The 70,991-nt window shown below is 48.7% G+C and overlaps 2 protein-coding genes, 1 long non-coding RNA gene and 1 pseudogene across 3 annotated transcripts in view; 3 read left to right on the top strand and 1 right to left on the bottom strand.

Moving 5' to 3' along the window:
* The window catches only part of Hspb1 (heat shock protein family B (small) member 1), a 1,606-nt gene extending 1,159 nt beyond the window's left edge, over positions 1-447 (top strand). Inside the window, exons 2-3 of the mRNA XM_052168636.1 lie at positions 1-4; positions 126-447. The exon at positions 1-4 is cut by the window's left edge and continues 60 nt beyond it. Of these exons, the coding sequence (XP_052024596.1) occupies positions 1-4; positions 126-315 (194 nt within the window). The 3' untranslated portion in view covers positions 316-447. The remainder of the gene's footprint in view (positions 5-125) is intronic.
* A 2,044-nt stretch (positions 448-2,491) lies between these two features.
* LOC127672496 (40S ribosomal protein S11-like) lies at positions 2,492-5,213 on the top strand (annotated as a pseudogene).
* A 14,312-nt stretch (positions 5,214-19,525) lies between these two features.
* Ywhag (tyrosine 3-monooxygenase/tryptophan 5-monooxygenase activation protein gamma) lies at positions 19,526-46,815 on the bottom strand. Its single transcript, XM_052167977.1, has 2 exons — positions 46,504-46,815; positions 19,526-22,786 (listed from the first exon to the last, which is right to left on the bottom strand). Exons 1-2 carry the CDS (start codon positions 46,588-46,590, stop codon positions 22,130-22,132), a joined length of 744 nt encoding a protein of 247 aa, XP_052023937.1. The 5' UTR covers positions 46,591-46,815; the 3' UTR covers positions 19,526-22,129.
* Positions 46,816-47,296: 481 nt separating this feature from the next.
* Positions 47,297-54,639, top strand: LOC127673062 (uncharacterized). The gene is made up of 4 exons (XR_007975070.1): positions 47,297-47,390; positions 47,970-48,053; positions 48,394-48,558; positions 54,395-54,639. It is a non-coding gene; the product is annotated as an uncharacterized LOC127673062 (long non-coding RNA).
* The last annotated feature ends 16,352 nt before the right edge of the window (positions 54,640-70,991 follow it).

The following is a 70,991-nucleotide window of genomic DNA, read 5'->3' as shown; positions in this document are numbered from 1 at the left end:
ACACGTGAGTTCTGGTTCCTTGCATGGAAAGCAGGGGTGGGGGGGAGCGGATCCAGGGCAGAGGGCGGAGGGCCCCGGGGTCAGGATGACTGTGTAACCCTTGTCCCGTTTTTCTGCACGTCCAGGCTCCCTCCAGGTGTGGACCCCACCCTCGTGTCCTCTTCCCTGTCCCCTGAGGGCACGCTTACCGTGGAGGCTCCGCTGCCCAAAGCAGTCACGCAATCCGCGGAGATCACCATTCCGGTCACTTTCGAGGCCCGCGCCCAAATCGGGGGCCCAGAAGCTGGGAAGTCGGAACAGTCGGGAGCCAATTAGAAGCCATCAGCCTGCTGCCCATCCCCCAGTAGCCATCACTGGCCATTCCCCTCTGTCAACCTGTACGCTCTTTTGATACATGTACTTTCTGTTTTTTCTCAAATAAAAGTTGGAAGCTACTGCTCACCACCATCTCAGACTCCAGAGTTGTTATGGTGGGCTAGGGAGGAGTGTTCTCAAATCGGGGCACCCTTTGGGGTCTTTGCTAAGTGGCTATGGGCTCAGGCCTTTCCTGGGTGGGAAGAGGTGGGGAAAGGGGGAACCTGGAGATTAAAGTTTACCAGTCTGGGCATGACGGATGGATGACTGTAATGCTAGTACCCAGAAGCTGATGCAGAAGCATTGTGAATCTGAAGCTAGCCTGGGCTACATAGTGAGTTCCAGGACTGCCTGGGCCACACACACACTTGCTGTCTCAAAAACAAACAGAAAAACAAAACAAAACAGGAGTTTGGGATGTAGCTCCGTAGAGTGTGTGGTGTCCATGAGGCACTGTTTGATCCCCTACATCGGGCGGACTGGGTGTGGTGGCTCACTCCAGAAGCTGACGAAGGATCTGAAAGGAGTTCAAGGTTATCCTGGGCTACATGGCCAGTCTGAGGCCAGCCTGGGACGCATGAAAACATCTTCAAAGTAAAAAATGATCGAGTGCAAGCCAGACCTACTGGTTGTCGGATCCAAAGCAATCCCTTCTCCCCCAGTTTCCGGCTCTGTCCTCTATGAACGGAGGGATTTCCCTGTCCATGGTCCCTACCAGCATATCAAAGCGCGGGCTAGGCTCCGGGCTCTGCACTCTGCCAGATGCCTCCAGCTGTTCTCTCCCCCTACAATCAAAGCCTTCCCCTCAGCTGCGCCTTGCACGGGTCACGCCTCACTTTATCCATCTCCTGCCGAGACCCTCGGTTTATACCCTCAGTTTATACACTAGCTCACACCCATACTCTGGGCACTTAGGAGGCATTAGGCTGGAAGATCAGGGGTTCAAGGTCCGCCTTGGCTGTGTAGCACGTTCCCAACCCAACTGTTTTAAAACTCTATCAATACCACAAAAATAAACAAATACAAATTTAAAATGCTATTAAAAGCAACATTCTCCAGAGGCCAGGTAAGGAGGAGGAGGAAGAAAAGGAGGAGGAGGAGGAGGAGGAGGAGAATTGTAGAGAAGGTACAGGAAGTGTGTCAATTCCTGGCAGCTTCCCAGTCAGCCCCACCAGCAGACACCTGCAGAATGGGACCCCGGCTCTCAGCAATGGGCAGAGCACAAGGATTGGGGTTGACATCTCAGTCAAGAGCGACAGAGATGGCGGCATCTGCCTGCTCTGGAGAGCTTGCCTGGACTAGCCTCTCTGGTCAAAGCAACCACACAAGCTTTAGCTCCACCCTTGGGTGCTTTACTTTGCCCGCAAAGAAGGGCGCTCCGGGAGGCCCAGGGAGGGAGCTGAGGGACCCCAGGGGGTCTTAGAGCCCAGTGTCCCAGAGACTAAGGGATTGACTCTGGAGGGGCGGTTCAGTGGTTAGGAATATGGACAGCTCTTCCAGCAGATCTGAGTTCGGATCTCAGCTCCCACATCAGGTGGCTCCGCAAGCTCCTGTAACCCCAGCTCCAGGGCATTTATGCCTCCGGCCTCCGAAGGCAAACACGCAGGTGCACACAAACACATAAAAATTTTTTTTAAGTCTTTCTTAAAAATTGAAGGAATGCAACCAGGTATGGTAGGTAGTACAGCTCTGAAATCCTAGTACTCAGAAGTCAGAGGCAAGATGATGCAGTACTCCAAGCTAGCCTGAGCTACATCGTAAGACCCATCTCTGTCAAGATGGTTTAGCTCGGAAAGGCTCTCGCTGCCAAGCCTGATGACCTGAGTCCAATCTCCTCAATCCGCCATACCCGGAAAAGCTGTTCTCTGACCTTCACATGTCCGCCCGCCATGGCGTCTGCATAGATTCATACCAGTGTCCACACACACACACACACACACACACACACATGCACACACACACACAGCAGCAGCAGCAGCACATGAATTAGATGAGTGAAAAATAATAAGAAAAAAAAACAAAGTAGGTTTAATATGTAGGTCAGTTTAACTTGTAGGCGGTTGAGCGGAGGTCAGGCATTAGTGGGTGCTTGGGTCCCACCCGGGTTCCGCCCTCAGCACCACATCAACTGGGTGTCATGGCGGATGCCATCCCAGGTAGGAGGCTCCCAGGTTAGGGAGCTCACAGCCAGCCTCAGCTACATAGTGTGTTCCAGGCCATCTTGAGCTATGTAAGACCCTGCCTCAAAAGGAAAAGACCAGAGCTGTTTACGTCACGGTGCGCGCCTGTATTCCCAGTGCCTGGAAGGCAGAGACAGGAAGAAGACCTGGAGTTCAAGAATAGCCGGGGGAACATAGTGAGGCTCTTAGGAAAATATGAAGACCAGGGGGGGATGGCTCAGTGGTTAAACGCTTGCCTTGCAAGCATGAGGACCAAAGTTCAGACGTCTAGAATCCACACAAATGCCTGAGCTCACCTGTCATCCCAGCCTTGGACGGTGGAGACTGGGAGACGGGCCACATCCAGAGCTCTGGGTTGATTAAGCAATGTCTCAATGAATAAGATAGAAGAGCAATTGAGAATAATTCCCAGCCTGTGTCTCAGGCCTCTACATATGCACACAACCCTCTCTCTCTCTCTCTCTCTCTCTCTCTCTCTCTCTCTCTCTCTCTCTCTCTCTCTCTCTCTCTCCACACACACACACACACACACAGTCAAGAAAATGGAAGGCAAAAAAGACAAAATGCAAATCTAAGGGACCCAACAGTTTTACCTACAAGGTCCCATAACCCCAAAGTTGTAGCAAGACATACCCACCCACATTCTTTCCTAACCCCACAGCCCTGCTTTCCCAAGGTTCACGGGAGGAGCAGCTTCCCACGGGGAGCTGTGTGACACACCCTGTCCCCTGCTACCACCTATTCCCCAACTCTCTCAGCTTCTTGAGAATGTTAGTGCCGCTCCAGCCCCTGGATCGGAACACCCGGTGGTGCAGGCATGAAGCCAGGGCAGGTTCTGGCAGAAAGAATCGTTCTGGTCCAGCTGGCACTACTAGTCTGAACCTGTCAGTCAGGGCTCTGCCCCACCTCTCCACTGGCCAGGGCTGTTCAGTTCAGGTCCATCTTGAGATCCTAAACAGCCCCACTTTGTCTCCACCAGCTGCTGACTCTGCTTGCCCAAGGCAGAGCCCGGGGAATCGAGCTGGCTGCCTCCCAGCCTGGATCTGTGGACCAGTTGTCTTGTGGTTGGAGCTAAGGATGTCCTGGCTGGCAGAGGGGTGACTGCTTCAGAGGAGGCTACAGCAAGGCTGCCCTGAGGTGCCCTTGGACTATCTCCTCAGATTAACTCTGCAGAGAGGAACAGTCACTGCTACCTAACAACTGCATACACAGAAAGCAACAACAGGGCACAGCAAATCTCCAAGAGGTGACAGGCTTGCTGGAGGGGTGTGGCCAGAGACAGGAAGACAGATTGGCTTAGCTTTAAAGGCAGGGGAACTCGAGAGGAACAGACTCCATAGTTTGAAATGCAGATATATACAGATATAGGTATATAATTTTATGTAGGTGTGCTTATTTAATATGTACAGGTTCCAGATATTTAACGAAGTCTGCATATATGTCTGTGCACCACGTGCATACCCGGTGCCTTGGAGGCCAGCTCCCCAGAACTGGAGCTAGAGATGGTTATAAGGCGCCATGTTGGTGCTGGGAACCCAGATCCTCTGGAAGACTAACAAGCACTTTTTTTTTTTCTTTTTTCTTTCCCAGGGTTTCACTGGTGGCCTTGGCTGTCTGGAACTCACTCTGTAGACCAGGCTGGCCTCAAACTCACAGAGATACCACTTGCCTCTGCCTCCTGAGTACTGGGATTAAGAGCATCCGTCACCACTACCAGCTTAGATATAATTTTTAAAATATTTTAAAATTATGTATTTATTTTATGTATATACACACCAGAAGAGGGCATCCGATCCCATTACAGAAGATTGTGAGCCACCATGTGGGTGGCTGGAATTGAACTCAGGACCTCTGGAAGAGCAGTCGGTGTTCCTAACCACTGAACCATCTCTCCAGTCCCTTTTTAAGATATTTTTTACTTGGAACAACTCATTCTTCAAATGGACAAGGAGAATCAGTCTCACATGCAGTATCGCACAATATGCTGTCTTTAGGGGGCCAACTTCTATTCTGCCTTTTGGCTCCTACAAGACTTTATCCAAAAAATGGGCTACCGCAGAGACGAAGACTTAGGACTGGGAGTAGTGCTTACGTGGTGTATCCGTGTGGTGACTCTGCTGAGTTGGAATTCTGCCACTCAGCCAGCTCTGTCACAGCGCTGTGTTAGGGACACTAGCTCCCTTTTTTTCCTCAGGCTTCCAGAAAGTTGGTGAGCAGTCAGACCTAGCATGCTCCCTAAAGCAGCCCACGCTCTTCCAAAAACCGGAAGTGGTTCTGCCGGGAGAGATCTGCGAGGAGAAACTCCCTCGGAACTAGAAGAACATCAGCCTAGGCCTCAAGAGGCCCCAGGAGACCATCGAGGGGCATCTATGTCGACAAGCGATGGCCCTGCAATGGTAACGCCTCCATCCGAGGCCGGATCCTGTCTGATGCAGTGACCGGACAGATGAAGATACAGAGGCCGACGGTATCCACTCAGGCGATCTCCACTACGACTAAAGGACAGGGGTCGGGGAGGGGACGCGAGCGCATGTCTGCGCACCTGTCCCCTGTTTCGGGGATGTACAGATTGGTGACATTGTCACCGTGGGAGAGTGCAGGTCGCTGAGCAAGACAGTGAGCTTCAGTGTGTTCAAGGTCACCAAGGCTGCTGGCACCAAGAAGCTGTTCCAGTTTTGAGAGGACTCTGGTGACTTCCTAGAACAAATAAAGTTATTTTCCAACTTAAAAAAAAAGAAAGAAAGAAAGAAAGAAAGAAAGAAAGAAAGAAAGAAAGAAAGAAAGAAAAGAAACACTATTTCCATTCACATTATGTTCTGTTACAAATCTCACTGGGGGGGGGGGGCCCTTCTGAGTATTTAGGCCCACTTTTTTTTTAAGGTTTATTTATTTAATTTTTTTTTTTTGTTTTTGGTTTTTTGGATTTGGTTTTTTCGAGACAGGGTTTCTCTGTATAGCCCTAGCTGTCCTGGAACTCACTCTGTAGACCAGGCTGGCCTCGAACTCAGAAATCCACCTGCCTCTGCCTCCTGAGTGCTGGGATTACAGGCGTGCACCACCACCGCCCAGCTTATTTACTTTATATATGTGAGCACACTGTCACTGCCTTCAGACACACCAAAAGAGGGCATCAGATCCCATGGTTGTGAGCCACCATGTGGTTGCTGGGATTTGAACTCAGGACCTTTGGAAGAGCAGTGGGTGCTCTTAACCCCTGAGCCTTCTCTCCAGTCCTTACTTTGGGGGGGGGGGGGGTTGTTTGTTTGTTTGTTTGTTTGTTTTGAGACAGGGTTTCTCTGTGTAGCCTTGGCTGTCCTGGAACTCACTCTGTAGACCAGGCTGGCCTCGAACTCAGAAATCTGCCTGCCTTGACGGAGCAAATGATACTAAAGGTGAAATGGTGGGGGAGGGGAGATCCCTTCTGTGTCCCAGGAGCGGCCAGTCACAGAGCCAAAGGTCATACAGCTACCAAGTAGCCAACTGCTTGTGACAAGGTCAACAAGGGACAGGGTCAAGGTCACACCCTGGTTACCCCTCACTTCGTAGCTCCTTAGCAAGTGTCCAATTCCCCCCCCCCCAAACCAGAAATAAATAACCCCTGACCCGGTCAGCTTCTGTTACCCTCTGCAGAGACAGAAGAGGAGATACTGTCTCTAAATCCTGGCTGGACATGCAAACAGGAAGAGGGGGCTTCAGCCCCAGACCTCAGTGAGACCCCTGCATTCCATGCCCAGAGGCTCTGTCCCATCAGAGGCGAGCTTGTGTCGGGGAGGGTCCTATGGCCTCCCCAGAGTGTGGCGTGAGGCCTTCTGCTGTTTCTCCTGTACCCAGAGTCAGGACTGCTAGGAAGTCTCAGTGGCCTTGGAAGACCTTATTTAGCACACCACACAGTGATGTCAGGTTTAGAGACCTAGGGGTGGCAAAAGGGGACAATTCAGCCTCTCCCAAAAAGCCAAAGAATCCTGCTTGGGGGCGCCCTAAGATCAGCTACATTCTGAAGGGGCGCCCATATTCCCAGAGGCAATCTGACCCGGTCAAGAGGAGAGAGCCGAGAGCTCTGTGGAGAGGCAGGCTCCTCCCCTAGGCCCGGGAGGCTGGACTCTAGGGCTGCTCCCCACTCCCGCAGGGTCAGAGATAACGGAGGCACTTGCTGTCTCATTTCTCATAATCCTTTGGTCACTGCCACTGAGCCAAATCCACAAGCTGATCCCAAACCTCACTCCCCAGCTGCTTCCGGGTCTCCACCCACCCGCCCCGCCCCCACCCCAGGACCATATTCTATTTGAAGGCTGTGTACTACGTTTCCATAAGTTATTCTAGGAGACCCCCAGTGATCATCCCAATGTCACTAGCTGAGGATAATCTTGAACTTCTGATCCTCCTGCCTCCACTTCTTGATTGTTGGGACTATAGGATTGTGCTACTATGCTTCTTTTGTTGTTGTTGTTGTTTGTTTTGTTTTTTGGATTTTTTTTTCCGTGTGCACTACATGTATGTGTGTATGCACACGGGCATATTGCCACATCCATACAGAGGTTTCTCTGTATAGTCCTAGCTGTCCTGGAACTCACTCTGTAGACCAGGCTGGCCTCGAACTCAGAAATCTGCCTGACTCTGCCTCCCAGAATACTGGGATTACAGGTGTGTGCCACCACTGCCCGACATTTTGTTTTTGTTTGTTTGTTTGTTTGTTTGTTTGTTTGTTTGTTTTCAAGACAGGGCTTCTCTGTGTAGCCCTAGCTGCCCTGGAACTCATTTTGTAGACTAGGCTGGCCTCGAACTCAGAAATCCGCCTGCCTCTGCCTCCCAAGTGCTGGGATTAAAGGCATGCGTCACCACCACCCGGTGCTACCATGCTTCTTGATTTATGATGTTCTTGGGAGTGGGACTCCAGGCACACACCCTACCAGCTGAATTCTGGTGGTGATGGTGGTGATGATGATGACAGTGGTGGTGTGTGTGTGTGTGTGTGTGTGTGTGAGAGAGAGAGAGAGAGAGAGAGAGAGAGAGAGAGAGAGAGTGCATGGTTGTGCATGTGACTGCATGTGTGTGTGCACTTACATGTATGTGTGTGTGCACACAGGCATATTGCCACACCCACACAGAGGTCCTAGCACAGCTTGTGGGGTTGGCTCTCTCCTGCCATCATGTGGATCCCAGGTATCAAGCTCGGGTGCCCAGGTTGAGAGAAAAGCTCCCTTCTTCACCACCTCAAGTGCCATCTTCACTTCAAGCAACACATCGGGCCCCAGCCTGTGTCTTGTGTTCCTTTGTGGGGTTTTGAGTTTTGTGTGTGTGTGTGTGACTGTTGTTATTTTTTTGGTTTTGTTTTGTTTTGTTTCTCAAGACCGGGGTCTCTCTGTGTAGCCCTGGCTGTCCTGGAACTCTTTCTGTAGACCAGGCTGGCCTCGAACTCACAGAGATCTGCCTGCCTCTGCCTCCAGAGTGCTGGGGTTAAAGGCGTGTGCCACCACCATGCCTGGCAGTCCTGTATTTTCCTATTCATCTCTCCCTCCAAGTGGGGTATCTCCTGTTGGGCCCAGCACCCTCCTGTTGTCCAAATCTGTGCTCTCGATGGTGCAGATGAAGGGAACAACTGAAAAGAGGCATCGTGGAAGGCTGGGACTCATCTGGTGGAGCACCGGTCTAGCAGTGCAAAGTCCTAGGATCCAGGCGTTATGATCCCCAGTGACATGGAGTTGTAATCCCGGTACTCATGACGTGGAGGCAGGAGGATCAAAAATTAAAGGTCACTGGGCAGAGGTGGCACAAGTCTTTAATTCTAGCACTCAGGAGGCAGAGGCAGGCGGATTTCTGAGTTTGAGGCCAGCCTGGTCTACAGAGTGAGTTCCAGGACAGCCAGGGCTACACAGAGAAACCCTGTTTTGAAACACACACACACACACACACAAAAGTTAAACATCATCCTTTGGCTAGAGTTTGGGACCAGCCTGGGCTACATGGGACGCCATTTCAACAATCCTTTGGCTATTTTTCCACACACACACATATATACACACACACACATACATATACATATACATACACATACATATACATATATACACACACACACACATATATATATATATATGGCTATTTTTCCACACACACACAAACATATATATATATATGTACATACATATACATATATACATACACATATATGTGTGTGTGTGTGTGTGTATATATGTGTGTGTGTGTATATATATATACACACACACATACATGGACTCCTCAACAGACTGGGTTAACTTGAAGTCCAGATCAGTCGCTAGACCTTCCCAGGGTTACCCAGCAAGCCATTCACGACAGAGTAGGACATGGTGGGTTCCTGAAGCCACTCTGTACCTATCCTGACCTGGTTTAAATAGAAAAAGTCTCTGATGGGCAAATGTGTTTTAACACTTGGTCTCCAGCAGGTGGCGCTATGTTGGCAACTTTCAGGGGTGAGGGGAGCTTGCCAGAGGAGACCCTTCTCCCCAACCAGGCCTACCCTGAGTTCAATTTTCTGACCTCTGGTTGTTCTTGCAAAAGACAGAGATCAAGCCGGTTGGAGCCTATGTGGACTCTCTAAGTCCCTTCCTTTTCTAGGTTCCCCTGGCCCCACCACTTCTCTCTATCAAGCCCGGACCTCTTCTCGGTCCATCTCTGAATTCTACCCACCTTGTTAACTCTAGCCCACACTGTCCATGCTCAGATAGATAGATAGATAGATAGATAGATGATACATACATACATACATACATACATACATACATATATACATGGACGGACGGATGGATGGATGGATGGATAGATATGTAAATAAATGATAGAATTTCATATGGCCCAGGCTGCCCTCCACGTTGCTATATAGCAGGAGTACGACCCTGAACTACTGATCCTCCTGCTTCTAACGGCTGAGTTCAGGAATTACAAACTTGGACGTCATCCCTGGTTTACGCAGTGCTGAAGTTGGAAGCTTTGGCTGTGCATGTTAGAGCCTGTGTCTGCTCCTCTGTAGGGATTACACGTCGGTGCCACTGAAAAGCCCAACCAGCTCCATGTTTGAAGCTCTGGGGGTTAAACTCCAATCCCAGGAGGAAAACCACAAAGTCCACTCGAGCAAACATCCTATGGCACCACCCCGTGTCCCTCCCCCTGCATTCCTTCCCCCACACCCCTCCCCATGTCCCTCCCCCCATCCCTCCCCCAGCAACAGCCAGTCAGGCTACAACAGCAGGGTCAAGGTGCATCTAGAAAGCCCAGGACATCCTGCAGACAACAGAAAAACTAGCCATCCATCCTGTTTGTCAGGTGGTCCCCCCCGTGTTTGTTTCCTACTAGAGAGATAGTTTTTAAAATATATTTTTTTTAAGATTTTTTATTGTTATATCTAAGTACACTGTAGCTGTCTTCAGATACTCCAGAAGAGGGCGTCCGATCTCATTATGGATGGTTGTGAGCCACCATGTGGTTGCTGGGATTTGAACTCAGGACCTTCGGAAGAGCAGTCAGTGCTCTTAGCGGCTGAGCCATCTCTCTAGCCCCAGGTTTTAAAATATTAACTAGCTAACCCGTATAGAGAATCTCCAAGTTTGCTGTAACTACAGTAAATACCCCACAGCCCTAGGCTCTTACTCCTGACCAGTATCAATGGTGAGAATCTTTGCTCTCAAGCCTGTAATAAAGACCTGTATATGTTTACACTGGCACTGGCTCCTCGGTGGTCTTTGGGGTCTTTGTGACTTGGGCATAGCACCACCTTTTCAGAAGTAAGCACCCTTTTCATCCCCCAAAGACACCATGCTGTCCCAGCCTCGAGTCCTTGAACCCTGTCAGTGTCTGGATTTAAGGGGCACAGTAAAGAAACCAGAATAGCCACTCCATGGGTAAAAGGGGGGGCAAGATTTTTCCAACTCCCAAGGAGAAGGGCAAAATTCTTCATTGTTACAAGGGAATGGGAGGAAGGGAGCCTGTGAGCTGGTGGGGCTGGGAGGTTTGGAGTATATAATTCTTGTGAGTAGGGACTGTGGCCAGGGGATCCTGTAGGCTAGCGTGGATCTTGGTATGCTGATAGGTACCACAGGAGTGTATTAATGGAAGAACCATACTCCCAGAGCTGGTGAGATGGCTCAGCTGGTGAGAGCACCGACTGCTCTCCCGTAGATCCTGAGTTCAAATCCCAGCAATCACATGGTGGCTCACAATCATCCGTAATGAGATCTGATGCCCTCTTCTGGTGTGTCTAGTGACAGCTACAGTGATGCCAGGCAGTGGTGGCGCACGCCTTTACTCCCAGCACTTGGGAGGCAGAGGCAGGCAGATTTCTGAGTTTGAGGCCAGCCTAGTCTACAGAGTGAGTTCTAGGACAGCCAGGGCTACACAGAGAAACCCTGTCTCAAATAAAACAAAAACAAAAACAACAAACAAACAAACCCATACCCCCTAGTTTGTGGAACTCACAATATCCACTCAGGTTGATCGTTCAGTGGAGTCTAAAGCTCCAGGGCAATGACATCAGGGGACAAGGAAGTGGGCTCTGACGTCAAGTCTTTGATCCTCCGAAAGCTTCAGGGCAGAACAAGCCACACCCAGGCAGGAAGCCCACGTTTCCCAAGCTTTGAGACTGTCCCTGAAGCCCGTATCCCCAGCACCCTGCTAGGAGAAATCCCGGGTGCACACTCCCAGACACCCTACCATACCCAGGGGTTCTCAGAGCAACGTCTAACTCTACCAGACTAGAGAAGACATCGGGAAAGAGGCCCAGCCAGGTCTAGGGTCTGGGAAGACAGCCCAGTTGATATAGCACTTGTGTAGGAACCATGGGGATCTGAGTTCAATCCCTTCCGGGGACTTTTACCCAAGTGAAACTCCTGGATACGGTAGAGCATGCTTGTAACCCCATACCAGTGAGGCAGGGGTAACAGATTCCAGAAGGCCGCTGGTAGCCGGCCTAGCTTATAAGAGACCAATGAGAGAACCTGTTTCAAAGGAGGTGGACAGCGCCATTTCTGGATGCTGCCATTGTCCTCTGGCCGCCACACAGAGACCCGTGTGGCATGCATCCACATAGCAGCAAAAAAGAGATGGGGTCAGGGGTGAGGGAAGAGAAAGAGGGAGGGAGAAAAGGAGAGGAGCAGGAGAGAGAGATCTCTGAGTGTGCTCTGGGGTCATCTTCTCTGCTCCTCGCCTGTCTCCAAGGGCCCCCAAAGCTACTGAAACGTCCCTACTGTGGGACTGAGCAGTGCTGGGGCCTCTTGACTGCTAGCCCATCCTGTCACTGCGGGTCTAGTAGCCAGATCTGGATCGTAGGTCTTAGAGCCCACACCTGCTATAGCTGTCAATCATCCATTAGCAACCCGAGGCCACTAAGAGGCAGTAGAGGCCCATTCATGTGTCCGTGGGCAGTCCATGCAAACTGCCACTTTTTGGTGTATATTTATTTATTTATTTATTTATTTTTGGTTTTTTTTTTTTTTTTGAGACAGGGTTTCTCTGTGTAGCCCTGGCTGGTCTTGAATTTAGAGATCTCCGTAAGATCTGGCTGTAACGTATTTGTTTTAATTATTTTTTTAGATTTATTTATTTATTATTTTATATACACTGTAGCTGTCTTCAGACACACCGGAAGACGGTGTCAGACCTTGTTACAGATGGATGGTTGTAAGCCACCATGTGGTTCCTGGAATTTGAATTCAAGGCCTTCTGAAGAGCAGTCGGTTGCTCTTAACCGCTGAGCCGTCTCTCCAGCCCTGCAACGTATTTTCGTAATTAATGATAGATGGGGAAGGGCCAAGCTCATTGTGGGTGGAGCCATCCCATGTGGGTGGAGCCATCCCATTGTGGGTGGAGCCATCCCATTGTAGGTGGAGCCATCCCGCTGGGCTCATGGTCCTGGGTTCTATAAGAAAGCAGGCTGAGCAAGCCAGTAAGCCGCACCCGTCCGTGGCCTCTGCATCAGCTCCTGCCTCCAGCTTCCTGCGCAGACTTCCTTCGGCGATGACTAGCAATATTGACGGATACCCTTTCCTTGCTTTTTGTTGTTGTGCAGGTTCTTTTTGGGGTGTGGTGTTGAGATGGGGTTTCTCTGTATAGCCTCTGATTCCCACGGTCTAGAGTTAAAAGCTTGAACCATCACCACCCAGCTCCCTTTAAACACACACACACACACACACACACACACACTTTAAACTGTGTGTAGGTATTATGTACATGAGTGCAGGTGCCCCAAGGGGGCAGAAGAGGGCGCTGAAGTTACAAGTGGTTGTGAGCCACAAGAGGGAGGTACTGAGAACTAAACCTTTCTATAGCACACAAGCTCTTAACTACTGAGCCATCCAGCTTCCGCCAGCCTCTCCCTGCTGGTTTTTTCGAGACAGGGACTCTCTGTGTAGCCCTGGCTGTCCTGGAACTCACTCTGTAGACCAGGCTGGCCTCGAACTCAGAAATCCGCCTGCCTCTGCCTCCCAAGTGCTGGGATTACAGGCGGGCGCCACCACTGCCCGGCGTGTCCCTCTTTTTAAAAGCAGGGTCTCATGCAGCCCAGTCTTGAACCGTGTAGCTGAGAATGATCTTGTATCCCCGATCTTCCTGCCTCCCATAGTACAGACATGTGCCACACTAGATTTCTATGGTGATAGGGATGGAACCAAAGGCTTTCTGATTACTAGGCAAGCCGTTTACCAACGGAGGTGCCTTTGCCTCTTTCTGTCTTAGGCTGGCCTTGAACTCCTGATCCTCCTGCCTGAGCCTCCCAAATGCTAGGATTAGAAATTACATGACCATATGCTGCCACACTCAGCTTCACTTCCTTGTAGTGCTGGAGATTGAACCCAGGGCTTTGAGGCCTGTGTGTGTGTGTGTGTGCGTGCGCGGCAACTGAGCCAATTCCCTGGAGTAACAGCAGGAAGCCAGTGAGTATCAAGCAATTGTTTGGTTCTATGGTTTGGAGATAGAACCCAAGGCCTTAGTCATTCTAAGTAAGCTTGCTACCACTGAGCCACGCCCCAGCCCCTCCCTGGGGGATTCTAGTCAGGGGCTCTACCACTGAGCCACACCCCGCCCCTAGTCCCTCCCTGGAGGATTCTAAGTGTGTCTACTTTCTACTGAGGTAATCTAATCCCCCCTTTCCCTACCCAATTTGAGAGAGAATTTCATTGACTTAAACTTGCCATCCTCCTGTCTCAGCACCTCCATTTTACCAATCTCATCCCTGTTTCTGGGATTACAAACCTGAGCCATGAGGTATAGCTTGCTAGCTGTGTATGTGTTTGTTTGGTTGGTTGATTGGTTTGATTTTTCTGAGACAAGATTTCTCTGTGGAGCACTGGCTGTCCTGGAATTCACTCTGTAAATCAGGCTGGCCTCAAACTCAGAGGCCTGCCTCTCTGAGTGCTTCAATTTAAGGCCTGCACCACCAACACCCAGCTGTCTTTAGGAGGTAGATAGGCTAAATGGTATGCCCTGCATACTTAGGACACCTATTTGAATTTGAAATGCGAATTCAAACCCCAATGTCTCTTCCCTCATAGAAGATGGGGCGTGGCTGAATGACAGAACAAAACTGATCTTTGAGCCAACGAGATGGCTTCGAGAGCAAAGGAGCCGGTGTCAAGTCTGAGGAGAGGCCGGAGTTTGATCTCTGAGGCCCACATGGTGGAAGGAGAGAACTCCCTCACACATATGTAAACACACACACACACACACAAATAATTTCTTCTCCTCCTCCTCCTCCTCCTTTTAAAAAGACAGGGTCTCTCTATGTAGCTGTCTATCTAGCTGTCCTGGAATTTGGTATGCAGAGCAGGCTGTCCTCGAACTCACTGACATAGGCCTGCCACTGCCTTCTGAGTGCCTGGATAAACGGCGTGCACCTCCACACCTAGCCTCATCTCCCTAATTCTAGGTTAGAAAATGAAAAGGGAGGAGCCGATATTCTTTGCTTCTTCTGATCTTGTTGGAAGCCGATTCCTCCCCCCCCCCCCGACCCCCACAGGGTTTCTCCGTGTAGCCCTGGCTGTCCTGGAACTCACTCTGTAGACCTGGCTGGCCTCGAACTCAGAAATCCTCCTGCCTCTGCCTCCCAAGAGCTGGGATTAAAGGCGTGCACCACCACCACCCGGCCGCAAGCTGATTCCTAATTGGCCACCATTCATTAAATACCTGGCCAGAGCCGGCCAGAGGGCTAGGGTCCTTGAAGACTACAGAGAGAAGGGATTGGGTTCTCGGTCCTCAGGACTCTGTGTAGCCCATGCCCACCATTGCGCACTAACAAAGGGCCGGCGTGCGAGGGGATGAAACTGCATATTGGTCACCCACCTTTGGGCAATCCTGGAGTATGTGGACTGGAGCACAAAAATGCTGAGCCCCGGTCCCCCAGTTAAGAACACGGGAACAATATAGATATCTTGGGATCAGCTCCAGAAGGTAATCTGGAGATGAGGGACTGCAGCAAGTTTAGAGGACAGAGCCGGTCACTGTTTCTATGGCAACCCTGAGGTTGAGGTAGTGAGGACCACCTGGAGCCTGATGCACCACCTTCTAGGGTCACCTCCTTCCAAGGACAACCCCCTTGGAGGTTTTTACGCCCTGAAAGAAGGCCAAAGCAGATTATTCGGTAAGGACTACAAAGGCGGAGACAAAGCAGAGAGAAGAGAGAAGCTGGGATAAACTCCGCATTAGCGCTGCGGAGGGCTCAGCAGGCGAATTCCGAAGCAGGGTATGTGAGGCCCAGCAACAGGACGGCCATTGGCGCGGAGGCAGGACGCTGGCTTGTGATTGGCTCTTGCCACGCGCGGGCTAGAAGGCAAGCTCCTCGCTGGGCGGGGCGGGGCGGGGCGGAGCCGCGGCCCCGCCTAGCTCACAGCCGGGTACCTGACCAGTCTGCAATGGGCCAGAGGTAAGGGAGTGAGTGGTCACTCTCGGGTGCCTGGCACACGCAGGCAGCACAGTTCTTTGTCTCAAGTCCAGGTGTTTGGGGAGGGGAACACGCAGAAACCCGGGAATGGAGTCGTCAAATGGGCTGGCCTTGAGGTGGCTACGGTCCTCGGGGGGTCTATGCTCAAGGCTGGGAGCGGATACGCGCACTAACCGGGGCATCTGCAGAACCGGCAGTGCCCACCAGGGGGAGGCAGAGGACGTCGGTGCTGGAGTCCCGGAGGGTTTGGGGGAACAGATCCCAGATTTGGGCCAAGAAGACTCCTGAATCCAGCAACCCCAACTCCAGGATCTTGTACTCAGCCTCATTCCGTTTTGCAATCAGGTAACAGTTCAGGGTCAGAACAGTTAACGCTGTACCTTCCTTGACCTTTATTTTTTTCCCCTCTATGACTCTGGCTTTGAACTCACAGCATTGCTCCTACCTCTGCCATTGGAGTTCTATACTCCCAGAGACTAGCAAAACTTTGAGACCCAGTCTTATGCAGCCCAGGCTAGTCTCAAACTGACAGAAGCTGGCCTTGAACGCCAGAAATGTGTTCTTTTTGTACCTCTTCTCTCAGCACCCCCACCCCACACACACACACACACACACACACACCGCGCGCCACGTTTTTCTCTCCTCTTTCTGAGACTGGCTTCATGCAATCCAAGCTAGTGTTGAATGTTACCTTGCAACGTTAAAAAAGATTTTGTGTGTGTGTGTGTACACAGGCATATGCAGAGGCCTGAAGAGGGGGTTGGGTACCCTCTATCGCTTTCTATCTATTCCTGAGCCAGGGTCTCTTCCTGGACCTGGGGTTTGAGTTTCCTCAGTTAAGCTGGAGGCCAGCAAGCACCAGTTGATGGTCCTTTGGGAGCACAGGTCGCCTGGTTCGCCAAGTGGGTGCTGGGTCCTGGTGAAATCACACACTCTTCACAGCCCAGCCACTGCTCCAGCCCCCAACCTTGAAGTGATCCTCCGGCTTCTGGGAGGTGTGTCCCACGTCACCAGGTATGCCCCACTTCACGTGCACATCTGGTAGTCTTGATGGAATTCACGTGCATGTTTTTTGTTGTTGTTTTGACAGGGTTTCTCTGTGTAGCTCTGTCCTGGAACTGGCTCAGTAGACCAGGCTGGCCTTGAACTCCCAGATCCACCTGCTTCTGCCTCCCAAAATGCTGGAACTAAACGGTGCGCACCACCATAGCTGGCCCGATGTCGTGTACAATGAGCAAACCCTTTACCAACTAAGCCACCTCCCACGGCCTGCTATTCTTACCGGCTTCTTTTGTCCCCGCCCACCAGGCTTAGTCTCTGTCCAACGCCTTTATTCCTAGCACTTGGGAGGCAGACATTGAGTCCCAGACTAGCATGTCTACAAAGACCTTCTCTCTCTTTGGTTTTGAGACAGGGTTTCTCTCTACTGCCCTGGCTGTCCTAGAACTCACTCTGTAGACCAGGCTGGCCTCGAACTCAGAAATCCATCTGCCTCTGCCTGCCAGACTGCCGGGATCACAGGCGCACGCTGCCACCACCCAGCTTGTTTTTTTTTTTAAGTTAGTACACCACATACACCAATGATACGGCTACTCCAGCTTCTGCCCCCACAATAGGGTATGTCATGGTGGGGATCTGGACATGTAGTTAGAAGGATTAATATTCAAAGACCGACTTAAAATGCTCATAGACCAGGCAGGGTCCTCCAGATGGGCTTACCCAGCTGTTAACCGCTCAATGTCTTGACTACTTTCCCGGATCAAGGGGCCAGGTGTTCGCTCCTCCCTACCCTCACCCCTTACTCTTAGCAGACTGAGAAGTTAGTACTGTGGAGGGACAGCAGTATTCACAGCAGTCAAGTTTTGCAAGAAGTCTTCAACGCCAGGGGAACGCCTGTTCTACACACCCTTTTGGGGGAAGAGTTTCTCTCTGCGTGTAGCCCTGGGTGTTCTGGAACTCACCCTGTAGACCAGGCTGGCCTCGAATTTAGGAGTGCTGGGATTAAAGGCAATCTTTGCCACCACCGCCTGGCTGGCTGGCAAAACCCCCTCTAACCAATGTGGGGCAAGTACCCTCCAGAAGCACTACTGCTCCTGTGGAGTCCCAAGATCTAACTAAACTAACCACTAACCACCAAAGCTAGGGCACAGCTTGGTGGGAAGGGGGTGATCCCCCAGCAAGAGGTCTAAGAGGGGACCCAGTCACATTCATCAGATTCCCTGGCTGCAGGCTTACAATGTCTCAGGTTTGCCCGTTCAGAGGTCCCGTGTGAATACGGAGAGCTACACTGTTTCCGATCCAGAGGTCCCTTGTGAATACGGAGAGCTACACTGTTTCCGATCTTGTCTTTGGGGGATAGGACAACTACAGACCAGTCCCCCGACCTCACCAGGCAAAGCAAGCACAGGAGGAAGTCAACCCACCCTATCTAAAGGTCTGAGGGAAGACACGTGGTGCTTTTGCTGGGTGCTGGCAATATCCAGAGCTGTAGTTTGGGCCTTGACAACGTAGGTAAAGGGCTCTGCTGCTTAAGACCAGAACAACGGCTGGAGGGCAAGCAAAATCTTCAGCTATTGCGCTGGATGCAGTGACCACCTGTAATCTCAGCAACGGGAGGTGGAGGCAGAATTTAAGAGTTTGAGGCTAGCCTAGACTACATAGCCCCCCCCCCATCCATCTCACATACAAACTCAGAAATCTGCCTGTCTTTGCTTGTTAAAGTGCGTGCACCCCCACAGCCAGTTTGTTGGAGAGTCAGGGCCTCTCTAGCCGAGTGGTTCTCAATCTGTGGTCTGAACTGCTTCGGGTCACATAACCACAGCAAAATCAGTTATGAAGTACCAATGAAAATAGTGTTTGTCACAATATGAGGAGACAAAGGGTCACAGCACAAGAAACGCTTAGAGCCATTGTCCTAGCCCTGAGCTCTCTTTGCCTTTTGCTTGTGTGATGGGAACCAGCTCCCCTTGACCTGCCCACAGATACCCAGTTTATCACAAGAGGCCAAATTTGTGGCTCTTCAGATTTAACTGTGGGCTGCCACAGCAGAGCTGAAAAAATGTCAGAGCAGGCCCACCAGGCAAGCTGTCTGTCACACCTCAGCATTCCAATTAATCTGGTTACTGAATGTCAACTCCCAGAAATAGAGACCGGTGTTACCCGGTTAGTTTTCGGAGGCCGTCTCCCCAAGCTTGCGTTGAGAGGCCCAGACTGCCATTCTTGGCCACCCGATCACCCTGTGAGTCAACATGCACGCTCAGCTGACCAGCATCAGGGCCAATGCATGTGGTAATCACACATAAATAGAGTGAGGGAAAGAGCAGTAACAGGGTTATGTCCTGGGCACAAAGAGCCTAGCGTGCTCCCACCTCCAGAGTTCTTAGATGGAGCTACGGGAGGGTCCCAAGGACATGGGTAGAACACTCCGCAGGTGCCACTCCCAGCTCCCGCCCAGCACCCTGTCTGTATTGCTTTTACTTTTCGGTTTTAAAGACATGCTCTCCCTATGTTGGTTGTCCAGCCTGGCTTCGAACTCAAGACCTTATTTTAGCATCCAGAGTGCTGCTAGGTGTCTCTTAGTTATTAGAACTTGCTCTTGTAGACCAGGCTGGCCTTGAACTCGGAGGTGCAGGCCTGGGTGACAGTGAGCGCATCTAGCTCCTGCTGCCGCTCCTCAGGCCCATCCAGCCATCCCTCCTAAACGAAACATCAGCGGAACCAGCCCAAGCAGGCCGTGATGTGTGGAGCACCCTAGTCCAGGGGACCCTCAAGTCTTGAGTCAATTGTCTCACTATATAAAAAATGTAAGCTGGCCTTGAATTTGTGATCCTCCTGCCTCAGAGTCTCAAGTTCTGGAATCACAAGTGTAAAACCACCAAACTCACTGTGCTGGGAAGCCAAACCTAAGCCTCCCACCTACTAGACAAGAGCTGAACCTGAGCTCCACCCCCGCCTTTCATTTTCCGCACTGCCGAGCCCCACACACCGCCCAGCCTCATTCCCGAGTGGAGGTGCAGGACACCCACCTCCAATCAAAATTTCAAAAACAAAGCAGTTAAACTCTATTAAATGAAGCTAGGCACCGCCGACATCAGATCTGTAAGTTTATTTTGCTCAATGTACGACGGCTACATAATGACTCACATTCATGAATATTCCATCACTGAGGAAACTGCTAAGAATGGTCCGTGTGCGAAATAATTCCTTAGCGAAACACGGAGTTGGGGGGAAAAAAATCACTTGATTAGACCTTAAAAATAGTTTCACTGCATAACATGACGAGAAAGCACAGAGGCGCGTTCAGAGAACGTCCGTGGCGTTCTCCTACACTGTAATAGTTATAATTTCACCATGACAAACACCAGACATTAAGAGTAAGCTAATACTGGTGTTTCTTTTGTCCCCTCCCCCCTGAAAAACAAAATATAGAACTGCATGTCACTATAGCAACATCCAAAACAGATCAATTTGTTACAATCACTATTTGGTAAAGCAAACTTTACCCCTGAAAGGAAAAACTTAAATTAAAAAAAAAAAGTTTAAAAAAAAATTGAAGTCTTAAGTTTTTTGTCATAGGAATACATAACACCTACAGTGTAAGTTAATAAATGTCAAGCTACCGCATAGAAATACAACACCAGCATGCACAATACTGTATCAATAGGATGGAGCAGCAACCGCGCGGCACTGCAGACAGCATCAGAGGCAGGTGCGCTTCTCAACAGTAAGTGAAGGAGGAGTGGTCCGAGCTCACGCCGGGCCTGCCGCTCTCCCTCTTCAGATCTACCCTCACATGATTTTTCTAGAATACAGCAAAGGTCAAGGCTGAAATGTAAAGAGAAACTAGGTTTTGCGATTCCAGTAGGGTCTTTCCAAACAGTACAAGCGGGACAGGGTCATGCTCACTGTGGACATGGAGACAAACCGGGCGAAGCCCCACTGACCCTTCTGTCCATGGCTCTGGTGGCCAAGCCCCCTCCACTACGGTCTCCGTGGGTCCCTGTTAGTGGGCACTTGCGCACTAGCTGAGGAGGGGCCTCTGCAGAAGGGCATGCTAGCAGGGATGTGCAGAGGGGCCACGCACCAGCATCCTGTGAAGTTACTCAGCTTACGTGGGAGCTGGGTTTCAGTAAAAGACAAAGTGGCTGCTAGGCCTTTGAAGACAAGCAAAGCAAGTTTGGGGTGCTTCTCGTCTTGGGAACCCGAGACTAGGGTTCTCCAGAAGACATAAACTGCACACTCTGCATGCAACAGGGCATGTTTATGGAAAGGTTTATCCACAGAGAGAATGAGGGACCTAGGACTGGGACGGACCATGTAGGACATAGCAGCATAGCTTCCTTCAATGTCACATGTGCAGTGACCTCACGAGAGAGAAGCCAATCTCAACAACGACGATTTCACTCAAAAAGGAAAACTAGGAAAGCGTAGGTCAGGGTGAGCAGGGCCTCCGGCCGAACCTTGGCCCCTCCACTGAGCCCTTGGGAAAGGAGGAGTGCTGGGGGACCGGAGGGCAGGGACAACTGGCTCAGGGACTAGGCTCCCTCGAGTGACCTGCCTCTTCCTATGGTTTCCTGTTGGCTCAGCTGCTGGCACCGGATCTCCACGTCTCGGTGATAACCTCCCACCCCTTACGGTCCAGCCCACCGCCCCGGGACCTGCATGCTGCTGGCACAAGGTGCAGGCTAGACCCAGGTGCTGACGTTCAACAGGCAGCGACACTGGGGCGGAGCCCTGGCTGCTGAGCGCAGGAGTCTCTGATAAATGACATACAGACCTGAATTTTCTCCGTGTTGTGTGTGTGTGTGTGTGTGTGTGTCTTAACGGTTTCTAGTTCTGTGATGGGCTTACCTTAAAGTGTAAAGAAGAACCAAAAAGAAAGTATTCCCCACAGCCCCTGCCAAGCACCCATCAACCGAAACCTAACGGGAAGCTCTGACTCTCCCTCCCCACGTTAAGAGCTGACGAGCAGCCAGACCAACCTGGACACAGATGTAAAACCGACCTGACAAAGGAACTCAGACCCCAGGGTTTGGTGTCATGTATGGCTGTCACGTAGAAATACTGTAAACTGGAATTTAGTGTCAACACTGCCAACCCGCCAGACTTCCAAAATACAGGGCCATGCCTTCCGCTCTAAGCCTGTCCAGTTGGGTAATTTATAACTTCTCTGGTATACACCCTAGGGAAAGAAAGAGGGAGAGAAAGAGAGAAAAAAAAAAGCACAGCCACAGAGAGAAAAGAGCCACGGAGCTGAAGGAGAGAGAGAGAAAGAGAGAGAGAGAGAGAGAGAGAGAGAGAGAGAGAGAGAGAGAGAGCGCAGACACAAGAATCCTTACTGGAACCACAGAGCGCACTGAATGAGGGCCATCCACCTCCGGTTTTTCTTCTTAGAACCCTACCATCTAGCAATAAGTTAAACTAAAGGCAGACAGCTCCACTTGCACAAGCCTGCACAACAGTCCGGATGCCTGTGTGAGGCTGCTACTCCGATACCAGCATAGCTAGCCTGACTTTCCACTAGTGGTATTTTGGCAAAAATGTCAAAGAGGCAATCAAAGACAGGACAGTCGTGGGTTTCTCCCTGGGAAGGTCAGCCCTCCCTTTCCCCTCCCCCACCCGACCCCCAACTCATGGGAAAAAAATAAAGACTGCAGTAGTAGCATCAGCGTGCGCTGCCAGTCCACCTGGGGCCTTAGTTGTTGCCTTCGCCGCCGTCGTCATCTTGCTGGTCGCTCGTCCAGAGCGTTAGGTTGTCTCGGAGCAGCTGCATGATCAGCGTGGAGTCCTTGTAGGAGTCCTCGTTCAGAGTGTCGAGCTCGGCGATGGCATCATCGAAGGCGGTCTTGGCCAGGTGGCACGCTTGCTCCGGGGCGTTCTGGATCTCATAGTAGAAAACGGAGTAGTTAAGCGCCAGGCCCAGCCGGATGGGGTGGGTGGGCTGCATGTGCTCCTTGCTGATCTCGTGGGCTTCGCTGTAAGCCTTCTCAGATGACTCCACCACGGTCGCCCTTTTCTCCCCGGTGGCCACCTCTGCCAGGTAGCGGTAATAGTCCCCTTTCATCTTCAGGTAGAAGACCTTGCTCTCGTACTGGGTCTCGCTGCAGTTCTTGATCAGGTAGTTGTCCAGCAGGCTCAGCACGTCCTGGCACACGGCCTCCAGCTCCTTCTCGATCTTCTCGCGGTAGGCTCGGACCATCTCTATCTTCTTCTCGTTGCCATCCGCGGACGTCTTCTGCTCGATGCTGCTGATGACCCTCCAGGAGGAGCGGCGAGCCCCAACCACGTTCTTGTAGGCCACCGACAGGAGGTTCCGTTCCTCGTTGGACAGTGGTTCGTTCAGCTCAGTCACCTGGAGGGGGAAGGACCGAGAGCCGTTACGACGGACGATAATGGGAGAAAAGTCTTCACACCAACACACAGCAGGCCGGTCAGCAGGCAGAGACAGACTGCGCTCTGCCTCGGGGGAAGGGAGCAGCGCAGGTGGCCTCTGCTGTAACAAGCACCATTGCCCTCCACGGAGGGACAAGTCAATTCCTCTCATGTAACATGGACACCTAGCAATTTTAGCACAAGCTGGCTATGTTCTCAGGAAGGGAGCAAGCCTCAACCTGACCAGTGAGTGCCCTGGTTTGAGTCATGGCCCCTCTGGGAAAGAATGAGTCACCCATAAGTTGACTTTTGAACAAAAAGGAAGTTTTCTTCTCCTATGCTAACAACAAACAGATGACACACCACAGAAAGGAAGCTGACACTGGGCGATTGAGCCAGGCAGGCTGGCTCAGAGGGTGAAGCCGCCTACTGTAAAAGCCTTAACGCAGGTTTGACCCTGCGATCTACAGTGGCCAGAGCTGATTCAAGTTGCCCCTGACCTCCATGTACCATATAAATAAATCCAATACACATAAATATAAGTAAGTGGAATAAAGAATCTTAAAATGGGACTGGAAAAGCCAGGTTGGTGGAGCACACCCTTAACCCTCATACCTGAGAAGCCGAGGCAGGCAATCTGTGAGTTTGAGAGCACTGGCTGCTCTTACAGAGGACCTGGGGGTCACTTCCTAGCACCCACATGGTGGCTCACAGCCATCTATAACTACGAGTCCAGGAATCTAAAGCCCTCTTCTGGCCTCTGCAGGTACCAGGCACATGTGGTGCACAGACATGTAGGTAATCTTAGCGGACTAGGGAAACACCACTCAGGTGCTACAACACTTCCCAGGGCTGGGGCTGCAGCTCAACAGTAGAGGACTATCTTTACATGCTAGCTTCCAACCTGCAGCACTGGGATAAACAAGGGACAAGTATGGCAGCCACTTAGTGCTGGAGATGGAGCCCAGGGCCTCCCAGGCTTCCCAGGACTTACTCAGCCTACACTTTTACACCACCCAAGACCACGAGCCCAGAGTTGGTACCATCCACAGTGGGCTGGGCCTCACCTCCTCTCCCACATCACTAATCAAGAAAAAACACCTCCACACAACACAGCCTTGCCCACAGCTTGGGTCAAGTTGATGAGGAAAAAAAAAACAAAAAAACAACCCCCCAAAACAAACAACCACGCCCTGGCCTTAAACTCTCAGCTTCCTTTCTCCAGGCTCTGCGCTGGCGGACTGTTAAGTGTGGCCCCACTCTTGCGGAGTCCTGAGGCCTTTTCAGTCTGTACAAAAACCCCAGAAGACAAGAGCCTGTTGGGTGACCTCTGGGCTATGGCTGCTGTGTCTGTGTGGCCCCACCATTACTTTTTAGGTGATCTTAGGGAACAAACCCAGGGCCTCTGGCATGACAGCCTACCCTCTACCCACTGCCATATTCCAACTGACTAAAAAAAAAAAACAGTTTTCTGCATATTCCTGGGTATCTTTAGGTGTTTGACAAGATCTCACTACAATACAATCCTGGCTGGCCTAGACCCCGCCCTCCTGCCCACCTGCCCTCCTCTGGCATGGTGGGCCTTAAGGCTTGAGCCACTGTGGAGTGCTTCCTTCATGACGGAGTTGGACAGATGTCCAGTCCTCAGCACCAGCACTCCCCAGGAAGCCTTGCCCTCCTCTTCAACAACCACCTCCAAGGCTATCTTTCTAACAGTGTCTGACCCACCCTCCCTCCTTAACTCTTTCCATTCCTTCCAGAACCTCAACAGCAGCCTGCAGAGAGCTAACTCCGGATGGCCACGCAGGCCAGTTCACTGGTCTCGGGAGAAACTAAAGCCCTGCTGTGGTGCAACCCAATCCCCTTCTCAGATGCCAGAGAGCTCGAGTGCCTGCGGCCATGGAGATCTAGTTCTGGCCTTTGCCCTAAATCATGCTGTCCTTATTTCAAGAGCTGGGCGCTATTTAAAGCTGCGGTGACCTCATCAGCACACTACACCCGACGGCTCTGCTCTGGCTGCAGAACGCAGGAACAGCAGTGGGTGCTCGTGGAGAGAAAGTTTGTCTCCTTGTGGCCAACTGCACCATGGAGGTTGTGTAAGGCAACAGCAACCTTTAGCTAGAGTAACTCAGCCACATCTGGAACATTCCATGTTCTCTGCCAGTGAAAACTAAGTTAGAGGGGAAACCCTTAAGCTTTAAGTCTGCCCAAAGAAAGGAGCCAGGTGGGCAGAGCCACCGTCTGAACCACTAGGGGCAAAGAACGGAGGACAGAATGTCCAAGGTTAGCATGAGCAACAGCAGGTTAAGGACCAGCCTGGAAACTTGGAGGAACCCTGTACCAACATAAAAAATCTTAAGTGAAGCCGGGCAGTGGTGGCGCCCGCCTTTAATCCCAGCACTTGGGAGGCAGAGGTAGGCGGATTTCTGAGTTCGAGGCCAGTCTGGTCTACAGAGTGAGTTCCAGGGCTACACAGAGAAACCCTGTCTTGAAACAAACGAACAAACAAACAAAAAAGAAAGAAAGAAAGAAAGAAAAGAAAAAATCTTAAGTCAAGAGGCTGGAGAGATGGCTCAGTGGTTAAGAGCACTGACTGCTCTTCTGGAGGTCCTGAATTCAAATCCCAGCGACCACATGGTGGCTCACAACCATCTGTAATGAGATCTGATGGCTTCTTCTGGGGTGTCTGAAGACAGCTATAGTGCACTTACATATAATAAATAAATCTTCTAAAAAAAAAGACAAGTCAACTGGGCATGGTAGGCACACACAACTGGGCACACTCCTTTAATCCCAGCACTGGGAAGGCAGAAGCAGGGGGAGCTCTGAGTTCCAGACCATCTCCGTCTACTGTGTGAGTTCCTGGACGGAGCTACAGAGAAACCCTGGCTCAAATAGACAAAACAAAACAATACCCAAGAGGATCTCTTTGAGTTCAAGGACAGCTAGGTTTATAAATTACACTTCGGACAAACAGCTCCAGAGATCCTGCTGCAGTCCTGGAACAACTGACTCAGGCTGGTTCCCAGATCCCATACAACAGTTCGACCTTCTACAGCTTCAGTTTCAATTATGCCACAGCCCCAAGCCCGTGTACAGACACACACTTAAACCCTGGATCCGATTTCTAATTGCATACATCCGAGTGCTGATGTGCTCAGAGGCCAGAAGGCTTCAGGTCCTCTGGGGCTGGAGTTACAGGCAGCTGTGAGCCACCCCATGGGAGGGCAGGGACCAAACCAAGGGCTTCTGCCAGCGCAGCAAAGTCCAACCACCCAGCCACCTCCAAGCCCTTAAATATTTTCACTTACGTTATGTGTACAGTAGTGTTACATGGATGTACATAAACTATGTGTGTGCAGTGCCTGAAGGTGCCAGAGCAAACTTCTGGACCTGGAGTTACAGACGACTGGTAGCTGCTGTGTGGATGCTGAGAACTGAACCTGGGTCCCCTGCAAGAGAATGTCCAGTACCAATTCCCCCTTTAAAATATTTTTCTATTTTAAAAATTGTTTATTCATTTGGGATGTATGGTGCTTTCATAATTTTAAAGTCCCAGGGTCTTAAGTCCAGATCCTTAGGCTTGGAGGAGGATAGCCTTCCTAGCTGAGCCATCCATCTGACCCAAAAGGATTTTGGTACTTATTTTAAAGTTGGGAAAAATCTAGTAGTGTTCAAAATGCCGATTCATCATGGGACATACAAAGCCTGCCACTCGAGGAGGAAGCAACATCAACACTGAATTGTTATCAATCTCTCCATCTTTTTGGGGTGAGGGAGAGCACAGCACCTCAATCTGCGGCCTTGGACGGACTGCAACTCAGAGATCTGTCTGGCTCTGCCTCTGGGTATTAGGTGCCCACCACCACGCAACGCCCTATTGTCAATCATGTGACCCTGATCGCAGACCATCTGCTCTGTACCTAGAAAATTAGCAAGTGTAAATCCCCGTCCTTCAGAGCTGTGTTCTGCTTTAGAACTAAGCCGGTGGAGACAGAGCAGAGACTGTATAGAGTGCTGGCCTAGGCTCATGGGAAGGCTGAGTGGGTGGGGTGGGGGAATGACCTTTCCCAACTCCTCCCTCAAGCTGAAGTTTCTATCAGTGAGGGAAAGACATCAGAAATAGTATCAGTAGTGCCCACGACCTTAAGCCCTGGAGTATTGGGTCAGTCAGCACACACCTGCAGTGCTGACACTCAGCCTGGGCCACCAATCAGCCCCAAGCCCATCAATGTGACAGTTTCACAAAGTCAAGAGTAAGGGCACTCATGGTGGCACACGCCCTTATCCCAGCACAAGAGGACTTCTGAGCTTTTGAGCCCAGCCTGCTCCACCTAGTGAGACATGCTCACTCTCTTTCTCTCAAAAAACCAACAAACAAACAAACAAAAAAAACCCATTAAGGCTGAAGAGGTGGCTCAGTGGTTAAGAGCACTGGCTGTTCTTCCAGAGGATCTGAGTTCAATTCCCACACCCACATGGCAGATCACAACTGCCTGTAACTCCCTTTAGTCTCCCTTTATACATATAAAATCAAACCACAAAGTAGTTTCCATGGGAGGGGAGAAAAAAAAAAAAGACTAACTCCTGATCCTCTGGCCTACACTGCCCCAAAGCCCTGCTAAATCCGATTCATTTTTTAATGACTTATTTTTATTTTATGTGCACTGGTGTTTTTTTACATGTTTGTGTACATGAGAGTCACATCCCTGAACTATCACAGTTAAGGCCTGGGTTTGAATGCCCTAATAGCACACACTGAGTGCCCCTGTGAGAATGTATGAGACAGAGGCAAGGGGATCAGGAGTCCCTAGTCATCCAAGGATACCAGCGGCTATGTGTCTGAGAGGAAGCAGGGAGGGAAAGGGATCTCTATCCTGCACCATCTTTTGGGTAAAAGTTACAAAGTAACAATTGTAGTGGTAAATAATAATCAGCCCGACAGTCAGATAACATTGGCAATCCCTATGAAGAAAGAAGTGAGGCAATTAAGTCACAAAGGGAACAGCAGCAGTCTCAGGGACAGGCCCTGTGTGGAGCTATCTCAGTAAACACGGATGCTTTTACAAATTCTACACAGCACCACGAGGGAGCCCTAAAGTGTAAGGCTGTGTGGTCCAGACATGACGATGGCAGAGTGCTAGGGCGCACACCTGCAACCCTTGCACTACAAGAGCCTGTCCTCCAAAACTTCAGATGTAGCAACGCAGGTTCGAGAAACACAAACATGACTCTGCTGAGGTAGTGAGAGCCTCTGCTTGCGTTGAGGCAAGGAGCACACGGACTCTGCTCAGTTTTGCTTTAAATCTTGATCAGGAGTTGAAAATACCATCACATAAAATGGCTAAGAAGCCATGAAAAAACAGATGCAGTGACTACCGCACAGTGGGAGCAGAAGAAACAGGCATACACGTCTAAGGAATGCAACAGAACGCGCCTGCTGCTTGGGCCACGTAGTAAGCCACCGCGGAATTAACCAGTGCTAGTTGGTTACAATTATTTGTGTATCCAAAGGCAGCCCATACTTACTAAATAATAAACTAAAACTTAATGTGATTTGCTGCATAACTGAAGAACCTTAAACCCAAATGGCACCTATGCAGAGAGGGTTAACAGACATGCTTGCCCACGGCTATCTTTAGAAAGCCTGTCTTTAAGGCTGACCTGACCCTTGGCTGGCATTTGGGCACTTGAATCTTGAGGAGGCTTTTCCCACTCCCCCCACCACCACCTAGTAAGAACCGTTAGTCTTTGCAGACTGCATGGTTCAGGCTCCCTGTGCATCCTGGGCGCTGGGACAGCAGCCCCCACCCCCACCCAAGGTCTTTAGACGACTACCCTGGTGGGCACTGGTCTTTCACTTGTCTGGCTGCATCAGACATCACCCCATGCCATGTCCTTGGCAGCCATGCCCGGCCTTTCCTCTGCAGACTGGGCCTTGCCAACTTCCATCATGATCAGTCTCAGCCTCGAGCGGACTGGCCTTGACAAATCAGGGAATCCAAGGATAGCCTAGGGAACCCCCAACACAAGCTTATCCTAGAAATCTTGAGGCAACACACCCTTTAAAACCTGAAAAGCTAGCACCCAGTAGCCTAAGGCAGGAAGGTCACAGGCTGGACACTAAGCCCCTGTCTCAAGCAGTGTGATGAGGGCGCTCGTGCTTAGAGGGACAACACTGACAGGACATCTGCACTCAGCCCTCAGCCTCACTGCACAACACGAGGACACGGATATTCTGTGTGACGGATCCTGGGCTCAGTCTTGAGGAGTGTTGTGTGTCCTCCCCCCATCCCCCCATCCCTCCATCCCCCCCTTCTGTTGTTGTCTAAGGCAGAATGCCACGTAGCCCAGGCTGTCCCCCAATCTCCACTTCCCAAAGTGCTAATGAGGGTGGGCCACCAGGCTTGGCTCAGAAAGCCTGAAAGAAAAACAGCCTGGGAAGCTTAGCGTTTCCAGCTGGACAGTGACAGTAGACCCGGGCTTTGCTAACAGCCATCGTGCTGGTTAACACAGGGCAAAAGGGAACCATCCCAGGATGCCAGAAGACGTCCTTGGCATGTTCAGGGCCAAGGTCAGTCTCAGAGGGGATAAAACTGGGCTGGAACTCAGGGCTTTGTAACAGTCACCAAGTTCTTTCTACAGCTACCCTGTAAAATGGGCAAGTAAATAAACTCACTTTACAGGCGTGACCCAAGTGAGAAGATGTCTTTCCTTAGTCCCAGCACCCATAGAGCAGCACAGGAATCAAAGCCACATACTCCCCGCCCCAAGGACTAAGAATTCCAGCTGGGCAGTAGTGGCACATGCCTGTAATCCCAGCACTCTGGGAGGCAGAGGCAGGTGGATTTCTTTTTTTTATTTCTTTTTAAATTTATTCATTTTATGTAAATACACTGTAGCTGTCTTCAGACACTCCAGAAGAGGGTGTCAGTTCTCATTACGGATGGTTTGTGAGCCACCATGTGGTTGCTGGGATTTGAACTCAGGACCTTTGGAAGAGCAGTTGGTGCTCTTAACCACTGAGCCATCTCTCCAGCCCTGGCAGGCGGATTTCTGAGTTCGAGGCCAGCCTGGTCTACAGAGTGAGTTCCAGGACAGCCAGGGCTACACAGAGAAAGCCTGTCTTGAAAAAAAAAATTCCAAGGATCAAAGCAGGCATGGTGACATATTCCTGTAATCCCAGGAGGCAGGGCAATCAGTTCCAAACCACCATAGGACAAGTTCCTGTCTCAAAGATTTTCTTCTAAGTGGACAGAGATAATTTAAAGTATTCACTGTTCTTGCAGAGAACTAAATTTGGTTTCCAGCAGACACCAGGAAGCTCAGAACCATCTGTAACTCCAGCTTTGGAGGATCCAACTCCCTCTTCTGGCCTCCAAGGGCTCCTGGATCAATCTATGAGGTTCACGTTAAACTCAAGCACATGCAGCCATTCTTTTAAAAGAATGTGTGGAGCTATCCCACATTTGGGGCCTCACAGAGATTATAGATAGCTATGTGCCTGGGTTCACAGATTCTCCTAACTTTAGAGTCAGAAATGGTCTGCTCACTCAATCATAATTCTTCTGAGCCTGCAGATAGTTATTTATGACACAGTACTGTTGTTCCTAAATGATAGAGCTGGGGTCAGCAGCACAGCCTGTAACCCCAGCACGTGGGAGCACAAAAGCAGAAGGTGCAGGTACTCAACATTAGCCTGGGCTACATGAGACTATCTCAAAACAACACAGCGGGTAGATCTCTGCATTCGAGGCCAGCCTGATCTGGAGTGAGTTCCAGGGCAGTCAGGGTTACATAAAGAAGTCCTGTCTCAAAACCGGAGGCAGTGGCAGGTCCCTTAGACACGCCATGTGGGTATTGGGAACTGACTCCCTATGGCAGCAGGGAGCTGCTTCCTTAGGAGATTCAGGTAACAGGTTCGGTTTGCAGGGTGGAAGAAGCTGATGTTATTTTATGTGTGGGTGTTTTCTCTGCATATGTTTGTGGATCCACATGTGTGCAGTTCCTGTAGAGGCCAGTAGAGGGCGTCAGATTTGATGTCCTCGACCACCCTCTGGGTTATGGAACTGGAACCTTTAGCCCCAAGCAATAAATCTTAAAAAAAAAAAAAAAAAAAAAAAAAAAAAAAACCAACCGGGCTTCCACAGCACCTGCATTTTGTGTTCATGCGGACATGTATAATGGAGGCTGGGGTCAAGACAACTCTGAATGTCTTTCGCTGTCCTCTTCCAATTTCTGAGGTTATCTCACTGAACCTAAACCTCACCAAGGGGGCAAGCCCGCCAGAAAGTTCCAGAGAGCCACCTGTCACTGCTAGGGCTAGGATTACAGACAGGTGCCAAGTGTGTGTTTATCTGGGTCCTAAGAACTCTCTCCAGCCTCGGGAAGAGGCCATGCACGGGTGTTCCCTCCCCCCTACCTACCAATGCAGAGGACACTGAAGACCAGCAGTTTCTCAGTAGAGACACGCCCAAAGGTCTGTGCTGTAGGAGGAATTATTACTTTAAGCTAAAGGCCCCCCGGGACATAACCTGGTTCCCATCACTGAAAGCTCTCTGCTCTGCAGCTGTAGGCCTTTGGACAACTCCATCTTTCAGATTAGTGCCCCACTGTGACCAGTTTGCTCCAGTGACTCGCTAGTCAATCAGCATCTTTTAGGCACTGTCAATATTTGTGAACTGACTGAATCTACACACTGGACGACCCCAGCCAGCGTTTATGAAGATGGCTGGGAGCCCATCCCTTTCCTTCCAGGTGCAGTACCTTCCCTCAAGACATGGAATCTGGGACTAGAGAGATGTCTCAGCAGTTAGGAGCAGCAGGTAGCTTTCACACAGACCCAGGCTCCATTTCCATAACCCAGAGGGCAGTCACAATCATCAGCAAATCTGACACCCCTTCTGGCCTCTACAAGATCTGCACACACGGGGTCCTCAAACATATGCAGATAAAACACCCACAAAAAATAACACTTATTTAAAGTAGATGGAGTGGGGAGGGGAAGACAGTGTCTTCTACCCTGTGACCGGAACCCTGTTTAGCTGAACCACCTGGAGCTCCTAAGAAGTAGCTCCCTGCTACCTTGCTGAGAAGCCCCCCTAGCCTGGAGAGAGAACCCAGCCTAGATGAGGCCGCCCACACCAACTACTCTCAACAGTGAACACAAGTCCAAACATGTCAAGTGCGTTCTTCCAAAAATTAGGTAAACTTAAGTCGGTTAAAATGTCCTTAAGTAGCCGGGCGGTGGTGGCGCACGCCTGTAATCCCAGCACTCTGGGAGGCAGAGGCAGGCAGATTTCTGAGTTCGAGGCCAGCCTGGTCTACAGAGTGAGTTCCAGGACAGCCAGGACTATATAGAGAAACCCTGTCTCGAAAAAAACAAAAAACAAACACAAAAATGTCCTTAAGCACAGCTGCACTGAGTCATAACCCCCTGTCCCCTCCTCTTAACTGCAGTCCCCTCTGCAGCAGCCTGTGTCTTACGGTCTCGTGTATGGTCAAGAGTAACAGTGAAGCCGGGCGGTGGTGGCGCATGCCTGTAATCCCAGCACTCTGGGAGGCAGAGGCAGGTAGATTTCTGAGTTCGAGGCCAGCCTGGTCTACAAAGTGAGTTACAGAGAAACCCTGTCTCAAAAAAACCAAATCCAAAAAAAAAAAAGAGTAACAGTGAACTCTTATGGTCTCGTGTATGGTCAAGAGTAACAGTGAACTCTTGACCCTCCAGCTTCCACCTCTCAGTACTTAAGTTACAGGTAGGGCCGCCAGGCCAAGCTCTCCCGCAAGGTTTAGACAAGAGAGAATGACACTAGGGTTCGAGCAGCTGCAGCCTGCAGTGGCCCTTCCTTACCAACCTTTCAGAGGAATGTGACCCCCAGTACCCCACACACCCTTCTTCCTCTAAGAGCTCCCAGTCACTCTTTCCGGCCTCCACAGTACATGTGCACACAAATCATCAGGAGAACTATCCAAGCCACTCAACACTGACCTCCACACACACATCCTCCCAATTAAAATACTCCAAATTCAGTGGGTAACCTGATGACTGACCCCAGGACTCAGGGGGAAAGGGAAAACCCACTCCTGCTCCATGGCGCGCTCTCTCTCATGCTAGGGATACAGTGCCACGCTATCAAACAAAACTAAGGAAACCGAAGCCGTTGGGAGCCGTCTACGGTACCAGCATGTCATTCTTCCTGTGCTCTCTGTCCACACACCAGCCTTGCAAACACTCTTATGTGCACCTGAAGGCCAGAAGCGGACATCAGAGACACACTACAGATAGTTGTGAGCCACGACCTCTGGAAGAGAAGCCACTGCTCTTAAGCACTGAGCCATCATATTATATTTTAACTCACTGTAGCCCAGATAAGGTGCCAGGGTGGCAAAGCTTCTAGCCACGGACTCTGTTCTTCCCCCTGGCTAGTGTGATTTCCTGGTCTTTGTCAGCACACTCTGGTCTGCCTTGTTCCAGCCCCTCTAACTATCAGCTCCCACCACCCAGCCAATACTTCCAGCTATCATGTGAAAAGATACTGAGCTCAGGTCTCAGACCAGCCTGGACACTAGTGAATCCTACCAATGTGAGAGGGTCTTGGGCTCAAAACCAGAACTGCATACATGGGCTCGAGATGGACGGAGTCCAGATGACAGACGGCTTCTACAGAATGTAAGGGCATGGTGGAGCATGATTATTATCTCAGCTCCCAGAGTTGGAGGCACCCTTGATTACAGTAAGTTCAAAGCCAGCCTGAGCTACATGAGGCATACAGGACATGAACCCACATGCAGCCCCTGGCCTACTCTTCCAGCCCTGGTGTTTATCGCCTTAGCGATGAATACTTTTAGACTTTGCACTGCCCTGGCTAGGGGCCTTTCACAAAGTCACCTAAGTGTTCTTCAGACCTAGCACATGGTGACTGGATCCTTGCCATCTTCCCTCTTTCTCAGGCACTCTACCCTGTAGACCAGACTAGCCTCAAAGAGACCTACCTGCTTCTGCCTCCTGAGTGATGAGATTAAAGGCGTGTGCCACCAGTGCCTGGCTTCATTTATACTTCAAATGGCTGTCTTGGATGGTTGTAAACTAAAAATGTCAACTCAACTCTCCTGCCTCAGCTTCCTGAATGCTGAGATTACATGAACTTGCGTCACCAGACTCCTCTTCCATCTAAATAACTTAATAGCTAAACAACAAGAACCTCCCTTGTAAGCAGGTATTAATAACTTTAGACTGCTCGGGCCTGGAGGATTCCCTGGATGCTATCTATGTATAATTATAACTAAATTGTTTAAAACTTCCTGGTGAGAAAAAATAGAAACAAGTTCTATCCCTCCCCCTTAGACAGTCCATAAACCCCCAAAATGCTTTATCATCCATATAAACAATATACACATACCCATAGAAATGCATGTTTTCTCTCCCTCCGTCCCTCTCTCTCTCATGCTTACACAAGTCAGGACGATCCCCGACCTAATATCCTCCTTTCCTTCTACCCTGTGTGAACCAGAGCCGATTTGATTTTACCTGAAGTGTGGTCCCTTCATTTTTTTCCCACTGCATATATTAGGTTAGGCTGGCGTGAATTTCTAGGGATCCTCTTTCCGCCTCGCCTTAAGAGCACTGGGGTCACGAACAGATGCTGCCACACCAAGTTTTTTGGTGTCTAATTCTGAACCCAAGCCTCTCCCTTCTGAACCATCTCTCCAGCCTATCTGTTGTTTTTTAAAACCAGAACTTGATGAGTGGTGGTAGTACTCACCTTTGATCCTAGCACTTGGGAGGCAGAGTGGATCTCTGAGTTTTCAGGCCAGCCTGGTCTAAAAGGCAAGTTCCAGGACAGCCAGGGCTACACAGAGAAACTCATCTTGAAATAAAACAAACACACATAAAAGACCAGGACTCCCTGACTAGGTTACCCAGGCTGGCCTTGACCCATGAACTCAAGTTCAAGTAATCCTTTTACACTGACCCTCTGAGGAGCTAAACTGTGGCTTGTAACACCACACCTGACTACAATGGCGACATTTCTGGTAGACAAATAGATTCCACTTTCTTCCTGGAAGAACTTCTTTCCAGTGTGATGCTTCCACTTTATCTCCAGAACTGATAGCAAAACAACCATACTTAGTGCCTCATACTAAAACTCAAAACAGCTCTTGAGTTAAATGATATTTAAAACATTGAATCACAGTCAATGATAGTTAAAAGTAAATAAATAAGTAAATAAATAAATAAATGTGTGAGAAAGCATCTGCAATGAAATATCTATCAACATTAACAAACACTGTCAGGTAAGGCAGCACGATGCTATGATCCCCAACATTTGGTAGTCTGGAATAGAAGACTTTCGGCCATCCAAGGCTAACCTAGGAAGAAAAACACAAGCCCCGTGTGTTGCCTCTAGCCCGAAATGACTGAAATCACACCAGGCGGGACAGATAGAAACTCAAGGTCAACGTGGTCTACAGGGACTTCCACCCACAGCGATGCAGGGAAAAAAAGGTCAGCAACATGGCCGCTCATGGAACCACATACCAAGACCTAGGTAAAGAACGTCAACAAACTCAACCTTTCTTCTGTTGTTGTTCTGAGACAGGGTTTCTCTGTGTAGCCCTGGCTGGGCTTAAACTCAGAGATCTGCCAGCCTCTGGCCCCACCTCTGCCTCCCAGGTGCTAGGATTAAAGGTGTGCAGAGTCACCGCCACAACCTGGATAAAATGTGAATCTTAATATGTTTACTGTATGTTTTTCCTTTACTGTAAAACTGTCAAAAAATACTACATAATAATTACAGTAGTAACTACACACGCGATGTCAGTCATTTGTGGAAATATTTAAGTGGCCAGTTCTCATGGTGGGAGGGAAATGATTTAGGTAGCTCACAGGAGCAAAGAGCTTTTAGAGCCCAGAAGACTGGGATTGGCAGCTTGTGCCACCACACCCTGCTGCCTATTGAAAGGGAAAATTGTTTACAACAACGGGAGATGGCTCAGTGGGCAAAGGGACTGCAGCACACACGTGATAATCTGAGTCCCGACTTGTAGCACACACATGAAGACACATATGACAGCATACGCCATGAATGCCAACAGGAAGGAAGAGACCGACAAAGTTCTAGGGCTTTCCGTCCAATCAATCTAGCCCATCAGGCTCAGTAGGAAAGCCTGTCTGAGTAAACAACACCACAGACAGGTATGTGTCCAGAAGAAGGCTTAGAGGGCAATGGAGCCGGCCGGCAAGCCTTCAAAAAGACTGGACTTGGATCCCGGAACCCACCCAGTAGAAGTCAACCAATTGTAGTTGTAAGTTGTCTAATACCATTTTCTGTACCACGTACTCCACACACACAGAATAGAATTAAAGTAGGAATAATATGGTAGAAAAAATGATAATGAAGAGCAATCGAAGACTCCAGAGCTTCAGCCTCTGTACACTAATGCTGTGGCAGACCTGCGTGGGCCTCATCCAGCTGCCCCTGTGAGTTAAAAATGTTAACAGAGGGTGGAGTTGGTAAAGGCACTTGCCACCAAGCCTGAGGACCTGAGTTCAATCCCACCGGACCCATGTGATGGAAGTAGTGAGCACATTCCTGAAAATTGTCCTCTGACCTCCTCCCCACCTTCTACCCACCCCCACCCCGAGACAGACAGACAGACAGACAGACACACACACACACAAGCTAGGAAGACAACAGTGCCTAACAAAAAACACAGAATGGAGTTAATATACACAGTCTCCAAGAATTGGGTGGGAGCTAGTCTATCAGAGTTTAAAAAACAGAATTACTCCTTTAAAAAAAAAAAAGGCAGCAAGCCAGGCATGGTGGTGCATGATTTTAATACCAGTTCTCAGGATGCTGAGGCATGAAGATCTGAGTCCAAGACTATCCTGGTCTACAGAGTACAGAGTGCATTTCAAGACAGTCAAGGCTACATAGTAAGACCCTGTCTTAAAAGCAAAAGAAGAACAGCAGGAAGAACAGAGACAGGCGCCTCCATGCAGAGCAGAGCTCACGCACCTACCCACCCACCTGCTGGACACTTGGTGCCACCATCCCCACCCACTCCCCACCCAGGTCCCCTGTGCCAGTAGAAGTGAGGGTTAAGCTTTTTAATGGGGGGGGGGGGGATATAAATTATCACCATCTGGATTTAATGCCCTAAGGGGAAAAAGCCTCTACACTTTGAAGCTGCTATATCTGAATGTATACTGCTGATAATTTGAGCATCTGTGGCAAATAAGGGGTAATCTTAAGTAGTCAAAAAGTCATCTTCCAAAATGGCAAATCCCCAAAGGGGGCCAGGAAAGTAGCAAAGTATTTAGACTCAAATTGCCAAAATGCTGTAAAGTGGAGAGCTACTGAGTGTGTGTGTGTGTGTGTGTGTGTGTGTGTGTGTGTGTGAGAGAGAGAGAGAGAGAGAGAGAGAGACTACCCTAAGAAAGGAATGGGGACACAGTAAAAGACAAAGAGAAAAGGGGGAGGGGCTTCAATGTCCCACATACACTGTCATCCAGGTTCCCCTCTACAGTCACCTGATTTATTTCTGACACTGAATGCTGAATGCAGGGTCTCATTAGGCAAGCCTCCATAACTGAGCTACAACCCCACCCCTTTTTAGTCCCACACAAGGACTTATTTCTCTAGACTGACCCTGAGATCCTCCTAGTGCTGCCTTAGTGCTGGAGTATAGGCATGTGCCACTACACCTGGCCTCTAAAACTTCAGGAACATGTGGAGGTCAAAGGACAATTTGTGAGAGGCAGTCCTCTCCTTCCTCCATGTGGGTTCTAGGGATTGATGAAATCTGCCAGGCGTGTACACAAGTGGCCTTACTGAGCCATCTGGCCAGCCCTCCAAAACAGATGAAAGCCAAACCCCCAACAGGCTTGGGAATGAATGCCTACAACCCGAGACGAAGATAGAAGCAGAGGATGAGGAGTTGCAGCTCATCATTGGTTTCAGTGTTCAAGTCCCTGGCCAGCCTGAGCTACATGAACTTCAAATAGAACATTTCATTAATACTGAGTCTTAAAAATTGCTGGTTGTAAAAAAAAAAAAAAAAAAAAAAAAAAAATTGCTGGTTGTGGTGATGTAACGCTTTAATCCTAGTGCTCAGAGGCAGGTGGATCTCTGAATTCAAGGCTAGTCTGATCTACAGAGTTCCAAGACAGCCAAAGCTACAAAGAGGGACTCTGTCTCAAGTAAAACAAGAGAACTATTACTAAGTCTACAACCAACCTGAACACACGTGATCCAAGTGGCTAAGCAGCCTCAGATCTGGACAAAACAGGAACTGCATACTTTGTGTGTGTGCAACACACATGTGCTTATACACACATGCACACACAATTATTTCCCCAGGACTTACACTTGGAGGCTCTCTATGTGAATAATAAGTCATATTTGTCTTTTTAAAAATTTTACTTGGGCTGGAGAGGTGGCTCAGCAGTTAAGACACCGACTGTTCTTCCAGAAGTCCTGAGTTCAATTCCCAGCAACCACATGGTGGCTCACAACCATCTGATGCCCTCTTTAAGATTGTATAGCATACAGCTATAGAATAGATATATTCGTTTTTAAAAAAGACATATAATTTAAAAAAATATACTTAAACATGTGTATGTGTGCAGGTACCCATGGAGACCAGAGGAGGATAGGGTGCAGAATCCCCAGGAGCTGGAGTCACTGGCACTGCGAGCTGCATGACTGGGGATACAAGTGTCCTTGGTGAGTCCTGAGTGCTCTAACCACTGAGCCATTTGTACAGTGCCCATACTTACACCTTTTTTTTTTTGGTTTTTTCGAGACAGGATTTCTCTGAGTAGCCCTGGCTGTCCTTGAACTCAGGCTGGCCTTGAAATGAGAAATCCTCCTGCCTCTGCCTCCCAAGTGCTGGGATTATAGGCATGCGGGACCACCACCCGGCCCATGCTTGCAGTCTTAAGTCTATCATCCCAGAACTCAAAAAGGCTGCGCTACATACTCCTATCTTGTCACTAAGGGAGAAAGGTATTCAGGGCCAGTGAGATAGCTCAGAATAAAGGTGCCTGCTACAAGAGTTTGATCTCTGAGAGCTCCAGTGTAAGGAGACAACCAACTCCCGTGTTTTTCTCTGACCTGAACAGTCTCAATATAAACTAATCATGATATAAGAAACATAGAAAAAGAAATGTATTCACAGTGGTTTCACACATAAAATTAAGGCAGCAGCCTAGACACTACATTAAAGGGGGGCCAAGGTTGAAGTGCAAGGGGTGAGCTCTTGCCTGGCACATGGGAAACTCTACCTTCAAACCCTGCAAAAAGGGAAAAGACCTAAGCAGGTGGTGGTGCAAGCATTTAGATCCAGAAGTCCGGAGGCAGTGACAAATGGATCTATGAGTTCAAGGCCAGTCTGCTGTTTAAAAAGACCTGAATTTGGTTCCTACCATGCATGTCAGGTGCCTCACAACTGCCTGCGATTCTCACTATAGAAGACCCACGTTTTCTACAGGTACTGCACTCACAAGCACAAATCCACACACAGATACACACATGTACACATAATTCAATGAGGTTAACAGGGTGCCTATATGCTCTGGAGAGAGGATGCCTGACAAGTTTGGGGCCAGCCTCAGCAGCACAGGGAGTCTTTAAGTGGAGCTCATTGGCAGAGTCCACAAGTGAACACATAAAACTGAGCTCACCTTCTGGCAAGAAGACACCAAAAGAAGACACCAGAAGAAGACACCAAAATAATGATGTTCATACCTTCTAAAGATATGTTCTGCTGGGCTCTACAGAGAAACCCTGTCTCGAAAAACCAAAAAAAAAAAAAAAAAAAAAGATATGTTCTACAGTGCAGGCTGAGGGTGCAGCTGAGTTCATAGAGGGCCCGCTTGGCATGCAGAAGCTCCGGATCCTAGTCCTAGGACTATAAAACCAGCCATGGTTGTACAATCCACTAATGCCAGAGCCTGGGTAGTAGAGGCAGGAGAATCAGAAGTTTAGGATCATGAAGTCAGTCTGGCTTCATGAGACATCTCCAAATAAATGCCGGAAACAGGGCTGGAAAGACACCTCAGCTGCTTGTATGAGCTCCCAGCATCCACGTCAGATGGCGCAAAACCACCTGAGATGCAGGAATAAATCTTTAAAATCATCATCTATATATCTATCCTGGTCTGCTCAAGTGTTACCTGTAATCCCAGTGCTAGAAAACCAGAAGCAGGAGGGCCAGGTGTTCAAGACCGTCCTGGGGTTACTTGGTGAGTACTTGCCAGTCTGGCCTACATGAGACCATGTCTACATGGGGGGGGAGGGGGAGACAATGCTTTTTCCTTTTTACCAATTAACAGGCAAAGCTAATGCTCCGTGTACACTGGAAGCATTCTATGCCAGCCAAATGCTGGTGGCAATCTGCTTACCTTCCGCCAGCTCCTTCTTCCCAAGACTTCCCAAGTGGTGATGTCTGTAATCCCAACTGCGCTACAGAGTGGGTATCATGCAAGACACTCAGCAAGTACCTGCCTCAATAAACTACCCACCCAACCACCCACCCACCCACCCAATCTAGACAGCTACTGCCTAGCCTATTACTTCCTTGCAAACATAACAGGAAAAAGAAAAAAGGCCAGGCTTGGTGACGCCCAGCAGTACAGTAAGCTTTTAATGCCAGAACTCAGGAGGCACAAGGCCAGCATGGTCTACACAGCAAGCTCCAGGTCAGCCAGGACTGTATGGTCCTGTCCTTAAAAAAAAAAAAAATTGGGGGTTTGACCTTGGTGGCACAGATCATAATCCTAGTTCAACTACAACTTCAAGCAAGGCCTGCTGATAACATATTGTTGAGAACTTGCCTCAAAAGCGAGAGGATTGAGCATGTATCTCAGTTGTAGCACATGCACGGCTCACAGAACCTAGGTTCAATTCCCCAGCATGGCAAATAAGAAAAAGGTATTTAGTTAGAGTATACATGCAAGTGATGTTTAAAGTCTACATTTGTTGCTTTTATAAAATCACCGGATATTCTGAGTGCAATGAGACAGACAGGCCAGGCCTCCAGAGACCTGAGGATCCTGAGTCCAAGGCCAGTCTTCACTGCAATGCATTCCAATAAGCATAGGCACACGCACACACCAGGAGGCTGGAAACTACAGATTCAGAACCCATTGGTTCTGGCCTCTGTGGACACCTGAGCTCACATGCACATACCCACACACATATAAATAAGTAAAATAAAATCTTTTTTTAAAAAGCCAACCAGATGATAGTTTCATAACCAAATGATAACTGATACCTAAAATGGAATTTGAGGGAAAAGAAAAAACAATAACTACCACTACTAAAGGAAAGCCCACAAGGCAGCTGTATATAGCTTACAGCCTAAAATGGTGGACAAGACGGCACCTCCATAGAGACCAGAGCACATCTAGTAAGGGAGGACCACAGCATGCAGGGGTTTATGTGAACAGAAGTACTAGGCAGTGCAGGACACCTCTAATCCTATCACCCATTTGAGGGCAACCTTGGCTCCACAGTGAGACCCTGTCTCAAAACTTTAAAAAAAAAAAAAAAAAACTATTAATTAAGCAGAGAGCTGGAGATGTAGCCCAGCGCTTGCCTAGCACTTGAGAGCTGGAACAAGGGGATCAAAACTGCAAGATCACCCTCAGCTACATAACTTTAAAGCCAGCCTGGGCTACATGAGACCCTGTCTGAACTAATTAAAAAGAGGGGCCAGAAAGATGCTTGGCAACTGAGAGCAATGCTGCTCCCTCACTGGACCTGGGTTGGTTCCCAGCACCTAGGTGACTCTAACTCCTGCCCCAGGGCGTCTGACGCCCTCTTTTGACATTCCTAAGCACTGCATGTACCTGGTACAACTTACATGCAAGCAAACCTGACACATTAAAAATAAATCCTTTCTTTCCATGTTGCTCACAAAACTGGTAGGAATACAGAATCAGGTGCCCGGTGAGATAGCGGGTTGTGGGCGGTAGAGCTGCAGGCGAGGAGAGGAGAAACTCTCCTGAGCCCACGGCCACAGGAATGGGTTGTAACCAAGACACACTCCCGATCCCCCAACTACAGCTCAGCAGGCTCAGCCACTGCCTGGGGAGTGGCTCGGGAGGGCCCTACTACAGCACAGTGGGGACTCATTCACAAGTCCAACTTGGGCTGGTAGAACACCTGTGGTGTCCTCACCACCTCCCAAGGCTAACTGTTTGCTAGCATTTCAGATGAATTGCTGGTTTGTTTAGGTGAACATCATATGGCTTTTAAGAACTGTGAGTTTTTTAGTGGAAATACAAGCCTAGCTAAAAGCTAGGTCCCTTCCTCTGCTCTAAGAAAGAGTCAGATTTCAAAAATAAAGAACAAAGGACAACCAATTACCAGGGACTGGAGGTGGTGGTGAGCACATTCCAGAGTAGGTTTTCTCATTCTGAAACCCAGCAAACTGCAGTCCAGACCTGCATGCTCTGAATAAAGGCCTTGCCTCAGGCCTTAAACCTCCCTTTGGGCTGGTTTAAGTAGTCCTGTATGTTCCTGCCACTACCTCCCAAGCCATACCCAGCCTTCCTTTTTGAACTGGAGACAACGGCTGCTTAAGGAGGGATGAAACAGCAAGTGTCATTAGGTTGTGAGTATTCAGTTCTCTTACTGAACTGGGCTAAGTGAATGTGCTGACTTTTATCTTTAAAAAAAACAAAACACCTGGGTATGATGCATCTGTCCTGTAATTCTGGCACTGGGCAGACAAGGGCTGAAACAGGTGGCTCTAAGTTCAAGGCCAGTGTGGTCTACAGAGAACCTGTCTCAAAAAAGGAAAAACAAAACCTAACATAATTTTCTTCTTTCTCAATAACACAGAATTAGTCATCAAAAATGACAGTCCGTGAAGTATTAGACATGGACTCCAGCTGCTGGGGTCTGCCTTTAATCAGAATATAATGGTAGCATACATATTTAACTACATCCTTTATCTCAAAGAATTCAGGAAGCATGAGAATTTTTTTCCCAATTACTTGGTGGGGGGGGGGGGTTGGAAAAGTACTTAGGGGCTGGTGAGATGGCTCAGCAGGTAAAGAAGCTTGTAGGCAAGCCTCAGGATCTGAGTTCAAGTCCCCAGACCTACATGGTAGAAAGAGAACTGATTCCTGCAAGTTGTCCTCTGGCTTACACACATACGGCTGGCAATTCTTTGAGAGAGAAAGGAAAAAAGTAATTTAATCTTCATGTCGGCACTGTAAAGAATAACATGAGAAACAAAGTTAAATGCAGTCTCCACTCCAGGATGCCTAGACCACATGACTGAGAACAGTTGGCAGCTCGACCTCAGAAGAACAGCAAAGGGGTTATCACTCCATTAGGACAATGGCTATCGATTGGGCTCCTGAAGAACTCGCAGAGATTAAGGGTTTTAAAACCCACTGATCCCACCAGGAAGGCCTGTTTGTGTAACTAGGGCAGACTTTTGCTACATGACCCCTCTAGCTCAAGGTAAGTGACTAGTCCAGAACCTGCCCTTCCCCCCAGGAGGCAAGTACCAGTGGCCCACTCAGGATAGTAAGTTCTCAAGAGGCCACTGAAAGCCAAAGATAGACTAGCCCTGTGGTCTCCCCCTCACCCGAGACCCTCAGCAGAAGCCTGAAATTGCAGCTAATCCCACTGTATATCTCATACATACCTGTGATAAATTTAATCTCTAAAACAGGCACAGAAAAAGTAAGAGCTGATAAGAAAACAGAACAATTATAACAACAGACTGATAGAGAGGTTGAGGACTTTTATTATGTTTTCATCATTTTGGATGGTTGACTGGCCAAAGCAAGTGAGATGACAGAACCTGAATGAATATGTGGATGAAGGAGGGCTCTGAGGTCATCTGTCAGGGTGGACCCATCTGGGTACTCTCTCTCTCTCTTTTTTTTTTTTTGGTTTTTGGAGTCAGGGTTTCTCTGCAGCCCTGGCTGTCCTGGAACTCACTCTGTAGACCGGGCTGGCCTTGAACTCAGAAATCCGCCTGCCTCTGCCTACCAAGTGCTGGGATTAAAGGCGTGCACCACCTCCCATTTAGGAATACTGCCCAATCACACTCTCTGTCCTATTCACCCACATACATGGCTGTGCACGGTTTCCCACCACAGTATTCCCAGAATAATTTCCCTAGATAGAACTAAACCTAATTCCCTTCATCACTGAAGGCTCAGTTTACAGGAGAGCTCAACTTGGGTGGTAATGAAGTTTCTTTCTTCATGCTAAGTTCTGGAATTGGCTGTTCCAATTTTTCTGGTGCTGAGACCTGAACTCAGAACTCACACACTCAGGCAGTTGGATGAGCTGCCACGCTGAGGAACCAACCCTTTCAGTTAAGACTTGGGTGAAAATTCACAGTGAGAAGTAGATTCTTCAAAACCACAGAAAATAAGTTTGAGAAAACTAAAAAAAAAGAGAGAAAAAAAAAGAGCCTTATCTTTATTTTAAAAATTGTTCTTCCTTCCAAAGCACTGTCAGTTATAACACAACCTCCCCCACGTTTAGATAGAAAATACTGTACTGGGTTCTTCTTCCCTAACAGCGGCTGCTGGTGGCCGGCGGGAAGCCATTAGTCTTCAAGGTTTTTATGAAAACCTGCTTCGTTGAGATAACCTTAAATGCACACCCCGCCTCTTCCCTATGACCACAGAGACATTTTTACTTAGAAATCCATTCATTTCCTCAATGCTGGGATTTGAAATAAGGGAGAATGCTTAAAAACATAAAAGTATCTTATCAACTTGTGTCACTGGGAGTTTAAGGTGAATGGGCCAGTTAGACGTCACTGCCCATTTCTAAAAGAAAAGAAAATCTGTTTTATTTTGGGGGCCAAAGCCCATGTGGTAGAGGTGAAGTGCTCGATGTCACCTGGCTTATCAGCTCATTCCTGCATTACCTTGGACAAATGCCATCTGAAAACTCCCTACCAGCCCTTAGGTGCATTGCAGCCTCTGTGTCATTGTGTGTGACATCACTGGGTTGCTATGGATATAGGTGCGAGGTCACTCGCTCTCCTGTGGAACTAGAAATAAGGGAAAATTAGAATCTAGATATTACAAATTGAAGACATTTCCAACATTAGTGACCTATTGGAAGTCCGACTCGTGTATCCTTTAATTGTTTCTCTGTTATAAAAAAAGGCAACTGTAACAACACACTAATACAACAGTATTTCTGATTTTAAAACTAATTATTTTTTTATAAAACGGAAAACATCTGTAGCTCATTTAACTAGGGAAGGACAAGCACCTAGTCTTTTGTAAAAACCAAGAAAAAATCATTTAAAATTAACTAATCTCTCTCTACTGTTTCATTTGAAAGGTTTACCAGGGAAGGAGCTCTCCAGCACCCACTTCACACCAGAGATGCATTTAACAACCTTTGTTACATAAGGTAGAAGTTAGATATTAAGAGAGTGGAAAACCCAATTATTAATTTTTGGAAACCATAATATTAATTTTTCTACTGACTTTTGCAATATTCAGGACTCCCCCCCCCCCTTGCTGGCAAACTGGCCCCCAGCTCATTAATAAATTGAGAGTAACTGACAAAATGGTGTAATTAGTTAGGATTTTGCATCTCAGACAAAAATGCGACAGTATTTTCTTCTCGTTAGAATGATGCATTAAGTCAGGAAAAAGAAGCCTCAGATACATTAAAGAAAAAAAATTAAAAAAAAAAAGACTTTTTCCCTTTTAAAATAACTCCTCCCAGCCTCCACCCAGTCTAGGCTCTCTGCAATATGACAAATGCAGAATCTTCTGGAATGACTTGATACTGCCTCCCACCACCGCTTTGTTTGCAGTATCAGATCAGACAGAATATTTTTTTACACTTAAACGAATTTCTGCAGACTCGTGCCTACAATTAAAAGAGAAACTGCATGTCTCAGTCAGTTAACATGCAAAGGCATTATATTTAACCCCTTGAAATGGAAAATAAAATGAAAAATGAAGATGCCGTATAGAGGGCCATGAATGGGAATGCCGGCGACACACGGATCCCTCCCTTCCTTACAGACTTGCTTTGGGTAATGGTTAAAATGAAGCCTTTTGTTAAAAAAGGTGAACAAGGTGGTTTCGATTTTACATCATTGAGGCTGGATTGGTTTTTTCTCTTCCCCCCCCCCCTTTTTTGGGGTGGGGGATCTACATTTTTTCTTCATGAAATGTCTCTATAAAGAATTTGTCAGTGGGGAAGATGGTGGGGGGGGGGCTGATGGAGTGGGGAGGCGGCAAACTGGGAGACCTGCTGAGTGAATGGGGAAGGCGCCGCCCAGACACCAGGGAGAGAAAGAGGAACCGCATCCATGCGGTCCCCCCGCCCCCACGCCTAAGCTGGGAGGAGGGGAAGTGGGGCACAAAGGATGCGCACGGCCCCCAACTCAGGTCTCTGGACATTCAGGGTCACAGAGAGATTCCCCCACCCCACAGCAGAGACCAGCCACGCAAGACCCCGCCCCAGCCCCGAACTCGGAGAGGCTGGGAAAGAGGCCGCGTCACCACTCGGGTGCATGAGCCACTTACTAGGACCCATTCCCAATCCCTCCAAGGAGTGAGATGGAGAGGTGACCCTATAGTCGTGACAAGATGGCCCTGAGCATGCCTTCCACGCGGAGGAACGCGGTGTCGGGAGAGGTTGGGGCGAGGCAGGGGGGAGGGGAGGAGACACTCACGTTCTTCATGGCCGCGGCCATATCGTCGTAGCGCTCCGCCTGCTCGGCCAGCCGGGCTTTCTGCACCAGTTGCTCGCGGTCCACCATCTTCACGGGGCTGAAGAGGGTCGGCTGGAGAGAAGGATCCCGAAGACCGCCTTGAAGGGCTTTAGGAAAAGAGTGGAGCGGCTTGGAGCTCGTGTGTCGGAAGGACCGACCCACGAAGCAAGCTGCTGAAGCGAGGACGAGAAGGAGGCGGCACGAGCTGCGACCGCGGGACCCGGCGCAAGGAGGCTGCGGCTCCAATGCGTGCCGCGGGCGGACAACCCCCTGCGGTCCCGCCCACACGAGTGACGTCAAAGTCACCTCCCACTCGCGCATGCGCGCGCCCCGCCCGGTCCCACCCGGTCCTTCATTTACTGGGCTTCTCCCCTACTGGAACATTCGCAATAACTCCTCGCGATTTTCTCAGCGAATATCCAGTTCTCCACTACTCCATAATGTGCCCCTTTCTTCACTGTAAATCCTCAGCTTCGTCAAACCCACCTCACCTTGCCCCTCCTGTGTCCCCCTCTTTTTTTTTTTTTTTTTTTTTTTTTTTTTTTTTTTTTGGCGTAGCCTCTGGTGCGTGAACTCCTGGGAATTGTAGTTTGACCTGTAGCGAACTGAACTGCAGAGCCGACCAAGGACAAAGGGGCGGTGGAGACTACATCTCCCAGTGGGCATAGCGCGCAGGCAGAGGCGGACCGAGTGGGGGGCAGGGTCTAAACCCGCAGCCGCGGGGGACCCCTGGCGGGGATGCAGCCTGCACTAGTCTAAACCAGTGCTGATTCACGGCCTCGCCCCGTGGCCTCTGGGCAGTTGGGTGGAAAGAAAAGACCTGGGCCTCAGATCTGGACTCTCTGAAAGTGAAGTAACTGGTTATGGTGGGGATGGGGGAAAGGGTAGGGGAAGAACACGAGTTTAAAGTAGGTAAAAGAAGTACAGACACCATAAATCCAAACTGCTCAACCACCACCATGGAAAGGGTGAGCCTGCCCAGAAATGGCCGCGTGAATGATGCAACCCTTGGACAACTAACACGCGCACCAAGGTTGCAGTCTCCAATGATGCACTTTAACATCGGACTTAACTGGATGAAATCATGGAATGACACATATCCGCCCTCATTTTCCCTAAATGGTGTAGCTATCTGCAGACTGACAAGGGGGGGTGAGGGGGGGGTGGAGGACATCCTTCTTCCTCTCCAGTGAACTGGACCAACGCCTGCCTACACTCACACCCCCTATAGTTTTGACTGCGCATTTTATTTGCATTGTGTTTTTATGGGTTGTTTGGTATGAAGCAGGGTCTTACACAGGGTGGATCCAGATAAAGTACTGGATTTATAGGCGTGCACCAACACAATGGCCTTGACTGCATATTTTATATGCTTCATCTATTCAACACATGAGCACCAACCCTGTTGCAATGACTTTGTCTATTAGGGCACAACAATAAACAAAGGGGACCAAGCACTCAGATCAAGAAAATAAGAGACAGCTCTTTGAAACCCCGGACAAGCAGCTGAGGTAACTATTTAACATATCAAAGTGAACCTGGCCCCCAGGTTCTCCAGTCCCTCCTGGTGGGGTAACGGGAGGGGGCTGGGCTGCCCTTTCCCCAGGGGCTCTGCCCTATAAAATCCAGACATTTTGTTTACCCACCCTTTGTTTGCCCCTTTGGTACCTTTGGCTTCCTGGCTGGTTCCCCTCTCTTCATAGTTGAGGGTCATGACCATTCTAGACTCTTTGAGATGTGTCTGCCTCTGGCTATGTCTCTCTTATATCTGAAATAAACTCTCTCCTTGGCCATACTTTAGGAGCACTCATATCCTTTCCTTTCTTTTTTATTGATGTGTTTTACACGCAGCAACCAAGCTTGGTCCTTAATCCCAGTATCAGGAAGACCGGCAGCCAGATTGAATTCCAACCCCGACAGGGCATCTCAAAGATGAATGAATGAATGAATGAATGAATGAATAAGAAAGAAAAGAGAGGATAGAAGATCCTACTACCATATAAACCAAATGTACAGGTACAGATAATTCTAGTGCTCAGAAAATAGACAATCGGATTGTCAGTGTTGTCCTTGAGTACAGGGCAAATTCAAGGTCATTGTGGTAAATCTAAGACAAAAGAAAAGAGCCAGGCAGTGGAGGCACAAGCCTTTAAACCCAGCACTTGGGAGAGAGAGGCAAGCAGATTTCTGAGGCCAGCCTGGTCTAAAGAGTGAGTTCCAGGACAGCCAGGGCTATATAGAGAAACCCTGTGTCGAAAAAACCAAATCCAAAAAAGCCAAAAAAAAAAAAAAAAAAAGGAAAGAAAGAAAGAAAAACACCAATAATAATAATAATACAAAAGAAAAGAAAAAGGAAAAAGATGAGGGTCTGAAGAGGTGGTTCAGTGGTTAACCTTACTTGCTGATCTTCCAGAGAGCCCCAAGTTCAGTTCTCAGCACCCAGTCCACTGTCTTATAAGTGCCTGTGATTCTAGCTCTAGGCAATCAGATATATTTTTCTGGCCTCCTTGGCCACACAAATGTGTTAACAAACACATAAAAATAAAAATAAATCTTGAAGCCAGGTGTGCAATGCAAGCCTTTAATCCCAGCACTCAGGGGACTGGAGAGACGGCTCAGTGGTTAAGAGCACTGACTGCTCTTCTGAAGGTTCTGAGTTCAAATCCCAGCAACCACATGATGGCTCACAACCATTTGTAATGAGATCTGACACTCCTCTTCTGGAGTGTCTGAAGACAGCTACACTGTACTTACATAATAATAATAAATCTTTTTTAAAAAATACCAGCACTCAGGAAGCAGAGGCAGTTAGATCTATGAGTTCAAAGCCAGTCTGGTCTACAAAGCAAATTCCAGGACAGCCAGGGATAGACACACAAAGAAACCCTGTCTCAAAAAACAAACAAGTAAACAAAAGGTTTAAAAAATTCAACCTCTAGCACTACACAAAAACAGTTCAACCTCAACGTATTTTCAGGTGGGTGGTGGCGCAAGCCTTTGATTAAGACACTTGGGAGGCAGAGGCAGGTGGATCTCTGTGAGTTTGAGGCCAGGTTCTATAGAGTGAGTACCAGGACAATCTGGAGTACACAGAAAAACCATGTCTTAGAAAACAAAACAAAAACAAACAAAAAAACAACTTTCAACTGGACAGAGGTCATAAGAAAGATTCTACAAGGGGGTCAGCACCATTTCCAACTGAGCCCTCAGAGACTGAAGGAAGCTGAGGGAAACAGCTCACCTTGGAAACAAGGCTTTAGCTTGAGCCCAGCACCTACATTTTAAAAACAAAGAAACAGCCAGGCAGTGGTGGCTCATGCCTTTAATCCCAGCACTTGGGAAGCAGAGGCAGGTGGATTTCTGAGTTCAAAGTCTATAGCCTGGTCTACAGAGTGAGTTCCAGGACAGCCAGGGCTACACAGAGAAACCCTGTCTCGAAAAAACAAAAAAAAAAAAAAAAAAAAAAAAGAAGAAGAAAGAAAGAAAGGAAGGAAGGAAGGAAGGAAGGAAGGAAGGAAGGAAGAAAGAAAGAAAAGAAAAGAAAAAACCTGGGTGTGGTAACGAGGATTTGTAATCCCAGCACTTAGAAGGCAGAGAAAGATAGACTCATGGGGACTTCCTGGCCAGCAAGCCTGCTTGGCACGGTCCAGGCCCAGTGAGAGCCTGTGGACACCTGTAGACCAGGCTGGCCTCAAACGCTCATAGATCGTCCTGCCTCTGCCTCCCTGGTGCTAGAATCAAAAGTATTCACTGTCACCTACCTGGGACACTCAAACAGATTTACTGATAGGTTGTTTGACTGCTTGGCGTTTCATGAAATTCTAAAGGGGGTCAGGATGGAGACTATAAGGGACGTTAAGTGACATGCTAAGTAATTCAGGGCTGGAGTTTGATGTTTCCATTGGTAGCTTTTACTGTGCTGAGACTGCCACCCAGGATCTCACATGGAGGCTCCCCAACTGAATCATGTCCCCCAACCCCCAAAATATTTTTTTCATATTCACCTAGCCCCTCCCCTGCCCAAGAACTAAGTTATTTTTAGATAATAAACAGAGCCTCTTCTTTACTTTCCTGATTGATTCTGATTGTCTAGTTGGTGGGCTGATTAGATTGGTGGTGGTTTGTTTTTCTGACTCTCCCTTTTCTTTTAAAAATGCTGATGATTTTCTGTTCTGAGATCTGGCCCCATAGAGTTCAGGGGAATTTTGACCTTTGTAGTCAAAGCTAACCTTGGATATCTCCTATAAAGCAAGGGTAACTCCTAATCCTCTCACCTCTGCCTCCCAGATAGTAGGCACCTCAGGTCTATCACCTGTTTCGTTTGGGTTTTAGTTGTTTATTTTTTTCCTTTTGAAACAGTCTCACTCTGTAGCCAGGCTAGTCTGAAACTCACTATGTAACCCAGACTGGCCTTGAACTCCTAGCCTTCTGTGTGTCTAAGGCCTCAGAATGCAAGGGTGTCAGGTGTGAGCCACCACACCTTCCTTCACCGGGTATTTTAACAATGGTAGAAATTAAATCTGCATACTGTCTTCATCACCATTGAAGGATCCAAAGTTATCACAGATAACTACCAACTACCAGGCCTGGTAGATTGAAAGCATCCAGAACTGGTAACACCAAGCAATGAATGAAGAAGGGCCTGGGGAGATAAGATAACTCAAACTTTAAAAGCATTTGCTGCTCTAGCAGAGGTTCAATTCCCAGCACCCACAGGACAGGTTACAACCATCTGTAAGTCCAGTTCCAGGGAAATCTGACATCCTCTTCTGACCTCCACAGGCACCAGGCACACATGCATGCATGCACTACACATACACGCATGCCGGCCAAGCACTCAGACACATAAAATGATAAAGAAATTGAACATGATACACCAGTGAAGGATGGAGGAATGGCAGCAAACCTTCCTAATCATAGCGTCTGGAAGACTGAGGCAGGAGGATTGCCCATAAATTTGAGACTAGACTCAGCTACGAAATAACCGTCTGTCTCTAAACTCCAAAACAGATGGCTTGGAGGGAGGGATGGCTCAGCGTTTAAGAGCACCGGCTGCTCTTCCACAGAACCTGGGTTCAACGTGTAGCTCCCACACAGTGGCTCACAGCCATCTGAAGCTCCAGTACCAAGGGCTCTGACACCCACTTCTGACCTCCATAGGCACAAGACATGCGCACAGTACACAGGTCTACAAGTAGCCATAATACCTAAAATACATCTAAAATACATAATAAAAAGTAATCCAAAAAGAGGGCTAGCAAGATGACTCAGTTGGTAAGGGTGTTTACCACCAAACCTGACAAGCAGAATTCAATCCCAGGGACTCACATGATAGAAGGAGAGAACTGACTCTCTTAAATTGTCCTCTGACCTACACACACACACACACACACACACACCAGTGCATGTGCCTCTTCATACACACACAAGATAAAATACAGAAAGAAAAATCCAAAACAGAGGATAAAAATGAATGAATGAATGAACGAGATCAGTAAATGAATGAGTGCAGTTTTGGGGTGCTTCTATGCCAATCATGTAAGGGACAGATCAAATAGAGAGAAATTCTAAAAGTAGTTCAGCTCTCCATCTTCTCCTGGACAAGATCTGGCCTGGTCTCTTCTCTTACCATAACAGTCATAATAGTCAGACCCTAGTGTTAAAACCAAAAAAAATCCAAAAACGTCCACTTCCTCTGGCTCTGAGGAATCCTCAGAGTCACCCTTCTTCCCTGTAGACCCTAATCCCCTCTGTGGTTTACACAGTGTTGGGGCCTCAGAGATACTCCACTAAGAACTCCCAGCCACTGAGCTCTGCTCCAAGCCCTCTTCCTGTTTTTCAGACCAGAAGGCAAACACAGCAAGGCTGTGTGATCAACTGAAATCCACACAGGCGTTGGTTGACTAGCTGAGTTTGAAATATAAAAGCAGGCAGTCCTGGGCTCCTTGCAGCAGTTACCTACTCCTGCTCCAGTGGTGAGGCCTGATCTATCCTGGCATCTGCTCAGAAAAAGAGGGAGGAGCCTTGGCTGTGTAGACTGTTCTGACACAAGGCCATTATCCATCCTTCTCCTGCACCGGAGGACATGACCTTCTAACTGCATCTTCTCCGGCTGAGTTGGCAGACAAGCAGGCCAGCTATGGAAATCAGTGGCTTGCAGTCAGGCCCTGTCCCCTGACTGCTGATCCCACCCCCCCCTCAAAGGCTGGAGACATCCCCAGATTAGTGCATAAGGGGACAGTGGCTGTGGTAGCAGCACCTTAAACAAGCTACCAACAATGTACCCATCCTATTCCCTTGACTGCTTTCACCATCTCTTCCCTAACCTGGGCAGCTTGCAAAGGATGATGGGAGAATCGCAGTGGGCAGCCTCTGCAGTAGGTCCTAGATCAGCTGAAGAGGCCTGAGCTGGGAGGCAGGACTCAAATGTTAAAGACCTTGACTTTGTCATAGAACTTGCCAGATGACCTTGGCCAAATACATTATCTCCCTAGGTTTCAGATTTTGAAACTATAAAAGGAAGAAATTGGATTGCTTTTATGCCTATGTCTGTATATCTGTGTTTTTTTCTGTATAGGTGTACATGTATAGGCCAGAGGATAACCTTGAGGGTCATCCTCGGGAAAGCCATTTACCTTCCTTAAAACAGCATTGGCCTGAACCCCACAGGCAAGTCTAAACTGGTTGGGCAACAAGCCCCAGGGGTCCAGCGGTCCCCACCTCCCAGCACTGGGATAGCAAGGACTTACCACTAACACCACCACCAAACCTAGTATTTTTTAACATAGGTGGGGATTGAACTCATGGCCTCATGCTTGCAAGACGAGGCCTTCCCCAACAAAGCCATGGTCCCAACCCAGATGAATGCTTCATAAAATATTTCCTTATAGTGAGGCATGATAACGCATGCCTCCACACTCAGGAAACCAGCCTGGTCTACAGAGTAGCCAGCCAGGGTGACACAGTGGGACTTTGTCTTTAAAAACAAAATGATGCTGAGTGGTGGTGGCGGCGCACGCCTGTAATCCCAGCACTTTGGGAGGCAGAGGCAGGTGGATTTCTGAGTTTGAGGCCAGCCTGGTCTACAGAGTGAGTTCCAGGACAATCAGGGCTATACAGAGAAACCCTGTCTCGAAAAAACTGAATCCAAAAAAAAACAAAACAAAGAAACAAAAAATGAAATGAGCGTTCTAGGGTTCTGAGAGATGATCCAGTGTTAAAAGCACTGGCTGCTCTTCGGCAGTGCCGGAGTCAGGTTCTCAGCACCCGATGGCTGCTGATGGTGGTCTATAACTCCAATTCTAGGGATTAGATGCCGTCTTCGGGCCTCTGAGGGCACTGTGCACTTGTGATACTCAGACACACAAGTAGGCAAAACACCCATGCAGATTAATAAAAATAAAATGTAAAGATACATTTTACATCCTAGTCAGGGGTGGCAGAACACATCTTTAATCCCAGCACTGGGAAGGCAGACAGTGAAGTCTGGTTAACCAAGGCTACGGAGTGAGATTCTGCCTAAAAATTAAAAAGCTATTCAATTTTTGGTCTAAAGTATGATCCCCCAGAAGTCACAGTGGGTGTCACATATACTGCTATCTCTCTCACACACACACATACACACTCACCACAATATAAGAATAATTATAAGTACTATTTAAATTTTAAAAAGAGGGTGCAACATGGTGTTACACACCTTTAATCCCAGCACTCAGGAGGCAGAGGCAGGCAGATCACTGTAAATACAAGGCCAGCCTGGTTTATATTATATCAAATTCTAGGTCAGCCAGGGCTATATAGTGAGACCCTGTCTCAAAAAAAAAAAACAATAATCTTTCCAATCTAAAATTAGATAACATGGCTTCTACCAGTAATCCCATCTCTGAAGAGGATGAAGCAGGTGGATTGCTCTGAGATCAAGATTGTGGACTACACAATAAATTCCAAGCCAGATTGGACTACAGCACAATATCCAGTCTCAAGCAACAACAACAAAGAAATCTTCCAGTCTAAGCTATGATTTACATCTCTGGTCTTAGAGGCTAAAGAGGTTTGAGCAGGAGGATCCCTGGAGCTCACAGTTGGCCACATAGCAAAACCAATATGTAAGAGGAGGGGAGGGGAGGGGAAGGGAGAGGAGGGGAGAAGAGGGGAGGGGGAGGGGAGGGGAGGAGAACTGAGAGGAGTGGAGGGGAGAGGAGGGGGAGAGGAGGGGAGAGGAGGGGAGGGGAATGGAGGGGGAGAGGAAGGGAAGGGAGGGGAAGGAAGGGGAGGGGAGGGTGTTTTACACCTTGCAGCTAAGCTCTAAGTATCAGTATCTTTCCATCTGCCTGAGTAGAACTTCTGAAAGGTCTTTGAAAATGTACCTTCTAGCTTCTCCATCTGTTGCTTCTGCTGTATTATGCATGCCACGCCCGTTGAGTGGGGGCCAAACACTCTGCTCCGTCATCTAGGGGAACAATTTAGGTGCCTGTCACAGAGAAACACACCTGTAATCCCAGCACTGGGGAGGTGGAGGTGGAAGGGTAAGGCTACATAGTGAACCAACCCTAGCTATGTGAGACATTACCTTAAAAAAAAAAAAAGATCAATTACAAAATGCGTGTGCTGACTCACGCTTGTATTCCCTGCCCTGGAGAGGCAGAGGCAGCAGAATTGAAAGGGCTTTAAGGTCACTTTAGGCTCCTAGGCTATATAGTAATACATTGTCTCAAACTCTCTCTCTCTTTCTCTCTCTCTCTCACTCTCTCTCTCTCTCATACACACACACACACACACACACAGAGTGACACATGCTGTCGTACATGTATGTCATCCCACTAAATAAATAAATGTATGCAATAATAAAAAGATATACAAACTCAACTGGTCTCAGACTAGTTTTGCATCCTCCTTTTGTTTGTTGGGAATATAGGCAGGCTGCTCGATGTCCTGCTGTGTGTGTGTGTGTGTGTGTGTGTGTGTGTGTGTGTGTGAGAGAGAGAGAGAGAGAGATCAGAGGAGAACTTGTGGGAACCAGTTCTCTCCTTCTGCCCAGTGGGTCTGGAGAATTGAACTCAGCACTTTTCCCAGTTAATCTACCTCTCAAACCCTGTAGCCTCAGCATCTAAATAGCGAGTTCCAGGCCAACTAGGGCTACAAAGTAACACCCTGGGTAGGAATCAAAGAAAATGGAAAAGGAAGGGAAAAAAAATACACTGCCTCAAATAAAGAGACACATCTATTATTTTTCAAGAAGCAGAGGAACAATGTAGCCTGAGTTAGAAACTTCTTAGCAACCTGAGCTGTCTGAGCTTGGGGCAAGCGTTTTACCAATCTAGATCTTTGATTTCCTACAAGATTCTGTACTAAAGCTGTCCTTCTCCCCCACCCCCTCTCTCTGTCTCTGTGTGCTGGTGAATTTGAGACATTGTATTGCTATGGAGCCTAAGAGCCTCGATGGCTTTAAACCCCTTTCAGTGCCTCTCAAGATGCATGAAACCCAGTTGATTTTGACTACCTAGAGTATCTTCCTTTATCATTCCGGTTTTTTTGTTTTGTTTTGTTTGAGTCAGGATCTCTTTCTGAACCAGGCTCACTGATTGGCTAGGCTGGCTGACTATGCCTTAGTGGCCCTCCTCTTTCCACTTTCCCAAGGGCTGGGGTTACAGCCCTGTGGATTTGGGGGATCTGCACTGACATCTTCATGCTTGTGCAGCGAACACTTTACCCACTGCACCGTCTCTTCAGTCCAGTCCTTAGAACAGCAGTATGGAACTTGAAAAAAAAAAGCGTCTGAAATGAATATTTGGTTTGATACTTGGAATTCCCATCGAGAGCCAGAGACTCACGGGAGAGTTAGTGTTGGGAACAGGGCAGCCTGCTGACCACAAGCAGAGAGACGGGTGCTTGGTGTGTTTAGAGGACTCATAACTGCTGAGGACTGGCCAATTTCAGTCCAATTCAAGCAATTTTATTTCTATATATACACAGCAAAATCAAACGCTTAACTGATAAGTTAGGCAGACGGCTAGGTAGCGCTCAATGGGTAGAGTTTGTCTATCATGCAGGAAGAAGGCCTGGGCTCACATAAACTGGATGTGGAGATGCATGCCCACGGTCCCAATACTCGAGAGATGGAAAAACAAGGCTGAGGTGAGAGTCATCCTTCAGGACATGGTTCAAGACCAGTCCAGACTACCTGAGTAGTCAGGGTTTTACTGCTGTGAACAGACCCAAGGCAACTCTTATAGGACAACATTTAACTGGGGCTGGCTTACAGGTTCAGTCCATCATCATCACGTGGGAGAAAGGTAGCATCCAGGCAGGCATGGTGCAGGAGGAGCTGAGAATTTATATCTTCATCTGAAGGCTGCTAGTGGAAGACTGGCCTGGATTTCCAGGTAGCTAGGATGAGGGTCTTAACGCCCACACCCACAGTGACACACCTATTCCAACAAGGCCACACCTCCTAATAGTGCCACTCCCTGGGCTGAGCATTCACAACCCTCACAGTGAAACCTAAGAAATAAGACAATGGAGACCTGGGTGTGGTGGCACACCCTTGGAATCCCAGTACTTGGGGCTGCTGAGGGTGGACTATGAGTTGGAGACTAGCCTGAGCTACATAAGAACAATTTAAAAAGAAACAATAAAGATCAGAAAGGAAGAGAAAGAGGAAGGGAGGGAGGGAGAAGAAAGAGGAAACAGTCTATAACTTTCAATGGTCTTCCTATTCACAAAGACATGACTGTCTCAGACAGATCCCATCGAAAAGTACCACGGTCCCCCAAAAGAGCACTGTTACATGGGGAAAACGAGTGTTCAAAATATAAGCCTGGTGGGGTGGGGTGTTTCTGATTCGGATCATAGCAGGGGGTGTCCCTGAGAGGAGGCCAGGCTGAGTTGCCTGAAAAGGAATCCAAGTGGTCATAGAATCTCCTGGAACGGGGAAGAGCGCTGGCACTGGCCATTCTTCTGCAGAGTCAGCCCAGCGCTAATGCTTGGAGAGTACAAATCCCTCCTGGTCATGTAATAGGAAGATTGGCGCTGACACAGCATGCAGACGGGAGCCCGAGGCCGGGCTGCGCCAGAAGCAGGGGGAGGCTTTGGACATCTAGCACCAACACCTTGCTAAAAATGCCCGTGGGGACGGGCAAGGACAAGAGGCACCCATACAAGCCCGAGCCTTCTGTGAGTCAGTGTGACTCGGGAGCTTGTCTCCTCCGCTAAAGTCTTGGAGCCATGCAGGCGTCTTCTCTGTCCTGTTGGGAGCTGGGGCTTGATGGGCTGGATGGGACAGCAAGAGGGACTTGCTCATCAGGAATAGGAACGCCTTACGCAGCGCAGTGTAGCAGCCCCAGCTGGCAGACTTCCAGCCACAGGCAAAGATTTGCCATTTTGGGGGTCTTGCTTGGTGGAAACAGCTTTTAAGCAGCCATATCATTGGGTCTAGTGGGGTACTCATCTCTGGTGTTACAAGAAAAAGGACACTCCTTCACATTAAAGTCAGGAATGTGTGAATCCTTCTTCTTCCTCTTCCTCCTCCCTCCCTCCCCCTCCTCCTCCTTCTCTTCTTCCTCCTTCTTCTCTTCCTCCTCCTTTTCTTCCTCCTCCTCCTCTTCCTTCTTTTTTCCTTGAGACAGGCTTTTTCTGTACAATCTTGGCTGTCCTGGAACTGACACTACAGACCAGGTTGGCTTAAACTCAGAGATCCATTACCTCTGCCTCCCAAATACTAGGATTTGTGTGTGTGTGTGTAGCTGTGAGTAGAGTCCATGGCCTCAGTCATGCTAAGAAAGTATATGAATACTAAGTCACATGCTCCAGTCCCTCAGTGGGGGATTCTAGGCCGGGCTCTACCTCTGAGCCACGCCCCAGCCCCTCATGGTTGGGGGGGGGGGATTCTAGGCAGGTGCTCTACCACTGAGCTCCTCACTGGGGCATTCTAGGCAGGGGCTCTACCACTGAGCCATGCCCCCAGCCCCTCCCTGGGGGATTCTAGGCAGGGTCTCTACCACTGTGCCACACTCCCAGCCCTTTGTGTGAAGCCTTTTTGTCTCCACACTGGAGAACAGGACAAGAAGGAACCAAAAGTTCTTGCCCTGCCCTCCTTACCTTAAAAAGAGTCTGACGTGGCATAGGTTAACCTCAAACCTATTGAGTAGCTGAGGCTTGCCTTGAATTCCTCAGCCAAGTCAATGCCCCGCAGCTAGCCAGGCCATGTGCTTCTCTCTGTCCACAGTATGCTCTGCATAATGGGGATGGAAAGATGGCCAGGACATGGGACTCAGCTGGTGACACACTCCTCTGTGTATACAGCCAGGTATGATTATGGTGGTGGCGGGGTGTGCGCGCGCGCGTGCGTGTGTGTGTGTGTGTGTGTGTGTGTGTGTGTGTGTGTGTGTGTGTATGTGTGTGTAATTCTAGCACTAAGGGGACTGAAGCAAGAAAAGTGCTAGCCTGGGCTACAGAGAGAAACGCCATCTCAAATAACAAATGAAAAACGTTTAAATGGATGAGAAGCAGCAGGTAAAGACCCTCATCTATAACCCTGAGTTCCATCCCTGGAACTCACAGTAGAAGGAGAGAACCAAGCCCAGCGGTGTTGGCGCACGCCTGCAATCCCTGCACTCTGGGAGGCAGAGGCAGGTGGATTTCTGAGGTTGAGGCCAGCCTGGTCTACAGAGTGAGTTCCAGGACAGCCATGGCTACACAGAGAAATCCTGTCTCAAAAAAAAAAACAAAAACAAAACAAAAAAAAAAAACATTTTCATGGGGCTAGAGAGATGGCTCAGTGGTTAAGGGCATACACTACTCTTCTAGAGGAAGAGTTCCAAGAAATTATCTGGTACACACATGAGGTGTCTCACAAGCACCTAGACTTCCTGCTCTAGGAAAGCCAAGTCCTCTGCCTCCACAGTCACCTGCGCATGCACGCACTTCCCCACATAACATCTGCACATAATTAAAAATAATAAAATTTAAAATAATTAAAAAAAAACAAGCAAAATGTTTACAGCCAGGTATGGTGGCATAGATCTTTAATCCCAGCATTTGGGGAGGTAGAGGCAGGCAGATCACTGCAAGTCCCAGGCCTGTCAGAGATTTATAAGGCTTTGTTTAAAAAAAAAATTTTTTTTTTCTTTTAGGAGCTGGGATGCAGTTTAGTGATAGCATGCTTCTCACGCCTGTGCACGGGGTTCAGTCCTCAGTGCTTAAAAAAAACAAGCAAGTTTATTTGGCTTATGATTATTGGGAAGCCTAAGAGCCTGGGGACTTGGAATCTGCTGAGGGCCACCTCTCGGCATTTTAGTGCAGTCTCAATACAAGCTCAGCCAGGATCAGTATGCTAGCTTGAATCTCCTTCTCATTCTCCTCTTCCTCATCCTCCTCTGCTCCTGTTCCCCTTCATCGTCTTTATTATGGTTTTTGTTATGAGACAGGGTCTGGCTTCACATAGCCTAGGCTGCTCCTAACTGTCACAAGAGTGCTGGGATTCCAGGTGTGAGCCACCATTCTGACTTCTCTTCCTCAGATACCACCAAACAACATTATAACATCATCCACTCTTAATTCTCTCCTTAAAGGCCCCGCTATCAAAGATTATCCACATATGGATTAGAAGGCTAAGTCTCTCCACTTGATGATAGCCAGAAAAAGCCTGATTAGCCTTGAACAAAGGGCTTGAGTTTCTGATCTCGGCCTTGTGTCTGAAAATGGCACACCAGTGACGGAGTGGCTCAGATCAAGCCACTTGGGTTAATGCTAAAATTAAAAAAAAAAAAAAAATCCCTGTGTTTTCTCGCCTTCTCCCCAGATCCTTTCACCGCCAGTTGTCCCACCAGATCAGAAGAAGGACGCAGAATCCTGGGGGATTTTCTGTCTCTTTCTTGCCTCCTGGGAGATTTCCTGGGTTCTAGGGTGGGGGAGGAAAGGATTTAAAAAAAAAAAAAAAGGTCCCAGGAGGGCATTAAGGGTGGCAGGCTTCAAGGTAGGTGGCATTACTGAGGAAGCCATGTCACCAGCCCTAAAACGAGATTTATTATTTGGATGTGGGGGAGGCATGAGATATGAGCCTGCAGCGGGCATTGGCTGAGCCTTCAGATGCTTCAGTCAGGAAAAACTGCAGCAAGGGCTGCGTGGCGGCAGGCTTCCACTGGACTTGTGTATTTGTATTTTACTTGTTTTGGGTTTGTGTGTGTGCACATGCATGGATCTAGAGGGTGAGTTGTGGGACTCCGTTTTCCCCTTCCACAGTGTAAGTTCTGGCAACCAAGCTCAGATTGTCTTAAAACTTTATTACAGTGTGTGTGTGTGTGTGTGTGTGTGTGTGTTGTGATATGTGTGTGTATTGTGATATGTGTGTCCGTGTGTGTGTATTGCATATGTGAGTATATTGTGATAGGTGTGTGTATTGACATGTGTTTGTATTATGATGTGTGTATTATGATATGTATATATTGCGGTATATGTATGTATATTAGTATGTATGTGTCCATGGATAGGCAAAAGATTATGAAGTTAATTCCCTTTGCATCTTTAGATGGGTTCCCCGGATTTACCAGATTTGCATGGTAAGGATTTTACCCACTGAGCAACTTCACCTGCCCCTGCACTAACTTTTGTATTGTATTGTATTGTATTGTAGTGCAGTGCAGTGTAGTGTATTTAGATACAGGATTTCTCTGTGTAGCCTTGGCTGTCCACCAGGCTGGCCTGGAACTCAGATGGCCTCCCTTGTGGTAGGATTGAAGGCATGGGCCACCTCCCTGCATCACTTCTCCTTTTTCTTCCTTCTTCTTTCATTTTATGTGTATTGTTTTTTTGACTGCATGTATGTCTGTGTAAAGGTGTCAGATCTTGGAGATACAGACAGTTGTGAGTTGCCATGTGGGTGCTGCGAATTGAACCTGTGTCCTCTTAACCGCTGAGCCATCTCTGCACTTTCTTTAAAACAGGGTTTCAGTGTCCCTGGCTAGCTTTGAACTTACTCTGGGGTCAAGAATAACCTTAAACTCCTAATCCTCCTGCCTCAGCCTCCCAAGTCTTGAGATTGTATGTCTGTACCAGCCACTTTTTGTGCCGTTTGTCTATTTGGGTTTGATTCTGTTACAGGGCCTCTAAATGCAGCCCAGGCTGGCCTCGAACTCAGAAATCTGCCTGCCTCTGCCTCCCACGTGCGCCACCACTGCCCGGCTCCTTACACTGTTTCTTTCACTCAGGCTGGGCTTGATCTTGTGACCTTCTTGCCTCAGCCTCCTTAGTGCTGGCGAGATGGCTCGCTTGGTAAATATGCTGGATACAAAGCATGACAACATGAATTTGATCCCTGGGACCTATACGGTAGGAAATCCAACTTCTTCAAGTGTCCTCTGACCTCCACCTGTGTTCATACACACACACACACACACACACTTAATAAAGAAACAAATGCAACAAAAAACAATAAATACATAAAAATATTAAAATAAAGATTTGGAGAAGCCAGGCAGGCACCTGTAATCCCAGCACTCTGGGAGGCAGAGGCAGGTGGATTTCTGAGTTCGAGGCCAGCCTGGTCTACAGAGTGAGTTCCAGGACAACCAGGACTACACAGAGAAACCCTGTCTCAAAAAACAAAACAAAACAAACAAAAGATTTGGAGACGTTGCTGTGGCTGTAGGATCTAGAGTTCAAGGCCACTCTGGCCGTTGGTGGCACACGCCTGTAATTCCAACACTCTGGGAGGCAGAGGCGGATGGATTTCTGAGTTCAAGGCCAGCCTGGTCTACCGAGTGACTGGGCTATACAGAGAAACCCTGTCTCAAAATACAAAACAAAACAAAACAAATCTAAGCCGGGCGTGGTGGCGCATGCCTGTAATCCCAGCACTTGGGAAGCAGAAGCAGGCAGACTTCTGAGTTCGAGGCCAGCCTGGTCTACAGAGTGAGTTCCAGGACAGCCAGGACTACACAGAGAAACCCTGACTCCAAAAAAAAAAAATAATAATAATAAAACAATAATAAAGAATTGAGATTAGGCATAGTGTCACAGGCCTTTAATCCCAGTACTCAGGAGGTGGAAGCAGGCAGATCTTGGAGTTTGAAGCCAGCCTAGTCTTTATAGTGAGTTCCAGGACCGCTAGAGCTACGTGGTGAGACCCTGTCTCAAAACAAAACAATGAAAGATTTGAAAATAAATATAAGAGCCTGGATATAATCAGGGTGGGGTTGGGGTAGCTTCGAGGGTCAGATGGATCCTTTGAGATTGTCAAAGGGAAGAGCTTCCTGAGAGATGACAGGACAGAGGGACAGACTTCAGAGTGGACGGCAGGGAGGTTCCTGAGAACCTACTTCTCTTGAAAGTAGAAGCTGGAGTCAGTTGCTGAGTCACTGCAGGAGGAGGGGAGGAGGGAGGCTAGAGAACTGGCTTCTGGTTTCCGGGAACTCTTGGAGTGGGTGGGGTGAGGGCTTACAAAGACTGACCATCGGACCATCTGGGCCCAGAGGGCATGTTCTAAGGAGGTGGCCATCTGTCCCACCCTGAAATTTTTCTCTAAAAGCCCTGAACTGGGTAAACCGGGGGATGAGAGAGTCACAGTCAGAACCCCGAGTAGATGAAGTCAGCGCGGCCGACCGGGAGACGGCAAAAGGGAGTTCAGACATGGAGTGAGCACATTGGTCGAGTCTCTGGGCAGGGAAGGAAAGATTCAGCTGGGGACTGGAACCCTTGGGGGGGGGGGGATGCTGAAGAATAAGAGGGGATTCCCCTAGATGATCAGAGGCGGGGCGGACCTAGACTGGAGTTGGGGGTGTGGCTCAGCAGTAGACCACAAGCCCAGAATCTCTTAGTGAACCGGATGATAAAGTATCAGCCTAGAATCCATCAGGGAGGAGCTAGGAGCCTGGCTCAGTGGTCGAGCCTATCAAGATCGAGGCCTAAGGTCTATGCCCAGCAATGCAAAAAGAAAATAACCCAGGAAAGGAAATGAACCAGCTTGGGTCCCAGAGGCATGAGGTCAGCTACTAAGTTTCTGAGCAAAGGGACAGAAGAGAGGTACAAGACTTGAACTCCAAGTGAGCCTCCAGGAAGAAGCTTTCTCTGAGCGATTTGGAAGAAGCCACACGGCAGTGAAGTGGCCTTGAGACCCACACCATCCGTCCTCGCAGCTCTCCTTCCAATGGAGCCAAGCACCCACCCATTCTGTAGTGGGGGTTCCCATTCTCAGGGCAGCACCGACCATCTGAATCAAATGGAGACAGTCAAACTAGCTTTGGGGGATTTATCATAAATAAGTGGGGGGCTTGATCAGTTTGGACCTTGTGTTAGTGTTTTGTCTAAGTTCCATCCCACACCTACCTGGAAATAGCCAGGTATGCCCCGCCCCAGAGATCTGGCCCACTATAAGAGGGGCTACTTGCCCCTCCTCTCCCTGTTTTCTCTCTGCTCTTCCACATATTCTCACCTCTCTGCCCCTTGGGCTCTCCTCCCCCCCTCCACGTGGTTATGACCGGCCTCCACTCCACTTCTCTACTCTCTCTCTCTCTCTCTCTCTCTCTGCTGCTCTCTACCTCTCTCTACCACTAACTCCCATCCCCTGCTCTAAATAAACTCTGCCTGATCACCCCCTCCCCCATGCCGCCATGCCACACTCCCTTAACCCCCAATCCTCTCCTTTTTAAGCCCCTTCACCTTGACTGTAGTTGTGTGATTTTTTTTTAAGCAGATGTAAAGAAACATCTGTTTGACTTAAGCTTAGTGTCATGTACCTATAATCCCTGCTATGTGGAAGTGTGTGTGTGTGTGGGGGGGGGGGGTCAGGCAGGAGGGGGTCAGGAGTTCAAGGTCAATCTTGGCCACATCCTGAATTTAAGGCTAGCCTGTGATATATGAGACTTTGGAGAGAGGGAGAGAAAGGGAGGGAGGGAGACAGGTTTGGGAAGGGAAAGGGGGAGGAAAGAAAAGAAAAGAAGGGGACAGGGAGGAGATGGAGAGAGGGGGAGAGAGAGAGATCTGTCAGAAGAGCAAGCAGGAAGACAGATTGCTGGAGACAGAGACAGGGTGAGGGAGAGAAGGTGCTGAGGGTGCAGGTCAGATGCCAGTGTCATCCTGGAGGCTGCTGGGCTGGCCCCAATCAGGGCAAGACAGACGGATGGCTGCCTGGAGAGCAAGGCAAAAGACACCAGACTAGGCAATCGCACTGTCTCTCTGTGTGATCTGCAAAACAAGAGTCCGGCCTGGAGCAGGGCAGGGTGGTACAGACCTGCCACCAAATACCAGGTAGTAGAACCTGGAGGACTCAAGGTCATCCTCAGCTCCACAGAAAGTCTAAAGGCCAAAGCCTGGGCGAGGCTGGAGAGATGGCTCAGTAGTTAAGAGCACCGACTGCTCTTCTAGAGGACCTAGGTTCAATTCCCAGCACCCACATGGCAGCTCACAACGATCTCTTAACTCCAGGTCTGACACCTTCACACACATATACTTGCGGGCAAAACATTGAGGCACATACAATAAAAGTAAATTAAGAAAAATGAATTCCTTAAAAAAGTGGGAAGCCGGGAAGCGGAGGCAGGGGGATTTCTGAGTTCATTCGAGGCCAGCCTGGTCTACAGAGTTCGTTCCAGGACAGCCAGGGCTATACAGAGAACTGTCTCGAAAAAAAAAAAATGCAAAAAACAAAAAACAAAACAAAAAAAAGTGGGGGTGGGCAGGGCTCAAGATATGGTTCTAACTTTAAGACTGATGACTGCTCTAGCAAAAGATCTGGTTTTAAGTCCCAGCACCCCGGTAAGTAGTTCACAAGCATCTGCAACTCCAGTTCCAGTGAATCCGACACATATTCTGACCTCCAGGGGCTGCATGTACAAGGTACACACACACAGACACGCATATAAATATATTTTTTTGCAAAGAGTTTTGTTTTTTGAATTTATTTCAAGACAAGGATTCACTGTGAATCTCTGGCTATCCTGGAACTCACAGAAATCCTCCTGCCTCTGCTTCCCAAGTGCTGGGATAGTAAAGACTTTGCCAGGGGCAGTGAGGCCTGCCTGTAAACCTAGTCCTCAGGAGATGGCAGAATGGGGGAAAATCAGGAAATTGTGGTCAGCTTGCATGGCATGTGCAAAAAATAACGAACAAAATTAAAGGGAGAAATGAGCCAGGCAGTGTGACTGGGTAGGCAGCTCCATGGATGCTTAACTTCTGAAATTTCTAACAACTGGGCCCAGCAAGGTGGCTCAGCAGGTTAAGGTGCCTGATGCCCAGCCTGAGGGATCTCAGTCAGATTCCCTAGGAGTCACATGGTAGGAGAGGAGTGACTCCCACAAACTGTCCTCTCAGCCAACCCAACTCGTGTGTGGTGGCCCAGGCATGCTTGTATACATCCTACACACATACACAGAATAATAAGAAATAGAAAATAGTAATTAATTTTGTTTTCTCTTGGGTATTTCCCATAGCAACAGTACCTAGCAGACGTGAGGACATTCATCTTCCGAGGGCCTCAACACTGTTTTTGTTTGTTTGAGACAGTCTTACGAAGCCCAGGTTAGCTTTGAACTTACTCTGTAGGAGAATCCTCTTGAGCCTACCTCAGAGGTGCTCTGATTACAGATGTCTGCCACCACACATAGCTTATGCAGGGCTGGGAATCAAACTCAGGGCCTCATGCATGCTAGGCAAGCACCTTACCAACTGAGCCACATCCCAGGCCAGGTTTTTTGTCCTCCCCGTGCCCCTCCTGCCCCTGATCAAATATGGCCTCATTATGGAGCTGTGGTTAGAACTCAATAGAGATCCACTCATCTCTGCCTCCAAAGTGCTGGGATTAAAGGTACATTCCACCAGGTCCAGAACTGGGATTTCCCATTCGATTTTGGCGTGTGTGTGTGTGTGTGTGTGTGTGTGTGTGTGTGTGTATGCATGAGAAACTTAGAAGATAACTTTAGGTGGTCAGTCCTCTCCTACTTTTATGTAATTCGGGGAATTGAAGTCAGGTTGTCAGGCTGGTTTTTTTTTGTTTTGTTTTGTTTTTTTTTTTAGGTTTTTTGGATTTGGTTTTTTCAAGACAGGGTTTCTCTGTATAGCCTTGGCTGTCCTGGAACTCACTCTGTAGACCAGGCTGGCCTCGAACTCAGAAATCCGCCTGCCTCTGCCTCCCAGAGTGCTGGGATTACAGGCGTGCGCCACCACTGCCCGGCTTGGCTTGTCAGGCTGTTTTAAGCAATTACTTTTACCTGTGAGCCACATCACTGGCCCAAAGCACTACTTTTTTTGGAGACATGGTGTCTCTGTGTAGCCCTGGCTGTCCCAGAACTCACTCTGACAAGGCTGGCCTCGAACTTAAGATCCACCTGGTTTTGCTTCCCCGGCGCTGGGATTAAAGGCATGCACAACCGCTGCCCAGCCAAGGCACTATTTTTGATGCTCAGTTTCCTTGCTTAATAAGTAGAGATGGGGCTGGGGAGACAGCTTGGTGGTTAAGGGCACTGTCTGTTCTTTCCAAGGACCTGGGTTCAATTCCCACCACCAACATGGCAGCTGACAACTGTCTGTAACGCTAGTTCCAAGGGATCTGACTCCCTCACACCAATGCACATAAAATTAAGGTAGAGGTGACAGGTAACTTTCACTTTCCAAGGTGGCCTTGTGGATGGGACAAGATATCTATCACAGGGAAAGGGTTCCCTGAGCTGACTTCTGTTAAGCTCCGCAGAGACACGGATTTTTCCAACTCCTGAAGAGATCTTGAGACAGGAAAATTGACTGTGGTAACAGAGCAAGTACCTCATCGTCTGCAGTTTCTTCATCATGCCCCCCTATCCATCGAAACGGAAGCCAATGACAATGAAAAGACTCAAGTCCCAGTCTCTCGGTAGCTCACAGTGGGGAGGTCAGTTATGGCTCCAAGCATGGTTTTTTATCTGCCGAGACTGAATTCCGTCAAACTTGCTCTGGTCTGGCAGGGCCGATCTTAAGATGACAGACACTCTTCAGGGTGATGCTGCACATATAATTTGCTGGGGTATAGCAGGCTGCAGCTAACCCACCTGAGGTAGCTCACATCTGGAAGACCAGCCACTGGGAGGCCGATGCAGGAAAACTGCTTGAGGCCCAGGCTAGCCAGCACTGAAGTGTGAGATCCTGTCTCTGAGACAAGGGAGTCTAGAAATCTGGGTTCGTTTCTGGCTACACAACACATTTCAGGGGCAGCATAGACTACATTGTCTTGTCTCAAAACAAAACCACAACCACAAAACCCCTCAGTTTATTGTTCATGTTTGCCAGAAGTGGGGAACCTTTTCCAATTCTTTAATTTCGGTTTGTTTTTGAGACTGTGTCTTATGCAGTATAGGCTGGCCTCGGATTAGCTGTATAATTGAGGGTGACCATCTGTCTCCACCCCTGGGATTTCAGGCACGTGACAGCCACCGCACTGAGGCTTTTTTTGTTTTCTTTCCTTTTTTAAAAAAATCTATTTGCTTTTTGTCCTTGCTGATTTTTAAAAAAAAATATGACATTTTAATTTAGTGCGTGTGTGCACGCAGAAAGACAGTTTACGAAGATGAGTTCTCTCTTTCAACTACTGCTGAGGGATTGAACTCAGGTCATCACAACTTGGTATCCTATGCCTTTATCTGTGGAACCCTTTCTCTGACCCAAACTGAATTGGGGACTGAGCCTTGGACTTTCTAAATGCTTGGCCAGCACCTCACCCTATTCCAATTCTGGTTTTATTGTGAGCCGGTTTTATAATTTAACAGTCCTTTGTGGGTTAAATGTCCTCTGTGAAGGCTGAAGTGGTGGCAGCAGTGTCGCATACCTTTAATCTCAGCAAACAGATCTTAAGAGTTTGAGTCCTGCCTGGTCTACAGACTGAACTCCAGGGCAGCCAGGGTCATGCAGTAAAGCTGTCTTGGAAAAAAAACAAAACCAACCAACCAAATGGTCTTTCCTGAAAATATCAGTAGAGGGGTTTAGGATATAGCTCAGTTGGTCAAGTGTTTGCCTAGCACATGTGAAGTTCTGGGTTCCTCAGAATTGCATAAATGAGCAGTGGTGAGTACACCTGTAACCCCAATTACAGGGTGGGCAGAGGAAGAAATAAAAACCAAAAAAAATCAAGGTCATCTTTGGCAAAGTGGCAAGATGGAAGGCACCTGTGTCTACATGAGACCTTGACTAAAACACTTTAAAAGGGGGGATGGGGGAGAGAAACAGCCTTGTGGCGCAGAGGTTGCGGTTGGTAAATGCTCTTTGTAATCCGCAATGCCTGCAGGGGCTGAAAATGTCACCTAAACGCCAGTGTCTAGAGAATGCTAGACCGTCCTTCCCTTATATGGGCTGCACCGGGAACTCTACTCCTTTGTCAGATTAAACCTAGAGCTCTCCACAATCTGACCCGCCCCGAGGAATGGAAGGGTCTGGAAGAGGGCGTCCCTGCCCCACCCAGCCAGCCACCTTCAGTTCGCGGCGACTGGCTGAACCAGTTTCAAAGCTATCCAATCAAAATCCTTCAATGAGATAGAGGCGTGGCTTCAGCTCCCACCCTGGGCAGCGGGCTCGCGTTTGAGTTTCTGCGGTGACTCAGCAGGAAGGCGCGACTCGATGGGGCCGGGAAAGGCAGAGCTAGGGGTCCTATCCTGTCCTGTCCTGTCCATCAAGGCGTATGGGGATCTAGTGTAATCCCAACACCTGGCCCCTGAATTTTTTTTATTTTTATTTTTTGATGACCCAGCAAAAGCCTGGACCTTTCACTGATCTTTAGTTTCCTCCGTTTGCACAGTAGTAAGAACACTTCCGGGGCAGTGCCTGAGTGGGAAGACCCTGGAAGTTTGGAGTTTGACCTTACAGGAAATCAATCCTAGCTGCCTCGGGGTTTTTTGTTTGTTTGTTTGTTCCCCCCCCCTTTCTCTCCCTCTCTCATGTCTGTCTCTCCTGTCTCTGTCTCTCTCCTTTTTCTGCTAATCCTCAATGTTTGTCTCCAACTCGGGTTGTCAGGCAGATGCAACAAATACACAAGAGAGGCTAGCGTGCTGCACTGAGAACTCCTCGTTGGAACTTAAAGTCATCCTCAGGAACAATGAGAAAGGAGAGGACATCATGTTAGGACGATGGTATAGATGATGAGGGGCCCAAGGCTGGCGTGATGGCTCAGCAGGCATCAAGAATCTCTGGTACCTGCATGGTGGAAGGAAAGAACCCCTGGGACATGTATCACACACATACTCAAACATGCATGCATTAACTCTTTTTAATAAGAGGGATCTAGAGAGCTGGCTCCAAAATTAAGAGCACTTGCTCTTGCAGAGTACCTGAACTCAGTTCCCAGCACCCACAGGGTGTGGTTGGCAACCAACATAACTCTACTACCAGGGGATCCAAAGCTTTATGACCCTGGTGAACATACACATATAGCCATGTATGAAAACACTTATACACAAACAAAATAAAAGTCTACTAATAAGAGGCTGCAGAGATGTTTCAGTGAGTAAGAGCGATCATCATGCAAAGGTGAGGACCTGAGCGGGGATCCCAGCACTCAGGAGTAAAACCAGAGTGACCAGGAATGCCTGTAACTCTGGTCCTCCAGAGGGCAGAGATGGAATGACTTCTGGAGCTTGCTGGCCTTTAGCCTAGCTCAGGGTTTGAGAAGAGAGCCTGCGCCAAGGGGATCTGAGAGTGATAAAACTGGACGCCCGGTATCATCATCACCACCATCACCATCATCGTTATCACCATCATCGTTATCACCATCACCACACACAGGCACGCACAGTAATAGATCTTTGTAGGGGATAAAAAGAAAAAGAAGCCGGGCAGTGGTGGCGCACGCCTGTAATCCCAGCACTCTGGGAGGCAGAGGCAGGCGGATTTCTGAGTTCGAGGCCAGCCTGGTCTACAGAGTGAGTTCCAGGTCAGCCAGGGCTACACAGAGAAACCCTGTCTCGAAAAAAACCAAATCTAGAAACAAACAAAACAAGCAAACAAACAAAATATCCCCAAAACTAATATAGAAATTCACAGGCAGAGGAACGGGAGAAGGTGACGTGGCCTTTCTAGAGGCTCAGGCTGCCTTCAACTCCTAATCTACCCTATTAAGCATGTAAGTGCTGAGATCACAGATTTTAGCCACCACCAACTCGGGCAGGCTCTCCCCCCTCACCCCCAGGTATCTCCCAGTGCAACCTGGCCTTGAATAGTTAAGTAGTTGAGGGTGACCTTGAACTCCCGATGCAACGAGGAGTCCAGGGACTCCTTGTAAGAGGTAATATCACAGGTGTGTTTTATCAGAGAAGGTTTTGGGTTTTTTTTTTTTCTGTTGTTGTTGTTGCCATTTATGTTCTGGACCTGTTCTGTTAGCTCACTCTGCAGCTCTAGCTGGCCCGGAACCGTCCCTCAGCACCCCTAGCACGGGCGTTACAGGCATGCACAGGCATGCTGCACTTCCTCTGTTTCCTGGATCTAGATTTGTGTGTGTACCAGAA

Source organism: Apodemus sylvaticus, chromosome 22, assembly GCF_947179515.1.
Source record: "Apodemus sylvaticus chromosome 22, mApoSyl1.1, whole genome shotgun sequence".
NCBI classification, from domain to species: domain Eukaryota; kingdom Metazoa; phylum Chordata; class Mammalia; order Rodentia; family Muridae; genus Apodemus; species Apodemus sylvaticus.
The sequence above is the reverse complement of the archived record's forward strand: the minus strand, read 5'-3'. Positions and strand labels throughout refer to the sequence as shown.

Coding starts and splice junctions, on each gene's coding strand:
- Ywhag (XM_052167977.1), bottom strand. CDS start 46,590: ATGGTGGACCGCGAGCAACTGGTGCAGAAAGCCCGGCTGGCCGAGCAG. Junction 22,787..46,503: donor TGGCCGCGGCCATGAAGAAC/GTGAGTGTCTCC, acceptor TTCCCCCTCCAG/GTGACTGAGCTGAACGAACC.